This window comes from Pseudorca crassidens, chromosome 2 (genome assembly GCF_039906515.1).
Source record: "Pseudorca crassidens isolate mPseCra1 chromosome 2, mPseCra1.hap1, whole genome shotgun sequence".
Taxonomy (NCBI): domain Eukaryota; kingdom Metazoa; phylum Chordata; class Mammalia; order Artiodactyla; family Delphinidae; genus Pseudorca; species Pseudorca crassidens.
Window position 1 is genome coordinate 128,327,469 of NC_090297.1, and position 72,089 is coordinate 128,399,557.

The following is a 72,089-nucleotide window of genomic DNA, read 5'->3' on the forward strand; positions in this document are numbered from 1 at the left end:
GATTAATTTTTATTATCTTCTAGACTTTGTGTTTGACAAATTTCTTTTTTTTTTAATTGTTTTTTTTTTGTTTTGTTTTTGTTTGCGGTACGCGGGCCTCTCACTGTTGTGGCTTCTCCCATTGCGGAGCACAGGCTCCGGACGCGCAGGCTCAGCAGCCATGGCTCACGAGCCCAGCCACTCCGCGGCATGTGGGATCCTCCCGGATTGGGGCACGAACCCGTGTCCGCTGCATCGGCAGGCGGACTCTCAACCACTGCGCCACCAGGGAAGCCCTTGACAGATTTCTTGTCTGAGACCTAGGATAGTGTCATCGTTCTCCAGAGAGGTTTGCTTTTGTCAGGTTCCTGGGAAATTTGCAACCTGTCTTCACTGCAATCCAATATCAGGCGTTGATCTGATTTGAATCTGGCTGGATGCTCTATAAGGACAGTTCTACCCCTACTTTACCCTTACTCCTAGAGTACCCCTCCAAATCAGGGACTCTGTAGAAACTATACCCTTGGTGAGCCCTGTGCTCTTTCCAGAGAAAGAGCATTCCTCCACAACACCAACTTAAAAAAAAAGAAAAAGTAAACCGTAATCCCAAATATAAAATAGATAAAAGCAACAGTGCTCTAGTTGAAACTAGACAGTAGGACCTGAAACAGGGAATTAAATCTTCTTAGTCTCATTGTGGTTCCTAAGATGGTTCCTAAAATACCTCCGATGAATCCACCTCTTCTAGAATATCTTTTAAAAACCATGTAATTTTAGAAAAAAGCACTTTGATCTACTTTTATAAAACTAGATGGCTGGCTCAAGCAAAGGCCTAAGCCATGCACACAAGCCCCTTATATCTAATTAGTTTTACTTACATCTATAGTCACAGGCTGCATCCTTAAACTCAGGCTTTTATAACTAAAATTTAAGCCAAGGATAATAGAACCTGAAGATGTGGTTGGCTCAGCACAAATCAGCAGTAGTCAAATGACCCCAAGCCTCCTGTCCTTTGTAGATGGACAGAATGTTTCAATTTTTATTTATTCATTTATGAAATACTTTTAGAGTACCTACAATGTTCTAGACTTTGAAGATATCATAATTTTAGAAAGCAATCAATGTGTTTTTTATCTTCTAGTCTTCTGCTTAATTAGGTAGGAAGGCTATTTTTGTATTATGCTTTAGTGTTATGTGCAAGCACCAAGCTCTCAGTAAGTCTATATTTTTATCTCTTCAGTAAATTTCCCCTTTTTACCACTTTAAAAAAATCTGGATTCTTTATTCACCTCTTTTATCAGTGATACCACTTCCTTTGAAACCCCCTCAGGCAGAAGCACTGATTCTATCGTAGCCTCCTCTCTTGAGCCTGGGAGGCTGTGTCTGCTTTCTGTGCTAACCCACAAATTCCTCCTGACTACACCTTTAGTTCAAAAGCCTTTATTCCACTGAAAGCCATGCCGTCTAACTCTGCCACTCTTTTCCCATGGGATTCATGCAGCAGCAATTTCATACACCACATGATTTCAGTAATATATTGGGTTGGCCAAAAGGTTCATTCGGGTTTTTCCATAAGATGTTACAGAAAAACCCGAATGAACCTTTTGGCCAACCCAATATTATGACTTACAATTGAATTTTGCCCCTTTTCTCACCATTTGTTATTTGCCCAACTCAAGGTTACTCCTCCTAACTGTTACAGAATCTAATAAATGGTCCACAGTTGGTCCTCAACATCCCACTCTATTATTTATCCTGGTGGTAACATCTAATGTCTTCATGGTTACTTTTTCTTCTCCAATTATCCCTTCCTCTCTACTTCAACAACACACTTACTTATGTGGATATGCCTTGGACTTGATCAGTACCTGAGAGGAGGTGACCCTTGAAGTCTTGAACTCGGAAATTTCTCTTTTGACCACAACCCCTTATTCTTCTGTATTTCTCTCTCCCTCATGCCCACTAAACCTCATCACTGAAATAATTTTAACTTCTAGCTCCCTTGACCAGTTTTATGAGGCTTATTTTCCCAAGTCCCTTACTGCCTCCACTTTCCTTTACTTCCAATATACCATCCACACCTTGCAAGTTTTCTTATCCCCCCATTATTCTGCCAAATTAAAACATCCAGTTCAGGACTTAGTGTTCTAATTATTCTGTTTCTGATTTAGGTCTGATATAAGCTCCTGGAGAAAAAGTGCATGATGCTGTTGATTAGTTTCATTACAAGTGTAATACCTCTAATCTCAGTCAACATTGCAAAACAGTTCCTTTATTCTTTTCTTTCTTGAATTTATTTTTTTTGATTTTTATTTTGTATTGGAGTACAGTTGATTGACAATGTTATGTTAGTTTCAGGTGTACAGCAAAGTGATTCAGTTATACATACACATGTATGTACTCTTTTTCAAGTTCTTTTCCCATTTAAGTTATTACAGAGTATTGAGCAGAGTTCCCTGGGCTATACAGTAGGTCCTTGTTGGTTATCTATTTTATGTATACTAGTGTGTACATGTCAATCCCAAACTCCCAATCTGTTCCCTGCCCCGCCTTTCCCTGGTAACCATAAATTCATTCTCTGTGAGTCTGTTTGCTTTGTAAATAAGTTCATTTGTATCATTTTAGTTCCTTTATTCTTTCCCAGCAGCTTCTGTTCCTATTCCCCATAGAGAAATAGAGAATACCCAGAAGTTTTCACTCTACACAAAGCCTCAGCAGATGACCCAGGTTCCTATTTCACTGAGAAAAGAAACATTATCAAGTAAAAATGTTCTTAGTTCAAACCTATATCTTCAACCCACTTTTTTGTCTTATTGAAGTGGAATAAATATAACTTCTGAATTGCTAGGTTAATTCTGCTACATATATTTTTGGTCCCATTTCCTCTTGCATCCTTAGAGATTTTCTTCTGTCAGTAAGCTTCATTCTTTGCACCTCCGTTTCTTTCACTCTCTTTACGTAAGTTCCAAATACTCAACCCACAGCCATGTTTATTATTTCCCCTTTCTGAAAAACCCTGTACCACAGAACTTTCTCCTTCTCTTCACCACCATTTATTCTCTTTCCCACCCAATTTATTGAAATAAGCCTTACCTGCCACCTCTACTCCTTTACCTTTCTTTCACACATTATTAACCACTAAAATTTGACTTCTGCCCCTTCTGATCTGACCTTCTCAAAGGTCACCAGTGAAAAAATCCTATTTCCCAAATCCAGTGTTTTTTTTGCTTTCCTCATTCTTTGAATCTGGCTATGGTATTTAACAATATTGACCACTTCTTCTTTCTTGAAAGTCTGTTCTCCTTCAACTTTAAGATAGGTTCTGTTTCCTTTTATTCCCTTCCTATCTGCTTTATCCACTCTCTCAACCTCCTCTTCTTCTATCTGTCTCTTAATTGTTGTTTATCAGAATTCCAACTTCTGTTCTCTCCTTGCCCTCACTCTTTCTTGGAGTGTTTCCAAGCATTCTCTCTTCAGCTCTCCCCTATATGCCTTAAAGCATGTCTTTTACCCCTACCCTACACTTCTCTTGAGCTACAGCTCTATATTTCTAACTGCTTCCTAGAAATCTCTTTCCATTGTCTTACACCTGCAGATATACCTCAAGTCTAACTTAGAACTTCTCTTCTCCACTTCTCACCACTCCAACGAAACCTTAGAATTCCTGGTTCTCACCTTACACTCTTTCCCTATTACTAATCCCCTCATTTTCTCCATTATCTGAGTTGAAAACCCTGGAATCACCCTAATTCCTCCTCCTTCCTCACCCCATTAAATCAATAGGTCAGATCCTCTCAGTTTTGTCTTCAAAGCATCTTTTTATTTGGTGAGGCTCTCTGCTTCCCCTTCGGACCCTCCTCATCAAGGCATCCCTGGCTTTTTCACCTAACCTGTAGGTGGCCTTGATGAGTCCTGGCTCTCTTCACTCTAGAGCTCTCTTACTTCTACTCTCAAGTTATACTTTTATACAATCTGACCCAAATAACACTCAGTTACTGTGTGCTGGAAGGAATTTTTAACTGAACAAAAATTTATTCCCTTCCACTAATAAATGAGTTATTAATGTACAGACAGTTATTAGAATTATTACCTTTCAGAATGTTTTTTAGATGTCTGAAATTAGTGGAGGGTTCGTTAAGGATGCTTTAATTCTACAAGGTGTAAAATAAGGTTGCTTTAATATGAATAAATGAATCTGAAGTCATCTTTGCTTCTTATTGTGACTATTTATCAATTCTCTCTTACATTAGAATTTCCCCATTTAAAAAAGGGGGGGGGAAAAGCAAGAGAACCATGCCCACCACAAACTAGATGATCAAGAGCTAACTCTTTTGAACTGTTTCTCTTGGAAAGCCTTTAGAATATTTGCTCTTCTCTCCCTGGTTTGAAGACTTTTTAAAATTACGTCTGTGATCATGAAAACCTTAGAAAGTAAAGTATACAATGAATAGAAAAGATGGAACTTAGTCAATTTTTCTACTTGTTAGAAGTTCTGATGGAACACATTGTTGAGAGGAAGGTGTAATAAATAAACCAAAGGACTTGAGATTTTAAGTAGATGCTAATTACATATAGATTCATTCACTATTAGTGTCAGTGATTGACAGTTGACAGTTGTGATTCTAATTTTTTCGCTTTGGCATAGAGTTTGCACAGATAAAGCAAAGCACTGGAGATTTGGTGGTGCTGAATTTTTCTAAAACTTTATTTCTGATGTAAAAAAAAAACCCCTGAATGCTTAGCAATACATAACAATGCATGGATTAATTATGGAATCAGAATAAAATTCGGTGTTTTTTACTTTGAATTCTCTATTCTCATGTAACAGTCAGCATTCTACATTATTGCATTACCTTAGATCACAATAAAATTAGGGCAAAGAACGTAACGAAAGAGGGTTTTATTTTGAAAGAGATTTAATATCTAGACCTGAAATTGACTGTCAATTTAGTTGTATTCATTAAGTGTGTGTGTGTGTGTGTGTGTGTGTGTGTGTGTGTGTGTTATAAGGTATGTTTATCTCAAATTAGTGAATGTGGAAGTGATTTTAAATGATTTTTTAAATACAAATAAGTATTTTCACAATGTTTTGAAATTTTGAACTGGTCCTGTAGGGCTGTAAAGTAGAAAAATGATGTCTTCTCTAAAATATATGTTTGACATTCTTCAGCTGAGAAAAGAAGTAATTTCTGGACATTCCATACATGACTACCCATATGTTGAGCTCAAAATCAGGTCATTTAGTTTCTCTTCTATTAAAATTAAATGTCATGATGTAAACATGGTGCAGCATTGACCTTACAAAAGACTTGAAAATACTATTCCTGTGGTAAAATTAAATAAACCTCTCATTTCAAATGGGTTTCAGAATGTACATTAGCCAGTTTTAAGATCCAGTGACTAACACTGTTATTAATTTGTGTCTTCCAGTGACAATGTTAGTCATTGCATCTTTGGATGTGTCAAGATACATAAAGCAGCTATAGAATTTTTTTTAAAACCAAATGTGGCAATACCAGTATGTAAGACAAAGATTTTCATAATTTCATATTTTGTATGATTCATCTAATTATTCAGAAGGCTGAACCAGTGCAAATGCCAGGTCATTTTCTACTGTGTAATTTTTTTTTTAATTAGATAATGGAGAAGAACTGGTTGTTTTTTTTATGAATTATATTTAATTACAAATGAGATGGTAGCCACTTTAGAAAATGACTAGATTATAGAAGACAATTTCAATTTCATGTGATTCATTGAAGATAGAATGTCTAAAGATATTTCATACTCAAGCCTTCTGAGGGTCACATGACAATATTAAGTTTTGGAAGTTAACACAAAGTCAAAATGCTGGTAAGTGCTGTCATATTTGAAATGAAATTGAAAACTCTATACTTTTATAAATGTCATATGTTGTACAAATATATTTAACACATATGTTTGTAATATGTTCCCCCTTGGGGGGAGGGTGACTGTATTTTGACCCAACTGTGACATTATGCTAGCCCTAGTAAGTAGCTGGAGCCAGAGAATATATAATGAGATAATACTTTTATAGGCTGATAAAATTATTTTAATGAGTCCTTAAGACTTAATTAAGCTTCCGAAGATCCCTTCATATATTCCTAAGAGTGAGAGTTAAAGTTAGGTCAAAGTATATAACCCTTTAATCAAAAAGGAATGTATTCTCATGTGACCATTGTTAAATGAATATATTGTTTCCCTGCATGAAGTGCTTTAAGTTCACTTTTGTGGTTTTCATAAGAACCCTTGAGGGTCATTACTTTCCTTTCCCAATCCTTTAAGTTTGAATATTTTAATCTCCAGCTAGGGAAGATTTATTTATTAAAACTGAAATGGGGACTAAGAAATTTAGTCACAACAAATGAGTCTTTTGATGGAGAAAAGTCTGAAGGGAAATTCACCATTAATTTTTAGACTAGTCAAGTCATAACTCTTATACCCATGGGAATTCCATTATTGCCCTTTAGGAGTTTTTACCCAGTCCGATAACATGTCTTCATTCAGCATTGTTAGTCTTGGTTGCGTTCTTCTTAAATGCCACTCCAATTTTAGTCTTTCTAAATGAACTACTGGCTATATGTCCTTTGTGTTACCGTAAAGCACATTTATCCCTTTTCTTTCCGAAATGCTGAGCAGATGATGGGTGAGACAATGAAGTGTCATTCAGTCTTCATGAAGTGGAAACAGCCTTTTCTTTTTTCACATCCTCACTGTGCTCCGCACTAAAAGTGGTATTCTTCGAGGCCTTACGGTTTCAGAGCTGAAAGGCCAACCTTGGATTTCAGATCTTCCATGAGATACTTTTCTCAGGAAAGTGGAGTGAGGGGAGGTGAATATCTGCTCCCTTGAATGCAATCGTTAATCACAGTGTTTCTAACTAATGCAAAAATAGTTTGAGTTGAAATTAAATAATGTTTTCATGTTTATTTATCTAAATGGCTAAACTGCACAAACCTAATGTCTCAGTCACCCAAGATGAAAAGTGATTGTTTATTATTGTGTATTTTAGGGACTTTTGAAAATTTTATTATTTAACTTGAAGTATGGTGTACAATATTATATGTTACAGGTATACAATATAGTGATTCACAATTTTTAAAGGTTATACTTCATTTATAGTTATTATAAAATATTGGCTATATTCCTTTAGGGATGTTTTAAATCAAAGAATTTGGAATTCTTAAAGAACACCAAAATTTGGAGATTTTCCTGATGTTTGGTAAAAACTAGCTATCTCTCTTAAATTGGAGAATGTTTTTCTACTGCCTCGAGGGCTTTGCATATGCTAGTTCCTTGTCACAGAATGCTATCTTTCACCTCCATGCCCAATTAATTTTTTGACACTTAAGATTCAGCTTATATACTCCTACCTTGAGGGTGCCAACTCATGACCCCTCAGCCTGAGTCTTGATTCTTGTTATATGCTCTTGTAGATCTTTGAAAACATTATTTAAGGCACTTACCACAAGTAGTACTTACCCATTTTTTTTTGTACATGTGATTAGTTTTAATGTGTCTCCCCCGCTAAACTCTAAAGCTCTGTCTGATTTTCTAACTCCAAACAGTTCCAAGTGCCTAGCAGAGTACTTTGTGTATATTGTAGATATTCAATGTATATTTGTGACTAAAATATAAGAACAAGTGTAGGGATGGAATACTTCCCCCCCCAAAATTAATGTGTGCTTTCCTAATTGTAAACTATGCATTTCTAACGGACAGTTTTCTCTAGATCTCTCAGTACTCCAGTATGGGTTTGTTCTAATCCATGAAAACCACACTTCAAGTGTTTCTGGTGACCTGCTCACTGCCAAATTCAGTATAGCTTAAATATCATTTTAAGCTTTTAAACTTCAGTATAGCTTTACACACAGTGAACTGTCAGCAACATCCTTTCTTTTTTTAAATTTAGATGCCTTCTTTTAAAATTGAAGTATAGTTGATTTACAATACTGTGTTAGTTTCAGGTATACAGCAAAGTATCAACATCAATTTTAACACTGGCTTCTCTGGCATGACTGTCTGCACTTGACTTTTTTTCTAGTGACTCTTACATCTACTCATATTAGAAGCTATCTTAGGTCAGATTCTCAGATCTAAGTAAGGGATTGGGGAAAATAGGATAGAGAGAGGGAAAGGAGTCAAACAAAGGTATAATTTCAGGCAAAGTGCACTAGAGACCAGCTTAGTCTGATCCCAAAGGAAACTCTGGGGTACGAGTTATATAAGAGAGGTGGACTTTCATGCTCCTGCACTGGGCAGTCACTGGCTAACAATGGTGGGGGGAATAACTTTCCCAGTACTTTGGCTTTCTACCCTTGCAGGAAAAACAGCTCAAGTAGCTAGAGGACTGTCTGAGGGGAGTCTCATATGTGGGCACTAGAAGAAAAAGCACACAGAAGCTGCTGAGGCTGCATAGAAACACCAGAAAAGACAGGAAGGAAGCTGGGAAGAGTGCCAACACTGTTGCTCTAGAGGCTCAACCTGAAACATCATCCCTATCAAGGCAGATAACCATTTCTTTGCTCAACTGTGTATTCTATAATTTTGGATCCAACTACCGTCTGTTCACAAAAGACATGTAAATCTACTTCTCCTTCCCTGAACATTATTGCTTCCAGCACAGTTTTTTAATTATAAGCTGGAAGTGCCTAGCAGGTGATCACCAAAAGTGAGAAAAAAAAAGAAAAATTAGGAAAATCATCAAAAACAATGAACTAAATTAAATGGCCCAACTATGACTCTTGCCTCACCCTGCCCACCTTATTAGATACCCACAAGGCTATCAAGCAATTTGCCTGGCCTCTGAGGAAAAGCTGTTTGACTGGGTCTTGAGAAAGAGAGACTGAGAAATTCAGGAGTAATTAATGGGTATGTGCCTGATTAATTGAATCCCATTAGAGTCTTACAGTTGACAAGGAGAAAAGCACACAGACATAATTATGTCATTTGATCAGCAATACAAAACCGTCCTAAAGCCTAGGAAATGGAGACCTTACGAGGAATCTTGCAGGAAAATGTCAAGTGTCGAGATACAGGTAGTCTGTAAGTTTCTAAAAAGGTAGCTAATTAGAAAAGAGTGTTGGGAATGGGTGGGAGAGATACAAACAAAGGAATCTGAAACCTTGATATTTATCTTGCCTCAGAATATCTTAACTACCATCAAATAAAGTTATGCCAGGATTTTCCTATGGAGTTTAGGTTGTGCCTTTCATCTGGTGCGAATTGATTGCTACAGGATAGGGGCTTTTATCTCAAATCCAGATTATAAAATATATACAAAATAAGATTATGTTTTATAAATTTACATTGATTAAGGCATAAATTGGAAGTAAAGGAGATTCTAAAACTATTTAGAGAACTGTTTTAATGATATCTTTACAAGGGATCGTTTTTGACAAATGTCAAGACAGGTTGAGGCATTTAGATAGGTAGATAATGATGGAGGGAGGAAAATTCATCAGTGAATGGATCATCAGGGCATTCTGCGGGATGGCATCTCCTTTACATGAACTAGATACCACAGCAACAGAAAAATCACTTATACATATTTGCACACTCTTGGATCCTTAAGGCTCTGGGGAGCAAGCTAGTATCTCCCCATAGCCATGAGGCTCAAATGAGACACATGAACACTATACTCACTACATGTGCTGAGTTCCTTCTATCTTAAGTCCCTGCTGATCTTTTCAGAGTTCTACACCACCAGTGCCAACCCATGGGAAAAGAGCAAATATTGACTTTGTCTTCTGCCCGAGGATGACTTCATATCTGCTGGAGCCAAGGTTCATTTATTTGTTATCAGCATTCAGAAACTGTCATTTCCTTTTCTACCTGCAAGGCCTAATAATCACTTTTAAAACTCTTGCTTCTTTGTGTATTCATCACACATCCTGCTCTCAGATGTGGGCCTGAAACCTTGCTGAGAACCTGCTTCCCGTTTTGCTCCCTTGACTTTCACTGTGGAAAAACTTTGAAAGAAGTTGGCCATACCTTTTGATGGAAGGACAAGGAACTAGGTAAATTGCTTGACCTTAATAAGCTTTCAGATTTTTTTACTGTACTTTCATTCTTGAAGGATAAAAATGTTCTCATAGAATTTAACAAAGAATCTTATGTCATTGAGGTTTTTTATATTTGTTGTAATCACTTTAGATACTTAGAAAAATGTCTCTGTTGTGGCTGAGCGAGTCTCCAGGATTTTCCTATGGAGTTTCTGTTGTGGCTTTTGTCTAGTGGGAATTGATTGCTACAGGACTTGGGCTTTTATCTCAAATCCAGATTACAAAATATATGTCCAGCTTGGAAATGGTGGCACTGCCTGGACAGGGGTGAGGAGTATGAAGCATAGAAGAGGGGACTGCTACTCTAGGTTTATCACCTCAATTGGAATGTGAATTCAATAGGTTTTATTACCAGTGGTACCAAAAAAAAAAAGTTTTCACTGACAACAAAAGTCTTAAAACTGTAACTCATGGAGGATTAGCAAAACTATTAATTCAAGCCGAGGGGTACCTCATAAAAATGAATTTGTTCTGACTTGATCTAGTGGAGTTGGAAAGGCCAAGACTCAGGAGTCCAAACTTGATTCTTTTCATACAGAATAGGTCCAAATGCCATATATTCCAAGAAAAGTACAAATGTGAGATAAAAATGAGCATGTGCTCCTCTAGCCCATTGAAGTTAAAAAAATTACTAACCATGTCCACTGCCCCAGGAGCCTAGAGGGATGGTGAAACAAAACACCCACAATTGAGTGCATTTGCCAGAGCTACAAGGAAGTTTGCATGTTTTATGTCAAGATTTCGAAGGCAACATCTCCCATCCTGAACTTCCATGGAAACTCCCTCTCATCAATCTTGGTCCTTCTTTTACTCATACCCTTAAGTTGAAAGAAACTTTATTTTAGAGGGCAAAGGGCAGAACATTTTTCTCACTCTTTTCATATTTCCCTGGGTGACTAAGTTCTCATTCAACACGGGAGAGAATGTTTATTCCAGAACTGCCTGTGGTGTAGAATGGCTCCAGAATATTCCACCTACGTCTGTGTAAAGGGTTATGCAGTGACCAGCTGGCGAGGGTTGGAAAACAATGAGAGGCTTGCCACTCAGCCCACAGAGGGTTTGTGAGTAGCTAGGGCTGAGTCCTTCTGTTTCTGCTTCTCACCCGAGGTTATCAGTCTGGCCGCTATGCTTGGAGAAGCCTGCAGCCCCTGAGAAGGCTCACAAAGAACAATACCTATTTGCTGTTTTTATGACTTTGGTATGAAGTCTAACCAAATCATTTACCTAATGGAGGCCACCTGTTGGCAGCTGTACCTATTCAGCTGCATGGTACTTAACTTCATCCAAAGATGGGGTTTGCTGTGTTATGTTATGAAGGAGCAGTTACGGTTCTGAGCCTCTCAACCAAAACAAAAGTGAACTAACTGATGACTACTGCTTTCCACTTGTTTCCTGAGGCACACCATTTGTTTCTCCTCACTCTTGCCCTTATATCTCATAATCAGTTTATTCATTTTCTTGGCATTGTTTATGCTATTCTTCTTGCTTTCCTAACTGCCCCCCCTTAGTTTCTGTTATATATTAATCTAAATCCAACTTCTCTTCCAAGCTTATCATGCCTCTCTACTTAGTTCGTGGTGATTTGTTTGTGTGTTGGTTTAGTTTTGCTGAATGTTTTTAAATCTTAATTTTAATGTAAACTTTTTAGTCTTTTTCTTTTGGTTTCTGGATTGGATTTTGTTTAGAAAGGCCTGTCCTATAATGAAATTAACTTTTTATTTTCTTTTGCAAATGGAATGTATTTTGATATAAGGGATGAGGTAGTAATCTAGTTTTGTTTGAGTTTTTGCTTCTGTAAAAATGGCTGCCTGATTATCCCAGCATCATTTGTTGCACTTTTCTCTACTGACTCAAGTACCATCCTTATCTGGTGCTGATTTCCCATGTGGATTTGGGTATGTCTCTAGATTCTCTTTGCTAGTACATAGATCTTTCTATCTCTACCAGTGCCAATAGTTTTCATCATTCTGGCTTAATTTCATTCTTTTATGTCTTTATCCAACATATTTATTGAGCACCTACTGTGTAACAGGCATTCTTCTGTGTGTTGGGAATACACCAGTGACCATTTTCATCCCTAGCAGTACTTTTAATCTTTCATTACTTTTGTGGATCAGAATTCTTCTTGTGGATCACTTTCTTTGCTTGTTTATTGTCATACAAATTTTAGAATCAGTTTACCATGTTAAAGTCCTCCTGGGATGTTTATTGGGATTGCTTTGAATATCTACCCTAATTTAGGGAGAATTGGTATCATTTAAATATCACATATTCCTGTCCAGAAAATAATTATTTTTCTATTGATTCAATACTTCTATGTTCCTGCATAGAATTTAAAGCTTTGTTTAGATAGGTCCTGCATATTTTTTGTTAAGTTTTTTTCCAGGTATTTATCTCTTTTGTTTTTATCGTAGATGGTATCTTTACCCCATTATATTTTATCATATATTTTTGTACTGCAAAACTACTGATTGTTGTGAATTATTTAACCAATCACTATGCTGATTTCTCTTATTGTAAACGTTTTTAATCAATCCTAATATTTTCTAGGTTTACATATCTATCTCTTATTTGCAAAAAAATTATAATTTTACCTCTTCTGTTATGATTTTTATTTTCTTTCTCTTGCCTAATTACATGAGATTGTAATTCCAGTAGTGATGTTGATAATGGTTATCTTTATTCAGTTTTGGATAATAATGGGAACACTTTTAGTACCCCGTCATAACGGTGGGTCTTGATTTGAGCTGCAAAACTGTTTTTCACCCAAGAAACTAATCTATTAATTTTTATTTTAAATTTTATTACCACGAAGTTGATTTAATTATTTTCTTTGACTCTGAATACAGTGGATTATATTCATAGATTTTTAATTTTTTTTGAGTAAAACATTTTGTCCCCCTTCCATTGTATTTTATTTAGGTTGAATCATAAGGAAGTGAATTGTGTGGGTGATTGCCACTAATTCTATTTGGGGTTTTTAAAAAACTGAGTCTGGGATATTGGCCAAAGAGTCGAATATCTCTCCCTCTTCTTACTTCCTTTCTTTAAATAAGGAATATGTATGTCGTGTGTATAGATAGATATAATAGATATAGATATGTAGATATACATATAGGTATTTTCTTAAAGTAGCAATAAAATAAAAAATTAAAAGTCACAGTTAAAGATGTGCTATAAGCTTGCTAGTTTAAAATATCCTATTAGAAAGAATTCCACAGGACATCTGGCTCAGATTTGCCTCCTCTATAACTAAAACCCAACAGTTGGGCACAAGTGTTCCAAATGTTGTGTTTGCCCTCCTTGAGCTTACATCAAAAATAAACTTGGTTTGAATGATTATTCAATAAGTATTAAACAGATCAGCTGACTCTGGCCTTAAACCAAGTCACTACAGGTATCACTTACTAAGAATTATTATCTAGTTTCTAAAACCTTGAAAATCTTGTGGAGCTTTACTGAGGTCTAGAAGGCAGTAGCTGAAGGTGTATATATAGGACATCATACAGCAAACTCCCAACGATATTCTTTGGTCATGTCTTTCTGTCTCCCAAGTTTCACTCATGGTGGTTATTAAGAATCAGTCCTTCTCTCCAAATTCCCTTCTCTACAGTGTCTTCCGAGCAGTACTGTTTTCCACTCAGTTCCTCCTTGCTAGTCTGACCCAGCATTCCCTTCATTCTACCTTAAGAAAAGCCTGTTTCAGGAAAGGTGAAACTTCCCACCACCCTCAGAAAAGACTGAGCTTCTCAAGAGGGATAGTTCCTGCCATAATTCTAGCAAGTAAAGCCTTTCATCACTTTAAAATTATACCGCTGCTATCACAGCCATACTTCTACCTCTTAGGTGGGAGTTATCAAAGTGAAGGAAATACTGTGAACCATCAGAGGAAGGAGGAATTTCAGATAAGCAGCTACCCATGCTCCTTCCTTCCTGGGAGCACTAAAAAGTTTTCAGAGGTGACATTTTGAGGAATTATTTAGGATACGCACTGGGGCAAAGATATAGCTTTAAAATATAGCATTCTACTTTGATCTTTTTTTCTTTTTCTTTCTTTCCTGTTTTTTTTAAAAAATATTTATTTATTTATTTATTTTGGCTGTGTCAGGTCTTAGCTGCAGCATGCAGGATCTTCTAGTTGTGGCATGTGGGCTTCTTAGTTGTGGCATGCAGACTTCTTAGTTGCTGCATGGGAACTCTTAGTTGTGGCATGCATGTGGAATCTAGTTCCCCAGCCAGGGATCAAACCCGGACCCCCTGCATTGGAGCATGGAGCCTTACCCACTGGATCACCAGGGAAGTCCTCATCTTTTTTTTTTCAATTCATTGATGAATCTCTTGCAAATCAATGCCACTTTTATGCAAATTAGTATATAGTTGTCCTAACTTTGATGCAGAGCCTGTTTGGAAATCTCTAGTGGAGTTCTCTGAATTTTAAATAAAACATGTAGTTTTTGAGATCATTTGAGCCCTTGGGCACTTAATTAACTGACTGATTTTCCTATCAGGGATTCATAATTGAAGATAAAAGAAGTTACAGAGAAAGCCAGCTTGGGTTTTTTTGGATCCTGTCATATCCAAGCAAGACCAGAAAATAAAAAAGAGTATTTCTCTCCCAACTCTTCTTCAGATGAAATATTTTTCTACTGCAGAGCAGAAAGGATAACTAAGATGGAAAAAAATATGGCTTAATGAGGAGTTGGGCTGGAGGAGGTAAATTTAGTTGAATAGTGGAGCTTAGCTCTTCCTTGCCCACTTTAGAGAAGCAATTTCCTTTCTTACTAGAGTTTGGTTACTAAGGAACAAGGCTTCCTAAGGAAGTAGGTCACCCACCCCTTTCTTATGAGAGTGACTTCATTATAGGAAAGGCTATGTCATACTGGTGTCATTATGTCATACTGGTGTCATCAGTCAAAGGAATGACAAGAAGTGGTTTATTACTGCCAAACAAAAACTGAGGTATTAAGAAATGAAGCAGGGGACCTCTGAGTGCAAACTTGTCTGTTCTCCCAGACATTTTGTTTATTTCCCACATGGGGAGCATCTATTTCTGTAGCTCCATCAAGGATGTGAGAATCAGGTTTTATTCTAAATATTGCTGTTCTAACATTAGCCAGTTAAAAAACAGAATTATAGGAATTGAAAGGACATCCAGGGCTTTTTTTCCAGACATTCCCCTATTTCACAGTGGCCTTCCTAAACCCTTCCCCAAGTGTATCCTGTTTGCCCAGACCCTGAGGAAGAAACATCCCACGGTCTGTTTCAGAGTCCAACATGGTCAATGTTGGAAACTACTTCCCAGCCAATCCAAGTGTATTCAGTCCAAGTCTACATTTTTTCTACTTCAATGTGAGAGCTAATAAAAATAATCTTAAATCATAAAATCTTAGCAGAAAAAGAGGCCTTCAAATGTCATCTAGGTCAGTGATTCCCAACCAGAATTATACTCCAGGCTGTTAATAGACCAGTGGTTCACCTATGCCAGATTGAGTTCTGGTGCCTGGAGAGCTGCACATCAGATCATTTAGGCAGCTTGTGAAGAATCCAGATTTCTAGGCTCCCCTCTCCTACCCTAGATCCTAATTCAGTAGGTCTGTATTGCTAAAGTGCTCCTCTGATTTCAGAATCTGTACTAAACCAACACCCCCATCCTAGCCAATGTAGGAAGCCTGCCTGCATATCTAGCCCAGCTCTGCTTCAATGCGTCTAGTGATAGAGAGGCTGTGGGGAAGGGGGCGGGGAGGGGGCTGTCCATTACCTAATGAAGCATACAATCTCTTTTCCAAGCAATTTTAATTATTACAAAATTTTCCATGTACCCGGTTGAAATCGACCACTGCTTGACTCTTATTCATTGGTTTCAGTTCTACAATATAGAACACAACAAGAAAATGTAAGTCTCTAACAGATTAACTCTTCAAATGTTTGTTGATCAGATGTCATATTTCCCCTCTCTCTCTCTTTTTTTCTTTTAAACAAACAGAATAAAACAAATCATGATTCTCTGAAATCCAGGAAAAGGTCCTGGAGCACTCAACCAGGAACTTTCAGTCCCACGCCTTGATCCATACCCCAATTAATTAGCCAACTCATAGTTCATTTTGAATTAAAACTTCCTTGCTCAGAATGCCTTTGTAAAAGTCAGTCCTGTCCCACTCTTACTGTGTAATAAAGATCTTCTAGGAAGTCTCAGATTTATTTCAGGCTATCTTTGAAAACCTTTGCATCACCCCACCTTCCTCTAGATCTCTCACCTCACTGCTTTGGGTCTGAGTAGATATTAGAGCCTCAAGAGGTCCCTTGTTCCTGCAGAACCCAGGGGGACCTGAGCTGAGTTACAAGTCCAGCAGCTGTAGATTTTATCCAGGAATGAAGTGCACATTTCTGTTTTCTATCAATTTTCTTCCTTCTCCCATCTCCTTTGCCTATGTCTTACTTCTTTCACATCTCAGCATGGATATTACCTCCTTGAAGACACTGACTCCCCATACTGGGTGAGGTTGCCCACCCCATCATGTATTCCCATAGTATCTGTGTTAATCATAACAGCTACCATGTAGCATGGAAATTACCCGAGTAGTCATCTGGTGGCTCGTTATTATGTTATAAATTAGTTCCTTGAGGACATGAACTGTGCCTTATTTACTGTGAACCCTAGTTAGATACCTGGTAACTGCTCAGTCAATGATTGCTAAGTAAATAACTAAATGGATGGATAGATAGATGGATATATTGGGCTAAAGAGAAGCTTGAAGAATTCTGGATGAACAGAATTTGCCTTCCCCTTTCACTTTTTGGGTGGTTTCTTAGCTTTTTCTCAAAATGGTCACTTGAGAAGTCTCCAGTCTTGCCGTGAGGTGGTGTTAATTGCCTGTATGTATGTATGTATGTATTTCCTCCAGGCCTGGAGACTCCCAGGGAATTCTGCCAGTAAAGTTCCCAAGCTGATCTGGGAAAGAAGCATCAATGATGCATTTAGTTTCTCGCCCTTGAGACTGAAAGTTTTCCTATTTTCCAGTTGGTAGGTGGGTTGGGAAATTTTTTTTTTTTTTTTTGGGTTGGGAAATTTTTGAAGCTTATCCAAACCTCATCTTGGCATTCCTAACTTTAATGAAATGTTACAAAGGCTCCTGTCTCCTGGAAAAGCTATTTTGCTGGAAGTAGCATGACACTCCTGTGATGGAGATTGATATGCAACATTCCTTCCACTCCTGTGTTGCCTAAGACCTCCCAAACTGCATTAAAAAATCTGATATTTTCTCGCTGGCAAGTGTTCTCCCATCAGCCATGCTCTTCCCAGGGAATTGCATTCTTCTTTCATGAGTAAAACATTATTTTATTCTGCCAGTGAGTCATTGGGACCCAGTGCAATTCAGAGGAGAAATACAGAACTGAAGTTGAGCATGTGGTTCTAAATACTTGGATTTACATTTTATGTTGTGACTAAATGAGCTCAAGGCATCGTCCAGCAGAAAGCACTTCCACGTTCTATTATGCGCAGCTTTCCACCATCTCCACCCAGAAAAATGAAATAGATCTTGGGTCTTTCCTATTTATTCATACTTTTCATACTTGGTATCTCTCTTCCAAAGTAACTTCCATATAACATTTTCTCCTATTTAAATGACAGTGCATGGTAAGTTACAGTTTAAAGTTAATTCAAGAGAAGGACCACATACAAGCTAAGAAATGACATATAGAGAGAGATTATGATTGGGGATCAGTCCCATTACTTCACAGTCTCACTTCAATCAGTCTCTTCAGTTAATTTAGAAAATAATTAAACCTTAAAATACATCTCCAGTTTTACTTCCTAGTTATCCTTTCGGGGTGAGACAACATGGTAAACTCAAAAGAATATAGGAAAATCAAATGCTATAAAGTATTCTGTTATCTTGTTGCACTCTCTTCTTTGGCTTTACAGTCATTGGAACAAATAATTGGCTATTGTATTTTTTTGGTTTATTTACTTAATTTTTTAAATTAATTTTTATTGGAGTATATAGTTGATTTACAATATTGTGTTAGTTTCTGCTGTACAGCAAAGTGAATCAGTTATACATATACATATATCCACTCTTGTTTAGATTCTCTTCTCATATAGGTCATTAAGAGTATTGACTTCCCTATGCTCTACAGTAGGTTCTTATTAGTTGTCTACTTTATATATAGTAGTGTGTATATGTCAATCCCAACCTCTCAATTTATTCCTTCCCGCCATCTCCCTTGGTAACCGTAAGTTTGTTTTCTATGTCTGTGATTCTATTTCTGTTTTGTAAATAGGTTCATTTGTACCATTTTTGAAATTCCACATATAAGTGATATCATATGATATTTGTCTTTGTCTGACTTCACTCAGTATGACAATCTCTAGGTCCATCCATGTTGCTGCAGATGGGATTATTTCATTCTTTTGATGGCTGAGTAATATTCCATTGTGTATATGTACCACATCTTTTTTATCCATTCCTCCATTGATGGACGTTTAGGTTGCTTCCATGTCCTGGCTATTGTAAACAGTGCTGCAAAGAACATTGGGGTACATATATCTTTGTGAATTATGGTTTTCTTTGGATATATGCCCAGGAGTGGGATTGCTGGATCATATAGTAGCTCTATTTTTAGTTTTATAAGGAACCTCCATACCGTCTCCATAGTGGCTGTACCAATTTACATTCCCACCAACAGTGTAGGAGGGTTCCCTTTTCTCCACACCCTCTCCAGCATTTATTGTTTGTAGGTTTATTTACTTTAAATGCCTGTCTTCCACTAAACTGTAAAGTCCAGGAGAACAGAGGCGATGTCTGTTTACCCAGAATCTAGAACAGTGCTCCATACATTGTAGGCACCCATGAGTAATAGGTAAATGAATAGGACTAATTATTGGTTACCATTTACTTGATTGAAAGCAAGCCCAAAGGGTTCCTTTTAAGTGTCTACGGTTGTCCCATGGTAGGATTAAAGGGAAGCCCACAGAGCTCTGCACCCTTCTGTTGAGACCTCCACACCCACCCCCACCAACCGCCGAGTCTCCCAAGCTCTGTGCTCAATACTCCTCTTCACCTCACCACTACACATGGCCTGAGGACTAAATGCAGGAAAGCACTGTGTTCAGAACTGAGCGTCCGTCTTCACCAAAGAGTCTTCAGGGCTTGCCCGAGTGTTATCCCACCTCTCCTCTCCTCAGACTGCTCCACATTCCTTACTTGGACTCCATCTCCAGTCCTCTCAGTCAGATCCCCCAAATCCTTCTTCTGGTCTGTGTTCTTATAGTCATGCCTCAGCAAAGTCTCCTATATACACAACCTCTTTTTCCATTACTCTCTTCATTAGTTTTTCCTAACTGAAATCTAGGTCTCCTTTAAAGACACCACTTCTTCCACATCCCTTCAAAGTGAAGGCAATTATTTTTCTTACAATCCTTGTACCACAGTACTGGAGGTAAGTATTTGATTATTAGTTCTTCTTCCAAATATTGTTAACCATCCCCTTTAAACAATTCTCTGAAAACACCTACCATTAGATTCTATGCACATCACTCACCTATCTCCTAAGCTCTAGGTCTCCCACATTTTTCAGTAAAAATTTTACCCTCTGTTTTCCCCCACCTACTACATTTGTCAGAATTTTTGATGCCTCATTATCCACAGAGATAATCCATTCTCTACTTGGTCTGTCAGTGCCTTGATCTCATTTCTAGTGCTCTTACCCTCCACCTGACCTCACCTCAGTCATTTACTTCTATCAGAAATAAGACAACAGGCCCAAGTGGAGTCACTTATGATAAACCCCATGTCCCCAAACTGAGACTTAACATATTTGCAGTTTTGACTCTTCCAGAAATGGAATCTTAAACCAGTCAATCAGGAATCACCTGATCAGCACTAGTGAACACTAGTGCCTGACAGACCCCTGCCATCTCATTAAGGAAAGTGACCATCCCACAGCCAATCCACTTTTTGCTAGTATAACTTCCTTGTTCCTGCTCCCTTCTGACTACAAGAGTCTTTCATTTTATCCAGCTCCTTGGAGCTCCTTTCTGTTAGATTGGATGCTTCCTGACTCATGAATCATTGAACAAAGCCAATAAGATCTTTAAAATCTATCCCGTTGAATTTTGTTTTTTAACATTCCTACACTTATATACCCTAGACCATATAATTTGCAAGGACTGAACCTCACTCAAAACTCTCTGATCACCACTCTTAATGTCTCCAGTTCAGTTCCTATAGTAACCCTCCTCCACTCCCCAAGGATCCTTCTCCCATTCACCCTGTTCTCTTTTCACTGCCTATTATCTCCTCCACAGCCTGTCTTCCCTCCTTACCCAAATTAGTTCACTAGTTTATTCTCATTACTCCCTTAGATATACTTCCCTTGCCCTTTTAGTTGCTCATCATATTCACCTGGTTAGGTCCAATTCTTCACCCAATTTGTTTGCACCTGAGCAGCTGAATATGGCTGGAAAAAATATACAACTAGGCAGACTGATACATTTGAAATTCGTGGGTATTAACCTCAAATGACATCATCATACTGCACTTACCAGCAAGTCTTTCTCCTGCTTTCTAGGATGTTTAGTTTTCACCTTTTCCTCTCTCTCCAAATCTCCAACAACTCTACTCTTCCTCCCTCTCAGCTGATTACTCTGCTTGATATTGCACTGCAGAAATAAGAGCGATCAGAAAAGAAGCTCCTCATCTTTTCCTCACCAAATCTCTAACCTCCCTGCACCTTTTGTACCCATAGATTCTGCCTCCCTTCCTATTGAAATGAATGTATTTTCTGTCCCCCTATGTGAGGTTAACCCTTCCACCTGTGTCCTGGATCGTTTTTTTTCATTCACACTGTGTCAGACTGATTGACGCTTTGCTATCTTAAGAGGGAACAATCTTCATCATGAGACCAAGACATCAAAAACCTCAAGGTTTTAGCAAAGAAGAATTCTAGGAGGAAATCCTCAATGGAGGTGGGGGTAACAGTTTAAGCAGAGCTTACTCTGATAGCCCAAGTTTCATCTTCCCCTTGAGATTTTGTTGTTTATTTTTGCAGCCACTACCTTATCCTGTACTCAGAGGTAAACTGTTCCCCTAAGACTTTGATTCATGTACTGCCACAACCAAAATTAAATTTTGGTCTTTGGCATAACTGAGGCAGTCTGGATTTTCCCAAAGGCATTTTACTAGAAACTAAAGAAAAATACCTTAAGATGTTGTGGCCCAACTTAGGTATAGAAAAGATGCATTCGTTTATTTGTTTATTCATTACGTCTTAGCTATCTATTAAGCATCTCCTATTATACTTGGTATTGAGGATAAAGACAGAGGTTTTAGCACATGGTATGTGTTTGCAGATGGCTCAGAATCTAAGAGAGAAGACAATAAAAGAGAAACAAATAATTGCATAGAAAGTAACAGTATATAAATTAGGTACAGTGGTGGGACAGACATGGGGGTGATTTTCTTTACTTGAAGAAGGTGGAAGGTACATAGAGGGGAGGGTACTTGAGTTTAGAGAATGTGAACAGGTCAATGTAGATGGAGTATTGATGTGAGAGAGGAGAGAGGTCAGGAAGAAACTAGGAAGGCAGACAGGTGCCGAGTCTTGGAGGATGTTAAATATTATACTAAAGAGTTTAGACTGTATCGTGCATGTGCAGTAAGGAGATGTTGACTTTTTTAAGCATTAAAGTTTACATGTTAGACAATTTTCTTTGGCAGGGAGACTATTTAGGAAGTCCAAGAGAAAGAGAGAAGGTGAGGAGCTAAACTTAAAATGTTTAGGAGGATGAATCATTAGGTCTTAATGACCAATTGGAAGGAAGAAGGGAACGGAGTCAAGGATGACTTGCCTGTTTCTAATTTGGATGTCTAGATGGATGAGGGAAGAAAATTTGGATGTCTAGATGGATGAGGGAAGAAAACATCTAATTTGGATGTCTAGATGGAAGATGGATGAAAGGAATAAATAATTTCCAGTAGCAAGTGTTTTGACTGTATCCTTTTTGAGATTAACATTAGAAGTTAATTTTTGCCTGCAAAATCATCTTTTGTGACCTTTTCTCTAAACTGGATTAATGAATGATATCATCTAAAATCTGTTGTGTGTGTTATGTTATCATGATTTTTAAAAACGAAACAAAACTATTTGCAAGATGATAAATCCATCCCCATGACACCCCAGCATTTAGTGAAGATATCTGAAAACTCCTTCTAGAGCTCACATCCTGACAAATATGCTTTGGAAAATTCTATTCAAATTCTTTTCTATCAATGTTAGCTGAATATTGACTTTAACTCATTACTCCAGTAAAGACACCATAGCCAGGTTTATGCAAACATGGTAAAATAAAACATACCAAAAGGAGTCAGTCTTTCTGAATTATCAATTAGACAGTTCTGTGATCTCAGGGCGATTGTTTCCAATAGAGAAAATCAGACCATCCAAAAGATCTTAGCTGTGTCTACCATGATTGTATAGATTGCGCCATATAATTGGTCCTGTGACTACTGATCTTGAATCACATAACTTGAATCTGAGAGATAAGCATATGTTATCTTTCTATCCGTTTATGCCATTACCCTTTATTAAGGAGATAGGAGGTAATATATAAATGATAAACTCCCTAGGAATTGGTTAGAAGTATGAATAAAAATGAGAAAATGAAGCAGTTATGAAGTTCTTTGAGATTTAGAGATGGTGAAACTAGGATCATAATGTTAATAGTGCTTATTCTATTCCAGGCAATATTCAACACTATGCCTCTATGATCTTATTTAATCCTCACTATGATCCCATGGGTTAAGCATTGTAACATCAGCTTTACACACAAAGCTGCTGGCTTTAGAGAGGTTAAGTCACTCATTCAAAGAAGCAGAGTCAGTAAACAGCAGAACTGGGATTTAGCTAAAGGGCCAGTGGAAACCCCAAGAGTTTAAGAAGCATGAACTTGAACCTAGGTCTCTGTTCCACATTTTCAGTGATGAGTTGTATCTGAGGCTAATCTTAGGGCAATGAAGTTAGGCTCCAGTAAGCACAGCAGAGACAAAGAATGGAGAAGATGTTTGTTATTATCATCCTTTATGAGGTACACACACACAAATAACATGATGGAGTTTCTTCTAGGAAATCTGACAACCCTAAATTCTGGCCACCTGTCAGGCCTCAGCATGGCAGATGCCGGTCCTAATACACAGAAAGACAGGATGCTTAAGTGTGGTGGTCATCGAAGACTTTGTTTACATAATCTCTTAAAGACTTTTGTAAAATGATCTAAAGCTATGTAGTTACCGCTCATGTTAATTTACCGGATAAAATTTTTCATTTAAGTTTAAATAATTGCAAAATATGAAATTTCCATGTGTTTTAAATATTACTGCCAATTAAACTGTTAAATCATTCTTTTAAATATATCCAGCAGTATCTAAATATCATAATGGTTTGATACTGTCACCCACATTGGAATAGATGAACATGTTCTATAATATTTGAAAGTTTTGTCATTATCTTTGAATTAGTATTTCCATTCCCGTGGAGTTTTATCCTAATGTAATCTATTTTAGCCTTGAAAGTCTTGCATTGATTACCCTATCATTTTCTTTGTAGAAAATATATGAATATAAACTGAAATTTCCTGGGTTGCATTACCGTACAATTTATTAGTACAGAATGGTTGAAACATGAATACGTACCACGTGGAATGTAATGTAATTGGCTAAAATTTAGAACATTTTTACTTTAAAAAAATGTAAATAGGAGTTTTTTATTCCAATTGTTTCAGACATTCCATTCATGGATGAGTTTCTCATTACTAGAATGAGACAAAGTTCACCAATTTTACTCTTATTTTTCGTTTGTAAACGTATAAGCACTGAGAAATCTTGTTCACATGATTATGTAGAAATGTCACTCAATTAATAATCCTCCTTTTGTGTTAAATGCCAACACTTATATCAGGACATTGAATAATAAAAAATTTATTTAGTGGTCTATCAACTGACAGATCAATTAAGCCCACCTCCAGTTTTTTTAAAATCAAAGAGCTGAAAACCATCCAACTTGCAACAAATCTCCTGTAAGTAGAGTCATTTGCTTTCTCAACACCAACATCAATATTTTTAAATGTCCCCTTGTTTGTCACACAGTGATTTTTTACACACTGGATCAATGAACCAAAGCAACTTTAGGATAGATAAGAGATGGTTCTTTCTTTTGTAAAGTGGACAAAAAGTTATTGTGAAGAGCCAGATGGGAAAGAAAAACCTAGGCTTGATCATAGGCATTTTATGGACTCTGAGGATAACCTAGTGCCTTGAAACCATCTACATCTGCATATCCCTCAGAAAGTCTTCAGATACAATCAGGATATATACAACACTTTGAACACTACTTCTTTAGTGCCTGTGCTTGTGTACGTGGAAATCATAGTGTTTGGGGTCATCTGGGGTGTCTTTATTCCTAAGTGATAGCTAAGTGCCTAATTAATGTGGTTTGAAGGGCACCAGAATATTTTTCTGGATTCTAAATTTCTCTCAAAGCAGTGGTTACCATTACTCATCTGAGTAAAGACCCCTCAAGTGTGTAATTGGTACTGACTGGGAAGAGTAATATCTACTGTTTACTGAGTATGTATCATGTGCCAGATACTTGAAAATTTTTACATAAATTTAATACTACTAGCAACCCTATGAAGTAGATGCTATTAGTCCTACTTTACAGATGAGAAAAATTAAGGCACAGAAAGATTAAATAACTTGCCCCTGGTTTCACCAGTAGTTGGTAGAGCTGGTCTTCAAACACAGGCAGTTTACCTCTAAAAGCTACTAAGTTTAACCATTAGGCTAACAAGCTCTCAATATTATTCCTATCTTTACACACTAGATTTCTTGGATTAATTTTCCAGTCATATTTTGGGACCTTGAGAATAAGGGGCAGAGAACAGATATGGGTTTGGGGGTTTTGTTTGTTTGCTGTGGGGGAACTATAGGTAATGCTATAGAATGCAAGTAGGAGTGGGGTCTTATAGCAAGGGCCGTGGACAACTGAAAGCATGACTGAAGATGTTGAGTCTTGGAAGTGGAAGACAGGGGTTCAGAAACAAGGAAAGCGGACTTCAAAGAGAAAAAAGAGATAATGACTTTATCATAATGGTTCTCTGCCCAGACCCACCAGGAATTTGGTGGGCCAAGCAGAGAATAATTCCATTTGGTCAGTGATAGATGTTGAGTATCTTGTGCATCTAGGTGTATATGGAAAACCTATAGGAAGGCCTATAATGCCAGTTACTTCATTCACTGGACACATGCTTATTGATTGAAGTCTCTGTGCATGGATAGTAGCATACTAAAGATGTGCAAAAATGATCAGGATTATAGGGCTTCCCTGGTGGCGCAGTGGTTGAGAGTCCGCCTGCCGATGCAGGGGACACGGGTTTGTGCCCCGGTCCGGGAGGATCCCACATGCCACGGAGCGGCTGGGCCCGTGAGCCATGGCCGCTGAGCCTGCGCGTCCGGAGCCTGTTGCTCCACAACGGGAGAGGCCACAACAGTGAGAGGCCCGCGTACCACCAAAAAAAAAAAAAAAAAAAAAAAGATCAGGATTATAAATGCCTTAGATCATAAAGTGTGACTGTCACAGTAAGTTCCCAAGTCAGGAATGTTTCAGTCTTAGTTTCACACTATTTTCCATTCTACTTGCCAGTAGCAAGTTTAAAACAAGACAGGAAGAACCTAGGTAGATTAGATCAACTAGTACTTTGGGATGAATATTGAAAAACACAAACCTTAGTGTATGCCTTGGAGGTCAGAAAGTCAGTACTTATGAGAACCAGAAAGGAATTCCCAAGGTCTTGGCAGAAAGTACGTTTGGCCATCTGGAACCACAGTTGCGCTGTTTGCAGCATTGCATTAAACCCTGTATTTAAGTGTGGCTATTGTTTAGATGGAAAAGAAGATAAGCAGAAGAATTAGCACCCAAACCATGGAGACGTGTGAGTTGGCATTTGAGATTGTACCTAGAAAGAAACAAGAAGTTTGAGACACTGCTCTCAGGTTCCCTGCTCTTTGTTCCTGGAAACCTTCTGAGGGCCAGAATATTATAAGAAGTTTGCTGATAAATAGCCATCAAACAAAGTCAAAGAGCCAGAATTGAGGATTAAATGTTAAACCCACCTGGAAAGTGCATCAAGTAAGAAGGAATTCTTGCCTTTGTTGGTAACTATACTGAAATCATTAAAAGTCTAGAAAACCCTAAGTTAACCTAATTCTCCCCTTGCCATTGTATATACCCTTCTGTAAAATTTGACAGAGGATTTAGGACATCACTAAAGCGAGAGAATCTTAACCCACATGTTGTAAATATGAGTCAACTGTGACAAAGCTGTCAAAAGACTAATTTAGTGTGGGCACGGGACCAAAGTAAGGGGAATGTCAGCGTTGTATACCATGAAACAGTCAAGCCACTTGTTTACAGTTAGGTTTACCTCTGGAGTTTACATTTTAAGAGGGATATTGATCAATTGGAGCATGTACAAAGGAAAATAACCAGAGTGATCAGGGACTTGGAACCAATTCATAAAAGAAACAACTAAAGACAAATTAGAAAACTTGGCCTCAGAAGAGAACAAGGAAGAACTGATTGATTCCATGTTTGAAGGAGTGTCATGTAGGAAAGGGAACAGATTCATTTATGTTGGTCTAGAGGGCAGGTGGATAGGGAAGTTTTAGAGAGGCAGATTTAAGGACATGATTGGAAAGAATTATCTAATAATTCAAACTTTTCAATCATGGATCGGGTTGTCTTGTGAACTAATGGGCTGGAAATGATCAAGGAAAATCTGTCATGATATTACAGGGGGCGGGGCTTCTGCACTGGGTACAGGTTTGGGCTGGGTGACTTACATAGTGCTAGCTCTTGAATTCTGGAACGTCTTCCCTCAAACCACTTAACTCTTGACACAGAATTTTTAATGAAAATTGCACTTGGAAACTCACTTTGTCTCTTTTACTTTAAAGATAAGCCTACCACATGAGCAAAGTAAATCCACTTGCTTATCGGGTTACATTTACTTATTAGAGAATATGAATATGGTTTGGAAAATAACCTTCTGTGGGGGGTGGGGGAGGTGTGGTCTGAATTTGAATTGTCTCTCATACTGCATTCCAGGTCCCAAACACTTCACTGTGAGCAAAAGGAAGTAGTTGATATTTTTCCTCAGAAAGGAAAGACTTTTTCTGTTTGATGGTTAGAAAGCATTCCTGCCCTGGGAAAGGTTAATAAATTTTTATACCCCTTTGCACACCAATATTCTATACTGAAATATACTGAAATATATATATATGTTTAGACTTCCCCTAATTCAGACTTTATAACATGATACTAGCTAATGATTCAGGTTTACTTCACTAGAGTCTTATAAATGACTAGTTTTTTAAAAAAGAACTTTATATACTGTTATTCTTCAAAATATTCTGTATGACATATGCATTCATTCACTTATATATTCAGAAAATATTTATTATCCTATTACATCTGGGAATACAGGAATGAACAAGACAGAAAATTCCCCTGTTTTCAGGGAACCTAGATTCTAAGTGAGGGGAGACAGAAAAAACAAACTAAAAACAAAAGTCCTTAACAAACAACATGCAGAAGAGTGAATGGGTTGAGGATAGACTGATAAATGTGCTTAGCTAGTTTTAAGTGCTACATAAAAGAGTGTAATAGTGGCTGTGTAAAGATTGCTAACTGAGAGTATTTGCTCATGTTTCCTGGAAAAGCTAATGTTTGATTTGAGACCTAAATAAACAAAAGCCATGTGAAAATATGGAGAGGACCTTTCTAGGCAAGAGAACAGCAAGTGCAAAGGCCCTGTGGTGAGGAGACTGACTTGTTTAGGAGCAGAAAGACCATGGTGACCAGAGGATAGTGCCCGTGGAAGGGAAAATAGTGACGGAGGAATGAGGAAAGTACATGGGGGCCAGATTGTGAAGACTCTTGCAGGCTTTATAGAGAAATTTAGGTTTTATTTCAAGTGCGTTTAAAGTTATTAGAGAGTTTTAAGGAAGGAAGTAACACAATGGGATTTTCTTCTTGAAAGAATCTTTTGGCTTCTGTGTAGCAAGTGGATTGGAAGGAGGCAAGTAAGAACCAGGAGAAGGGGAACTATCATAATACAGTCCTCATAGAATAAATAAATATTTATTGATGAATTAAGTGTCTGGGGCTGAAGCCAAGTTCCTTGTTCTTTCCATGAACTGTGCTCTTTTTATTTGGCTCCCAGGTAATGAAATTACAAGCACTATGTACACTCATATTTTAGAAGACTTAAGGGAGAGAGTTGCTGCCTTGTGAGGGGACTAACGTTCAAAATAGGGACATGGTATCCCCAACAGGTAGCTGTTCAACTGAAGGAAAATCATGGACACAGAGGTGACAGAAGAGGTTGGTGGGAAACAAAGCAGAAGGAGACTCAAGGGTTATGGTCCCTTAAGCCCCTGTTCCTAATGCTGCCTATGTTGCTCTAGTTATTTAGCCTATTCTGTCATAACATCACTAACAGGTCCTCTGCACCTCGTCTAAAGGCTCTGTGCTGACTGGTTGGCTTTCAGTTTCACAGCAGAAGGAATAATCTACTGTCTCATGGATGCAAGAGCAGTGGTTCTCAAGCTTTAGCATGCGTCAGCATCACCCGCAGGCTTGTTAAAACACAGACTGCTGGACTCCATCCGCAGAGTATCTGGTTCAGCAGGTGGGGCCCAAGAACTGAAATTTCTGTATATTTCCAGGTGATACTGATGCCCCAGGTCTGGAAACCATGCTTTGAGAATCTCTGGCCTATAGACATAGAGTGATAGGTGAGAAATGAGAGAGAAGATGATAGTGATTAAAGCAAACCCCTGTTTATGGCACTTGTGCAATAGATACATATAAGATAAAACCAAGTTAACTTGAACTTCAAAGGTATCTTAAGTGGGGAAAATGTCAAAAGGAGGAATTACAGCTGCAAGAATGCAATACAGGGAAGAATGATTTTACCCTTTGCTTGAATATGGTGACATGGCTGGGAGCTTGGGGTTCCAGGATAATTGCATGGAATCAAATTGCATGTGACTTTGAGTTCCAGATGTTAGGAGCATCTTTCTCTTTCCTCTGGCCCAGTAGTTCTCAACCTTGGCTATTCATTGGAACAGTTTTTGAAAATACTAATGCTTGGGTTCCATGGCCAAAGATTCTGATTTAACGAGTTGAGGATGTAACCTGGGCATCAGAATGTTTAAGTGCTTTCCAGGTCGTTGTGCTGCCAGTGGTCTAGCTTCTGCCTCGTTCTGTTTGCAATCACTCTCTTTACCCTGAGGCCAATTCTTCATTTCCCAGTGTGGAGCATTGTAGGTTGAATGGAAGGGACAATGGTGGACTTCTTAGGGCTATCATTAACATTCATCACTGTCAGCCTAAGAACAGGAAAAAAGAGCCAGGAAGAGAAACTCAGGTGTAACTAGACAGCTGGATCAGAAGTGACTCTCAGTTAGTGGCTCTAGAAAGTAAGATAATTTTAGATATTGGAGGAAGGGGTCGCTTTTTAAAAAAAAAAAAAACTTTGCACAATTAGCTGTTTAAAGAAATCTTTTTTTATAAAAATGATAGCAGCTTAGAATTCTTTGAAAAGTAATTAATTATTTTCTGGTCTTGATATAGGTCGTTTTAAAAAAATTTCAGTTGCCTTCAGAGGCAATCCTGTTTTCAGATTAGTTCTTACCTTATTGGAATAGAGACAGCAGGCTTGGCTAAGCATTTGGTTCTTATTTTCTGTTACATCACTTTTTCCAGCAAACCACTTGAACATGTATATTTTGTTAGCCTGTCCCTGTCAGATCTCAGGCAACCTGAGAGATGAAGGGAAGGGGGTGAAGGGGAATCATAAAGACCTGGAAGCCCTCATGGGCTCAGGCTGTGGTTAGGGTGCTTGCTGGAAATACATCAGGGAATGGAGAGTAAGTTATAGCCATGCTAAAACACGTTAGCCAGGTAACCGTCGGAAGGATTTCCTGTTTGCCTCTGTGGGACACAAATGAGAATTCTTCTTCTCCTCTGAGTTTACCCATTTGTTTTGCAAATGACTCTGTAGATGGTGGGTCCTTTGACTCTCTATCAGAAGGCTCTTGCTCTGTTCATCCAAATACAGAAGGAAAGATGGGTGTCATGGTCCTTGAGTGAGTCTGTCTTAATGGCTGAGTTTGACATAAATTTTGCCATTAAGTGGAGAGAATCGCCAGGCCTCCTGAGTGGAGAACCTGGAATGGGGAAGACTGCTTTCTGTCTTTCCCCTGGGTACTGGAGTATCCAGATGGTTAGTAATGGGGGAGAGGAGAGCTCAGTTAGTTACAAAGGAGACAGAGTCAATGCCAAATTCAGAGGTCCAGGAATGGTTACTCTGGACGATCATCATCATCACTGAATGATCAAGGAAAGGATCCCCACCAAGGCGGCTCAGTCTCTAGAAGTGGAGTTTGCAAACGTGGGTGTGCCTGAGTCTTCTGGGATGCCTCTCACCAAGGCAGATTTCCTCTTTGGATGTACAGTTCTGAAATCTACATTTCTAAAAAGAAGCTCTCTCCACTAGTGATTCTAATACACTTGAAAAACATTGCCTTGGATAACATTCACTTCTGGGCTTAGTCATTGAATGTGCTGAAAATCATAGTGTCTAGAATATGGAAACATAGAGCTAAAATTTACGCTGGGAATGACTTGGCTATATGAGAGAGGACAAAGGTGTGGGTGGGAAAGAAAAAAGAAAACAGGAGCACGCCGAGATCAACAGAAGAATAATTTTAAGGTAGCTGGAGAATGTGAGGCTTCTGAGACCCAGAGTACCAGACTCAAATCACACATATGTCTCTGTCCAATGTGCCTCAACAATACATCAGATGTATTGCTCTATCATGGAAAAACTAGATGATTTAGACTGGTCTTGACTTTTCAAATACCATACAAATCAGTTTTAAAGTATACAACTAAATAGTGTCTAGTATATTCACAAAGTTTCGCAAGTATCAGCACTATAATTCCAAAATATTTTCATCACCCTCTAAATAAATTCCCATTCTCTTTCCTCTCCAATCCCAGGAAACCACTAATCTACTTTCTGTCTCTATGCATTTTCCTAGTGTGGAAATGCCATATAAATAGAATTGTACAATCTGTAGCCTTTTGTAACTGTCTTCTTTGGCTTAGCTTTATGTTTTCAAGGATCATCCATATTGTAGAATGTATCAGTACTTCATTCCTTTTCATGGCTAAGTAATAGTCCACTGAAGGATATACCACATCTTATTTATCTATTCCTCAGTTGATGTATATTTGGATCGTTTCCATTTTTGACTGTTATGTGTAAGGCTGCTATGAATATTTGTGCACACATTTTTTTGTGGATATATGTTTTCATTTCTCTTGGGCATAAAACAAGTGGAATTGCAAGGTCATATTGTTACTCTGAGTTTAAACTTTCGAGGAACTCAAAAGTTTTCCTAAGTGACTGCACCCTTTTACATTCCACCAGCAATTTGTGAGAGTTCCAATTTCTTCACATCCATGCCAAAACTTGTTGTTATATGTCTTTTTTTTTTTTTTTTTTTTTTGCGGTACGCAGGCCTCTCACTGCTGCGGCCTCTCCTGTCGCAGAGCACAGGCTCCGGACGCACAGGCCCAGCGGCCATGGCTCATGGGCCCAGCCGCTCCGCGGCATGTGGGATCCTCCCAGACCAGGAACAAACCCGTGTCCCCTGCATTGGCAGGCGGACTCTCAACCACTGTGCCACTAGGGAAGCCCCTATATGTCTTTTTGATTATAGCCATCGTAGTAGATGTGAGGTGGCAGCAAAGTGTGGCTTTGATTTATATTTCATTAACGACAGATAATGTTGAACTTGTTGGTCATTTGCATATCTTTAGAGAAACGTCTATTTAAATCCTTTGTTTGTTTTTTTTACATCTTTATTGGAGTATAATTGTTTCACAATGGTGTGTCAGTTTCTGCTGTATAACAAAGAGAATCAACTATACGTATACATATATCCCATATCCCCTCCTTCTTGCGTCTCCCTTCCACTCTCCTTATCCCATCCCTCTAGGTGGTCGCAAAACACTGAGCTGATCTCCCTGTGCTATGTAGCTGCTTCCCACTAGGAACCTATTTTACATTTAGTAGTGTATATATGTCAATGCTACTCTCTCCCTTCGTCCCAGCTTAACCTTCCCTCTCCCCATGTCCTCAAGTCCATTCTCTATGTCTGTCTCTTTCTTCTTGTCCTGCTTCTAGGTTACTCAGAACGTATATATTTTTTTTTAGATTCCATTTATATGTGTTAGCATACGGTACCTGTTTATCTCTTTCTGACTGACTTCACTCTGTATGACAATCTCTAGGTCCATCCACCTCACTACAAATAACTCAATTGCGTTTCTTTTTATGGCTGGGTAATATTCCATTGTAGATATGTGCCATATCTTCTTTATCCACTCATCTGTCAATGGACATTTAAGTTGTTTCCATGTCCTGACTATTGTAAATAGAGCTGCAATGAACATTGTGGTACATGACTCTTTTTGAATTATGGTTTTCTCGGGGTATATGCCCAGTAGTGGGATTGCTGGGTCGTATGGTAGTTTATTTTTAGTTTTTTAAGGAACCTCCATACTGTTCTCCATAGTGGCTGTATCAATTTACATTCCCACCAACAGTGCAAGAGGGTTCCCTTTTCTCCACACCCTCTTCAGCATTTATTGTTTGTAGATATTTTGATGATGGCCATTCTGACCTATGTGAGGTGATATACTTCATTGTAGTTTTGATTTGCATTTCTCTAATGATTAATGATGTTGAGCATTCTTTCATGTGTTTGTTGGCAATCTGTATATCTTCTTTGGAGAAATGTCTATTTAGGTCTTCTGCCCATTTTTGGATTGGGTTGTTTGTTTTTTGATATTGAGCTGCATGAGATGCTTGTAAATTTTAGAGATTAATCCTTTGTCAGTTGCTTCATTTGCAAATATTTTCTCCCATTCTGAAGGTTGTCTTTTCGTCTTGTTTATGGTTTCCTTTTCTGTGCAAAAGCTTTTAAGTTTCGTTAGGTCCCATTTGTTTGTTTTGGTTTTTATTTCCATTTTTCAAGGAGGTGAGTCAAAGGATCTTGCTGTGATTTATGTCATACAGTGTTCTGCCTATGTTTTCCTCTAAGAGTTTTATAGTGTCTGGACTTACATTTAGGTCTTTAAGTTTATTTTGAGTTTATTTTTGTGTATGGTGTTAGGGAGTGGTCTAATCTCATACTTTTACATGTACCTGTCCAGTTTTCCCAGCACCACTTATTGAAGAGGCTGTCCTTTCTCCACTGGATATTCCTGCCTCCTTTATCAAAGATAAGGTGACCATATGTGCATGGGTTTATCTCTGGGCTTTCTATCCTGTTCCATTGATCTATCTTTCTGTTTTTGTGCCAGTACCATACTGTCTTGATTACCGTAGCTTTGTAGTATAGTCTGAAGTCAGGGAGCCTGATTCCTCCAGCTCCGTTTTTCGTTCTCAAGATTACTTTGGCTATTTGGGGTCTTTTGTGTTTCCATACAAATTGTGACATTTTTTGTTCTAGTTCTGTGAAAAATGCAGTGGTAGTTTGATAGGGATTGCATTGAATCTGTAGATGGCTTTGGGTAGTAGAGTCATTTTCACAATGTTGATTCTTCCAACCCAAGAACATGTTATATCTCTCCATCTGTTGGTATCATCTTTAATTGCTTTCATCAGTGTCTTATAGTTTTCTGCATACAGGTCTTTTGTCTCCTTAGGTAGGTTTATTCCTAGGTATTTTATTCTTTTTGTTGCTGTGGTAAATGGGAGTGTTTCCTTAATTTCTCTTTCAGATTTTTCATCATTAGTGTATAGAAATGCAAGAGATTTCTGTGCATTAATTTTGTATCCAGCTACTTTACCAAATTCATTGATTAGCTCTACTTGTTTTCTAGTAGCATCTTTAGAATTCTCTATGTAAAGTATCATGTCATCTGCAAACAGTGACAGCTTTACTTTAAACACAGTAAGTTAAGCAAAATGAGAAGACAGAGAAACAGCAGATGAGGGAGCAAGGTAAAAACCCACCAGATTAAACAAATGAAGAGGAAATAGGCAGTCTACCTGAAAAAGAATTCAGAGTAACGATAGTAAAGATGATCCATAATCTTGGAAATAGAATGGAGAAAATACAAGAAACGTTTAACAAGGAACTAGAAGAACTAAAGAGCAAACAAACAATGATGAACAACACAATAAATGAAATTAAAAATTCTCTGCAAGGAATCAGTAGCAGAATAACTGAGGCAGAAGAACGGATAAGTGACCTTGAAGATAAAATAGTGGAAATAATTAATGTTTTTTTTTATATTGGAGTATAGCCGATTAACAATGTTGTAATAGTTTCAGGTGCACAGCAAAGAGACTCAGGCATACATATACATGTATCCATTCTCTAATGTTTTAATTGCTTGCCATGCTTGAAACACCACTTCAGCCATGGAGCTTAGTGTTCTTATGGAAGTTAGAGAGCACATCCTGAGTAAGAGGGACACTAGCATGATTTGTTTGTTTTATGCATACCCTTGGAGAAAGAAAAATGTGTGTAAATAATACAGTGAACCAAGAAAACTGAAGTTCTAACCTTCTTACAGAGTTGCTCATGACCTACAATGTCATTGAGATGAGACTATTTGCCCCTCCTAAATTCAGCTTTCCTATACATAAATCCTTGTGTTAACTTTTTTTGGTGACATAAGCTTTGTTTAGGGTCAATTTTTTTTTTAATAGATATCTAAAGAGAGGCATCTTTTATTTATTTATTTTTGGCTGTGTTGGGTCTTCATTTCTGTGTGAGGGCTTTCTCTAGTTGCGGCGAGCCAGGGCCACTCTTCATCGCGGTGCGTGGGCCTCTCACTGTCACGGCCTCTCGTTGTGGAGCACAAGCTCCAGACGCGCAGGCTCAGTAGTTGTGGCTCACAGGCCTAGTTGCTCTGCAGCATGTGGGATCTTCCCAGACCAGGGCTCAAACCCATGTCCCCTGCATTGGCAGGCCGACTCTGAACCACTGTGCCACCAGGGAAGCCCTAGGGTCAATTTGAATTAGAGACCAAGCAAAGTAAAACTTCATCTTTTAAAAAAAAAATGTTTACATAATTCATGTGCAAGCTAATGTGTATCTGAGACAACAGAATACAATTTGACATTAATATGAATATGATAATTATGTTGGTACTCCCCCAAAATAGTCAACTATGAAAGGGCATAACTTGTCATCGAGGCTTAATTTATGACTAAAGAAAATGCTGTTATGAAATGTAGCTACATATTAAGTAAGAAAAGTTTTCCTAGAATAAGAAGTGTTTAAGAATGACAGTCTTATAAAAGTGTGTCAGTTGTATGAGCAGAAATGATGTGTACTAATCAGGAATGACCATTTGAAAATGGAAATCTAAGCACACGTAATATTTCTTATCATTTTTAAGACATAACTGAGAGGCTATAGGACAAGTTTTGTGAAAAAGTAAAATCACTTGGTGTTTTAAAAAATTGCAGCTGATAGGAACACACATTTGAATACTACCGTCTTATTTTTGTGGTGTTGATGAATGCTTTTCCATTACTAAATAACTTTTGGAAGAGGCCCAGGAGAGACACTATCTCAGAAAATAACCTTTTTATGTGTTGAGAATAGTCTTCAAAGATTTAATGCAGACTACTGAAAAGTACTGTGTGACTTTAAGTTGTACTCTTATGAGTTTGGTTGGTATTTGGTGTCAATATTAGATTATATTGAAACAAATCCAGATGGCAAACAAATCCATTGTTTTACAAAGACCTGGAACTCAAATCTGCCTGCTACCTTGCTCACAGAAATCATTTTGTGCTAGGAAGTTGAAAATCTCACCCACTGTGGATGTGGTTATAGCTCCAGGAACTGGACATGCCCCTGTGCTGGAGCCACAGACAATGCAGTACTTTGCTTAGGCAACGCAATGACTGATACCAAATCAGCTGTAGAACAGACAAGTTAGATGGCTTGGTCATTCATTACAGGGTGCGAAAAACAAGTTTTAGCTTCTTGGGAAAAAAAAAACCTGACTTGTTCCTGTTTTTCAAAGGGAAATTCTAGAAAAAATTTATGGGAGAGGTTAGAGCTCCCTTTTAAGCCTATTTCTTACTCTGAGATATCGTAGGTGTGTACAAATTATTGACATACCATGACTACAAAAGGTTATTCCTTGTCCTCTCATATTCCTAGGCTCAAAAATAGAGATTTTCGAACACTCTTTCCCTAAAAAAAAGAAAAACAAAGAACAAACAAACAAGCGAAAAAAACTTGGCCATTTTCATTGTTATTACAATGTAAATATTAAAATATTTTCCTACAGGGGCATTTATTAATGGTACCCAAATCTATTATTTCATTTGCTCTTTCCTTAATAAAACTATGTCTTTAGGAAACTCATTTGTTAAGGAAGAGTATGACCCACTTTCACACATTGAAATTGTTCTCTGTTCCACCTAAATGAAAGTGATGGCCAAAACTGCCGTTCCAAACTTAGGGATTTGAACACTGAAACTCAAAAATCATTTTCTGAAATCAGATTTTTGAAAATGAACTAAAATTGTTCAAGTTGTTATTCACAATTAATATTATTGGTGTGAGCACAGAGCTCAGGAACAGTGCCCTAAATACAAAAACCAACGTGAAAAGTCTCTCTGTTTGGAAGAACGTATGTTTGTGACTGGCTATCATTAAAGTGAATAAAATAACACATTATTCCCGGTTTAAAAATAGGGGGCTGAATTTTCTATAATGCATATCACAAAGTGCAATAGAAGATCTGACATTGTCAGGTTTCTGATTCCTAATCAAGGAACTCAACTACAAAATTTAAAGTGCAATAATTTAAAATTTCACACATGCACCCCCCCATACACACACACATACAAAATCTTAAACAGGATGTGCACCATCATGGAACACACACCACAGGTCAATAAAAATAGACACAATTTAGGCAAAGGATTTAGCTTGCTCTGACATGCTTTATTTACTTGTGTTGGCTGCCTACTTCTTGGCTTCTGAGTTGTATCTAGTTCAACTCATGTATCTGTTACGGTAGCACCAAGATTCCTTGATTGGTTATAGATATTTATAAACTGCCTTAGGTTCTTTCTGGAAAAAGATGGATGGATAAATGGATGGATGGGTGGATGGATGGATGGATGGGCGGATGGATAGATGGATGGTTGGAGAGACAGGCAGATAAATAGTAAAAATGGATTTTGATCCACACTTAGATGTGCAGGATATACACATTGTTTATATTTTTATATCTTTACTTAATTACTACTTTGAGCTCACAATTACACCATAGAAAGGAAAACTTAAGCTAGTCAATTTAAGATTCCTTCCCCTTTTCTGCAGACCCATGGCTCAGTCCTGAAGAACTTACATAGAGCCAGACATTGGGTTGCAGGAAAACATCATTTGTCCCCACCGGTTTTTACTGAGACGCCATGGTTCAGTCTTGTCCTCCGTTATTAGTCCATTCAAGTCGCTGTTGAACTGTCCCTTCCTTTTGCGTTAAGCCTGGCAAATCTCCTTACAGATTCTGGGCCCCATGGTGAATCATGGGGACTATGTTTCTGCTGCCAGATCATCCTGGGACACAGTGATCTTACCAATTGTCTGTGGCATTCCCTTGCCATGATCCACCACATAGTAAGCCCTCCTCTCTGGCTCTGCTCCTTTTCCTGCAATGTGCAGATTCTCTCGACTCCCCTAAATCTCTCAGGGGTCTTGCCACCTCTCTGGGACTCTTCTCAGAAAACACGATGTCAGACCCCTGTCTCTGGAGCCCACTCATTTATCTGCTTTCATCATATCTGTTCTTCCTCTACCTCTCCCCAGCCTGGAGAAACTTTTTCTAGCAAAGAGGGAATGTTTTCCTCCAGTCTTGTTCCTCATACATTTTAGATGAACCCAGAACTCTCTTCTTCCGTCACAGAGCTGAGGATTTTAGAACCAAAGCAAAGAAATAGCTCTCAGAATATTTTTGGCTTTCTACCCTGTCACATTTCTCCTCCAAGGCAATAAAGGCAGAGACAATAATTGAGTAAAGGTGGTTTATTTTTTATTTTTTTAAATTTTATTTATTTATTTATTTTTGTATAGCAGGCTCTTATTATAAAGGGAGTTTAGACGTGAGGAGACAGGAATGCAGTGGGGGAGCAGGGAGGAGAGAAAGACAGAAAGAAGACTTGTAGAACATAAGAGAAAAGAAAGTTGAGAATCACTGTTCTAGAATACAATATTAAAAAGCACTCCAGGGCTTCCCTGGTGGCGCAGTGGTTGAGAGTCCGCCTGCCGATGCAGGGGACACGGGTTCGTGCCCCGGTCCGGGAAGATCCCACATGCTGCGGAGCGGCTGGGCCCGTGAGCCATGGCCACTGAGCCTGCGCGTCCGGAGCCTGTGCTCCACCACGGGAGAGGCCACAACAGTGAGAGGCCCGCGTACTGAAAAAAAAAAAAAAAGCACTCCAGATGGTTTGAATAGTTAACTACTCAAAGGGCAGATGGTGCAAATATCTGGGTGGTGATCCTAATGAGCCTTTTCTGCGTTATTGGCATCCCAGAGCTCAGCGCATTCTGCAGCATTGTTACAACTAAAAGCAAAAGGCTGTAAATACCCTCACGTGTGACTTGCCTTCCTTGAAAACAAATTTCTCTGAAAAGTAAGTGCTTTTTCAATAGATTACCCATTGATTGCCAACACACATTCCTTAGTCAGTTGTCCTGAGTTACCTCATGGAAATTAATCCTTTGCAGGGTTAATTTTCTCCCACTGCCAGGTTAATGTTAAACCTTCCACTGCCAGGTTTGAGTTGCTTAGGCATGGTGAGTGTGATGATTTGCCTCCATCCATCTACCCATTTTGCTCACTCACCCACTCAACATTTGGTGGACACATATGCAAGGAAGTGGGAAAAGTACGGATAAAATACAGTCACTGCCTCCAAGGATTCAGCCTATTGAGGATGGCAGACCTACACACAGACAGTTACAATACAATGTGGTAAGGGCTCTGATAGAAACTAGCCAAGGGTTTTAGGGGATCTTTGAGAAGCTGTGCCTAACTTTGCCTTCCCTACCTCAGAGGTATCAGAAGAGTCAAATAGCCAGTTATTCTGTCTCTAGCTACCACTAGGGCTCCTGTACTCCTTTTCCTAGGCAATAGCAGCCATCCTAAAGCTAGTATCTTTTATTTATTTATCTAGGTAGTTTTGAACTCCACATGCAGGGAACTGAGTTAATAATTCCCTTTAGTTCATGGACCATTAAGCCGTTCGTCAGTCAGCTACCAGGACACTTAGGAGGAGGCTAAGCCCAGCAAGCTAGCAGGAGGGCACAGACTTTGGAATAGCAGCTTTAAATGAGGTCGGTCTCCCCTACTGTACATTGCTTACTTGCTCAACTTGTTGATTTACCACATTATTCCACAAAGGATAGGAGACTGGTGAGAGTAAGTTAGATCCTGCACTCACCAAGGTCAACAGTAATCCTTCCTGGGTTGTCCACTTGCCTTGATTTGAAACATTTGAAAAGAACACATACCTCACAAACACCAGTGTTAACTGTTTTGACAAAAACTTTTATTTCTGAAAATCTGAAGTGTTTCTAATCAGAAAAGGATTATCAGCTTAATTCAGAACACTTTGGAGCTAAACAGTTCCACCTCTCGTTTCTTTGGACGTTTCTATCCCCTCCCTCCCTCCCTCCCTCCCTCCCTCCCTCTCTCTCTCTCTCTCTGTCTCTCTCTCTCTCTCTCTATTTTGTCATCACTCCACCCTCAGAAAGTTGCCAGCTTATGCTTTGGACCACATCATGTCACCATTATTCCTCTACTTGGAGGAATCTCCCTTCCAGATGAGTTAATGTGTTGACATCAATACAGGAAATAAATATTTCTCTAGAAAGCAATGCTGCTTCCTTTTTTTTTTTTTTTTTTTTCAGTACTCAGGCCTCTCACTGTCGTGGCCTCTCCCGTTGCAGAGCACAGGCTCTGGACGCGCAGGCTCAGCGGCCATGGCTCACGGGCCCAGCCGCTCCGCGGCATGTGGGATCTTCCCGGACCGGGGCACGAACCCGTGTCCCCTGCATCGGCAGGCGGACTCTCAACCACTGTGCCACCAGGGAAGCCCGCTGCTTCCTTTTTTGACATGTTGTGACAAGTATAACTAAATGAAAATAAAAAGTAATGAAACAGCTTTCAACTCACAAACACGTATCACAGTTAGTTGTTTACATGTCTGTCAGCCTTGTGAACCTGGAGTCTGGGGAAGGAATATGGGCTTTGGTATTAAGTAGCTTTACTTTAGTTCCTTATATAGTAATGCAGGAGCTGTGTGTGCTTAGTCAAGTTCCTTAGTCTATCTGAGCCTCAGTTTTTTCATCCGTTAAAGCCTTGTGTAATAGTGGTCTTGTGCTTTCTGCTTGCTTTGTACTTGGCATCTCCCTCTGCCCAGCAAGCCCCTCCTTTCTCTCTCCTTTCCACTTAATCTGAATCTCACCCATCCTTGAAGTTCAAGTTCTAGTCACTATTTCCCCGGTTGCTGCAGCCCACTGTGATCTCTGCTCCTTTGAACTCTTTTTAGTCAACAGATACTCTTCGTACTACTCAATTAGCACTTATCACACTACCTTTGTAAAACATTCTCAAGGAGAAAGAAAAGAGAGCCTAAGAAGTAGGTCTAGATCAAAGTGTTTTTCACCAATTTTCTGGTTCAAGTCTCCATGAAACATGTCTTGGTCTTTCAGTGGTAAAATAGATTGCCCTGGTACTACTCCTTAGGCATTCCATTGTAAATTCTCTGTCATCCATCTAGTTCTAGTTTGAAAGAAAAAAAAAAGAGATAAAAAATGCCATCGGACACTGTGGCTCCACCAGGGGTGTGAGCCCTCTGACTCTTCCTTGCCATTTCCCTTATCCCCCACTGGACCAGGAGAATTACGAGTTTTTCCCCTAACAGCTGAGATCGGCATTGCCACTGCTGTCAAATGACAAAACAGACAAATCTGGCTAACACAAGACCCAAGTTGAAACTTAAGTCTTTCTACCTCTGCTTGCCTTGAGTAAAAACCTTCTCCAAATCACTCCTGACACTGCAGCCAAAGCTGCTTTCTTGCTCTCAACACTTTGACCAGGCTCTGCAGTGATTTTAAATGGTTATCCAGAAGCTCTGCTCCATTTCAGAGTCCTTCACCAGACAACAAACAACTTGTTCACTCTGGCTCCACATTTGGTCCTACACCATTTCTATCTGGGACTGTGTTGCAGCATTAGCTTGGAATATTGAGTGTTCTCTTTGAATCAGCATCCCCCAGAGTGCCTAGTCCTTACTTATAATGTTCTACAATGTTTTTTGGATTGCACTGAAAAGGACGTCATCATTCCATTACCTCCAAATTCATAGTTATCTATTATTCTGCTTATCATCAATGAACGCATCACTTATTTCATTTTAATACTTAGCCAGCCTATGATGTCTCTAGGTCATTTATATTTTTTATCATGGGGTCTGTGCAGCCTGGGTCTAGTTTTTTTCTTCCCCAAGAATTTAGGGACCTGTTGAACATACAGCATCCTGCTGTGTACTGGGTTGGCCAAAAGGTCTGTTGGGTTTTTCTGTAAGATGGCTCTGGTAGCACTTAGTTGTCGTTTAACTTCATTCGAAACAGTTGTGTTAGATTGTATGTGACAGCTGTCATATCAGCGTGCATTTAAAAAAAGACATCAAAATTGGTGGATTTTTGTGTAGCCATTTTAATATTGAAGATGGAAGAAAAAAAGCAACATTTTGGCATATTATGCTTTATTATTTCAAGAAAGGTAAAAGGACAACTGAAACGCAAAAAAACAGACTTGTGCAGTGTATGGAGAAGGTACTATGACTTGATCGAATGTGTCAAAAGTGAGAGGCAAAGTTTCGCGCTGGAGATTTCTTGCTGGACGATGCTCCACGGTCTGCGTAGACCAGTTGAAGTTAATAGCAATCAAATTCAGGCATTAATTGAGAATAATCAATGCTATACCATGCAGGAGATAGCCGACATACTCAAAATATCCAAATCAAGCGTTAAATGATTTGCACCAGCCTGGTTATGTTAATCGCTTTGATGTTTGGGTCCCACATAAATGAAGTGAAAAAAACCTTCCTGACCATATTTCTGCATGCATTTCTCTACTGAAATGTAATGAAAACATTCCATTTTTAAAATAAATTGTGACAGGCGATTAAAAGTGGATACTGAACAATAATGTGGAACAGAAGAGATCATGGAGCAAGAGAAATGAACCATCACCAACCACACCAAAGGCCTGTCTTCATCCAAAGAAGATGATGTTGTGTCTATGGTAGGATTGGAAGGGAGTCTTCTGTTGTGAGCTCCTTCCGGAAAACCAAACGATTAATTCCAACAAGTACTGCTCCCAATTAGACCAACTGAAAGCGGCACTCGATGAAAAGCGTCCAAAATTAGTCAACAGAAAACTCATAATCTTGCATCAGGATAACACAAGACTGCATGTTTCTTTGGTGACCAGGCAAAAACTGTTAAGTTCTGATTGATCCTCTGTATTCACCAGACATTGCACCTTCAGGTTTCCATTTATTTAGATCTTTACAAAATTCTCTTAATGGAAAAAATTTTAATTCCCTGGAAGACTGTAAAAGGCACCTGGAACAGCTCTTTGCTCAAAAAGATATTAAAAGTCTTGGGAAGATGGAATTATGAAGTTGCCTCAAAAATGGCAGAATGGGGGCTTCCCTGGTGGCGCAGTGGTTGAGAGTCCGTCTGCCGATGCAGGGGACACGGGTTTGTGCCCCGGTCCGGGAAGATCCCACATGCCGCGGCTGGGCCCGTGAGCCATGGCCGCTGAGCCTGCGCGTCCGGAGCCTGTGCTCTGCAACAGGAGAGGCCACAACAGTGAGAGGCCCGCATACCGCAAAAAAAAAAAAAAAAAAAAAAAAAAAATGGCAGAAGGTAGTGGAACAAATCGGTGAATACATCATTGTTCAATAAAGTTCTTGGTGAAATGAAAAATGTGTCTTTTATTTTTACTTAAAAACCGAAGGCACTTTTTAGCCAACCCAGTATATTTACCAACTGCTACAATGCTGCATTTTCCAGGATAGTCTCTGATTCTAGTATGCTGCCTAATCTTTATGGGCCTATTTTTTGTAGGTCCTATTTTGAGGTTTGGAAACCTCAGGTTTGTATAATATGATCCCAGGTTTCAAGGAACCTTCCATTCTGTGGTTGTAGGGCAGAACCACAAAACAAAAACCAGAAGACTGTGAATAAAAAGGGTCAGTCTGATCAATACAGATAAGAGCATTATATCATTTCAGAGTAATTTAGGGTTGGGAAGGCAGGGAAATCTCACTTTGAAGTGATATCAAAGTCAAGGCCTTAGCATATATTCTACCCATTCAGATTTTTAAAGTAATAAACTTGTTAACATCTTAAGGGATATATTGTCTCGGAGCTGGGGAGACTTGATGGGTCTGGAGGAGGATGTTCTCAGCATGGTGAGTCTACTTTCTGCAGGCCTGTAGGCTGCTTGATGCTAGCTGGTGGAGCTCAGTGTGGCCCACATAATCCATAGGGAGTCATGTGCTTCCAGCTCACAATGAGCCTGGTGTGAAGCAGAAGTGATGACAGAGGTGGTAAAGCCACTAAGTTGGCTTACTCATTGCGAGGGTGAAATTCAAGGTCAGTCAGCTTCTGTTATTCCAGCAACCCGTCCCCACTTCCTCTTGGTGAATAAATCACACAACATGCAGCGCTTGAGTTGGGGAGGACTGAAAGAACACTAGAAAGGAGGTTAAAATGCCTACGTTCTGACTCTGCTTCCAGTGCACCAAGATTCCTGGGCAGTTTGTTTATTTTGTCAATTAATTAGGGTGCTGGATGGTAGGGAATTTTGTCAGTCAACTATGTGCACACAGTAAATACTGTTTCTGAGGCAAAGGTAACTTTTTGTAAAATGTAGTTGTAAAAGTTCCATTATATTCCATTGCCAAAGAAACATTAAGAACTTTGTATAGCTGTAGAAAAAGCAACTAATTTTTTAAAGAATAAACATTCCAAAGTCAGCAAAAACAAAACAAAACAACTTTTGCTTTGCTACATGCGAAAGAAGGTGACTAGAGCAGGTGGGTGGTTTTATGCTTTTAAAAAATAATGGTAGGGCTTCCCTGGTGGTGCAGTGGTTAAGAATCCACCTGCCAATGCAGGGGACATGGGTTCGAGCCCTGGTCCGGGAAGATCCCATATGCCACAGAGCAACTGAGCCTGTAAGCCACAACTACTGAGCCCTTATGCCTAGAGCCCATGCTCCACAACAAGAGAAGCCATTGCAATGAGAAGCCCGCGCACCACAACGAAGAGCGACCCCTGCTCGCCCCAACTAGAGAAAGCCCGTGTGCAGCAACAAAGACCCAACACAGCCAAAAATAAATTAAATAAATAAATTTATTTTTAAAAGTAATAATAATGGTAGCCTTTTATCAGTAAAATCTTACACAAAGCCATGGTGTATAAAACAGTCAAAGCAGAGCCACGCTGGTTGAAGTGGGCAGCAAATTCTATGTAGCTTCCTCTGCAGAGAGCCTGAGGGCACCGCATAACAGAATCCGAAACTGCTAACCTCCACACCTCCACAATGACTTCTGGCTCTGACATTCTATGAGGAAGAAATGTTCCCAATTTTCTTTTTTTTTTTTACAAGGAAATATTTTATTCTACTTTTCTGATATGAATAAAAGGAAAGGCAGTATATAATACAGCATGGTCATGTGTTTTTGTTTTTTAACACCTGTATTGGAGTATAATTGCTTTACAATGGTGTGTTAGTTTATGCTTTAAAACAAAATGAATCAGCTATACATATACATATATCCCCATATCTCCTTCCTCTTGCATCTCCCTCCCACCCTCCCTATCCCACCCCTCTAGGTGGACACAAAGCACCGAGCTCATCTCCCTGTGCTATGCAGCTGCTTCCCGCTAGCTATCTATTTACTATTTGGTAGTGTATATATGTCCATGCCACTCTCTCACTTCGGCCCAGCTTACACTTCCCCCTCCCTGTGTCCTCAAGTCCATTCTCTACGTCTGTGTCTTCATTCCTGTCCTGCCTCTAGGATCTTCAGAACCATTTTTTTGTTGTTGTTTTTGAGATTCCATATATATGTGTTAGCATACAGTATTTGTTTTTCTCTTTCTGACATACTTCACTCTGTATGACACTATCTAGGTCCATCCACCTCATGACAAATAATTCAATTTCGTTTCTTTTTATGGCTGAGTATATTCCATTGTATATATGTGCCACATCTTCTTTATCCATCCTTCTGTCAATGGCTATTGTAAATAGTGCTGCAATGAACATTGTGATGCATGACTCCTTTTGAATTATGGTTTGTTCAGGGTGTATGCCCAGTAGTGGGATTGCTGGGTCATATGGTAGTTCTAGTTTTTGATCTTTAAGGAACCTCCATACTGTGTTTCATAGTCACTGTATCAATTTACATTCCCACCAACAGTGCAAGAAGGTTCCCTTTTCTCTACACCCTCTCCAGCATTTATTGTTTGCAGATTTTTTGATGATGGCCATTCTGAATGGTGTGAGGTGATACCTCATTGTAGTTTTGATTTGCATTTCTCTAATGATTAGTGATGTTGAGCATCCTTTCATGTGTTTTTTGGCAATCTGTATATCTTCTTTGGAGAAATGTCTATTTACATCTTCTGCCCATTTCTGGATTAGGTTATTTGTTTTTTCGATATTGAGATGCTTGTAAATTTAGGAGATTAATCCTTTGTCAGTTGCTTCATTTGCAAATATTTTCTCCCATTCTGAGGGTTGTCTTTTCATCTTGTTTATGGTTTCCTTTGCTGTGCAGAAGCTTTTAAGTTTCATTAGGTCCCATTTGTTTATTTTTATTTCCATTTCTCTAGGAGGTGGGTCAAAAGGATCTTGCTGTGATGTATGTCATAGAGGGTTTTGCCTGTGTTTTCCTCTAAGAGTTTTGTAGTGTCTGGTCTTACAATTAGGTCTTTAATCCATTTTGAGTTTATTTTTGTGTATGGTGTTAGGGAGTGTTCTAATTTCATTCTTTAACATGTAGCTGTCCAGTTTTCCCAGCACCACTTATTGAAGAGGCTGTCTTTTCTCCACTGTATATGCTTGCCTCCTTTATCAATGACAAGGTGACCATATGTGTGTGGGTTTATGTCTGGGCTTTCTATCCTATTCCATTGATCTATATTTCTGTTTTTGTGCCAGTACCATACTGTCTTGATTACTGTAGATTTATAGTATAGTCTGAGGTCAGGGAGCCTGATTCCTCCAGCTCAGTTTTCTCAAGATTGCTTTGGCTATTCGGGGTCTTTTGTGTTTCCATACAAATAGTGACATTTTTTGTTCTACTTCTGTGAAAAATGCCATTGGTAGTTAGGGATTGCATTGAATCTGTAGATTGCTTTGGGTAGTATAGTCATTTTCACAATGTTGATTCTTCCAACCCCAGTACATTGTATATCTCTCCATCTGTTTGTATCATCTTTAATTTCTTTCATCAGTGTCTTATAGTTTTCTGTATACAGGCCTTTTGTCTCCTTAGGTAGGGTTATTCGTAGGTATTTAATTCTTTTTGTTGCAATGGTAAATGGGATTGTTTCCTTAATTTCTTTTTCAGATTTTTCATCATTAGTGTATAGGAATGCAAGAGATTTCTGTGCATTAATTTTGTATCCTGCTACTTTACCAAATTAATTGATTAGCTTTAGTAGTTTTCTGGTAGCATCTTTAGGATTCTCTATGTATAGTATCATGTCAACAGTGAAAGCTTTACTTCTTTTTTTCCAACTTGGATTCCTTTTATTTCTTTTTTTCTCTGATTGCTGTGCCTAAAACTTCCAAAACAGTGTTGAATAATAGTGATGAGAGTGGGCAACCTTGTCTTTTTCCTGATCTTAGAGGAAATGGTTTCAGTTTTTCACCATTGGGAATGATGTTGGCTGTGGGTTTGGCAATATGACCTTTATTATGCTGAGGTCAGTTCCCTCTATGCCTATTTTCCGGAGAGTTTTTATCATAAATGAGTGTTGAATTTTGTTGAAAGCTTTCTCTGCATCTATTGAGATGATCATATGGTTTTTCTCCTTCAATTTGTTAATATGGTGTATCACATTGATTTTCTGGCATATACTGGAGAATCCTTGCATCCCTGGAATAAACCCCACTTGATCATGGTATATGATCCTTTTAATGTGCTGTTGGATTCTGTTTGCTAGTATTTTGTTGAGGATTTTTGCATCTATGTTCATCAGTGATATTGGCCTGTATTTTTCTTTTTTTGTGACATCTTTGTCTGATTTTGGTATCAGGGTGATGGTGGCCTCGTAGAAGGAGTTTGGGTGTGTTCCTCCCTCTGCTATATTTTGGAAGATTTTGAGAAGGATAGGTGTTAGCTCTTCCCTAAATGTTTGCTAGAATTTGACTGTGAAGCCATCTGGTCCTGGGCTTTTGTTTGTTGGAAGATTTTTTTTTTTTTTTGCGGTACACGGGCCTCTCACTGATGTGGCCTCTCCTGTTGTGGAGCAAAGGCTCCAGATGCACAGGCTCAGCGGCCATGGTTCACGGGCCCAGCCACTCCGCGTCATGTGGGATCTTCCTGGACTGGGGCACGAACCCGTGTCCCCTGCATCCACAGGCGGACTCTCAACCACTGCGCCACCAGGGAAGCCCTGTTGGAAGATTTTAAATCACAGTTTGAATTTCAGTGCTTGTGATTGATCTGTTTATATTTTCTGTTTCTTTCTGGTTCAGTCTCAGGAGGTGGTGCTTTTCTAAGAATTTGTCCATTTCTTCCAGGTTGTCCATTTTATTAGCATATAGTTGATTGTAGTAATCTCTCTTGACTCTTTGTATTTCTGCAGTGTCAGTTGTTACTTCTCCTTTTTCATTTCTAATTCTGTTGATTTGAGTCTTCTCCCTTTTTTTCTTGAAGAGTCTGGCTACTGTTTTATCAATTTTGTTTATCTTCTCAAAGAACCAGCTTTTAGTTTTATTGATCTTAGCTATTATTTCCTTCATTTCTTTTTTATTTATTTCTGATCTGATCTTTATGATTTCTTTCCTTCTGCTAAATATGGGGTTTTTTTGTTCTTCTTTCTCTAATTGCTTTAGGTGTAAAGTTAGGTTGTTTATTTGAGGTATTTCACATTTCTTGAGGTAGGATTGTATTGCTATAAACTTCCCTCTTAGAACTGCTTTTGTTGCCTCCCATAGGTTTTGGGTCATCCTGTTTTCATTTTGTTTCTAGGTATTTTTTGATTTCCTCTTTGATTTCTTCAGTGATCTCTTGGTTATTTAGTAGTGTATTATTTAGCCTCCATTTGTTTGTATTTTTCACATGTATTTTACTGTAATTGATATCTAGAATCATAGCATTGTGGTCAGAAAAGATACTTGATACAATCTCAATTTTCTTAAATTTACCAAGGCTTGATGTGACCCAATATATGATATATCCTGGAGAATGTTCCATGAGCACTTGAGAAGAAAGTGTATTGTGTTGTTTGGATAGAATGTCCTATAAATATCAATTAAGTTCATCCTGTTTAAAGTATCATTTAAAGCTTGTGTTTCCTTATTTATTTTCATTTTGGATGATCTGTCCATTGATGAAAGTGGGGTGTTAAAGTCCCCTACTATGACTGTGTTACTGTCGATTTCCCCTTTTATGGCTATTAGCATTTGCCTATATATTGAGGTGCTCCTATGTTGGGTGCATAAATATTTACACTTTTTATATCTTCTTCTTGGATTGATCCCTTGATCATTATGTAGTGTCCTTCCTTGTCTCTTGTAATAGTCTTTATTTTGAAGTCTGTGTTTTTCTGATATGAGAATTGCTACTCCAGCTTTCTTTTGATTTCCATTTGCATGGAATATCTTTTTCCATCCCATCACTTTCAATCTGTATGTGTCCCTGTCTAAACTGGGTCTCTTATAGACAGCATATATATGGATCATGTTGTTGTATCCATTCAGCCAGTCTATGTCTTTTGGTTGCAGCATTTAATCCATTTACATTTAAGTTAGTTATTGATATGTGTGTTCCTATTACTATTTTCTTAATTGTTTTGGGTTTGTTATTGTAGATCTTTTCCTTCTCTTGTGTTTCCTGCCTAGAGAAGCTCGTTTAGGATTTGCTGTAAAGCTGGTTTGGTGGTGATGAATTCTCTTAGGTTTTGCTTGTCTGTAAAGGTTTTAATTTCTCCATCAAATCTGAATGAGATCCTTGCGGGGTAGAGTGATCTTGGTGTAGGTTTTTCTCTTTCATCACTTTAAATATGTCCTGACACTCCCTTCTAGCTTGCAGTGTTTCTGCTCAAAGACCCGCTGTTAACCTTATGTGGATTCCATTGCATGTTGTTTGTTGCTTTTCCCTTGCTGCTTTTAATATTTTTTCTTCGTATTTAATTTTTGGTAGTTTGATTAATATGTGTCTTGGCCTGTTTCTCCTTGCATTTTGTCCTATGGGACTCTCTGTGCTTCCTGGGCTTGATTGACTATTTCCTTTCCCATAGTAGGGAAGTTTTCAACTATAATCTCTTCCAATATTTTCTCAGTCCCTTTCTTTTTCTCTTCTTCTGGGACCCCTTTAATTCGAATGTTGGTGTATTTAATGTTGTCCCAGAAGTCTCTGAGACTGTCCTCAATTCTTTTCATTCTTTATTCTGCTCTGCAGTAGTTATTTCCACTATTTTATCTTCCAGGTCACTTATCCATTCTTCTGCCTCTCTTATTCTGCTATTGATTCCTTCTAGAGAGATTTTGTTATCATTTATTTTGTTGTTCATCATTGTTTGTTTGCTCTTTAGTTCTAGGTCCTTGTTTAGTGTTTCTTGTATTTTATTCATTCTATCTCCAAGATTTTGGATCATCTTTACTATCATTAGTCTGAATTCTTTTTCAGGTAGACTGCCTATTTCCTCTTCATTTGTTTATCTGGTGGGTTTTTTACCTTGCTCCTTCATCTGCTGTGTGTTTCTCTGTCTTCTCATTTTGCTTAACTTACTGTGTTTGGGGTCTCCTTTTCGCAGGCTGCAGTTTCGTAGTTTCCCTTGTTTTTGGTGTCTTCCCCCAGTGGGTAAGGTTGGTTCAGTGGATTGTGTAGGCTTCCTGGTGGAGGGGACTGGTACTTGTGTTGGTGGATGAGGCTGTATCATTCTGGTGGGCAGGACCACGTCCGGTGGTGTGTTTTGGGGTGTCTGTGAACTTATTATGATTTTTGGCAGCCTCCCTGCTAATGGGTGGGTCTGTGTACCTGTCTTGCTAGTTGTTTGGCATATGGTGTCCAGCACTGTAGCTTGCTGGTCGTTGAGTGGAGTTCGGTCCTATCGTTGAGATGGAGATGTCTGAGAGAGCTTTCACCATTTTATATTACATGAGATGGGGAGGTCTCTGCTGGACCAGTGTCCTGAACTTGGCTCTCCCACCTCAAAGGCTTGGGCCTGCCCCCCAGCTGCAGCACCATGACTCTCTTAGCCCCCTGGTTAAGAAGAAAAGGGAGGGAGAGAGAGAGAGAGAGAGCGAGAGAGAAAGAAAGAAAGGAGGGAGGGAGGGGGGGAGAGAGAGAGAGAAAGAAAGAAAGAAAAGAAAGAAAGAAAGAAAGAAGAGAAAGAAAGGAGGGAGGGAGAGAGAGAAAGAAAGGAGGGAGGGAGAAAGAGAGAAAGAAAGAAAGAAGGGAGGGAGGGAGAGAGAAAAAGACAGAAAGAGAAAGAAAGAAAGAAAGGAGAGAGAGAGAGAGAAAGAAAGAAAGAAAGAAAGGAGGGAGGGTGGGAGGGAGGGGGAGAGAGAAAGAGAGAAAGAAATAAAGGAGGAGGGAGGGAGGGAGAGAGAGAGAGAAAGAAAGAAAGAAGGGAGGAAGGAAGGAAGGAAGGAAGAAAGAAAGGAAGAAAGGAAAGTTATTAAAATAAAATGTAAAAAATATTATTTAAAGTAAAAAAATAATAAACAAAAGAAATAGAGAGCAACCAAAGCAAAAAACAAATCCACCAAGGATAACAAGTGCTAAAAACTATACTTAAAAAAAAAAAAGGACAGACAGAACCCTAGGACAAATGGTAAAAGCAAAGCTATGCAGACAGAATCACACAAAGAAGCATACATATACACACTCACAAAAAGAGGAAAAGGAAAAATATATATATTAAAAAAAAAAAGGAAGAGAGCAACCAAATCAATAAATAAATCTACCAATTATAATATGCTCTAAATACTAAACTAAGATAAACATAAAACCACAAACAAAATAGATGCAGAAAGCAAACCCCAAGTCTACAGTTGATCCCAAAGTCTACCGCCTCAATTTTGGGAAGATTCGTTGTCTATTCAGGTATTCCAGAGATGCAGGGTACACCATTTTGATTGTGGAGATTTAATCCACTGCTCCTGAGGCTGCATGGAGAGATTTCTGTTTCTCTTTGTTTGCAGAGCTCCTGGGGTTCAGCTTTGGATTTGGCCCTGACTCTGCATGTAGGTCGCCTGAGGGCATCTCTTCACTGCCCAGACAGGACAGGGTTAAAGTAATGGCTGATTAGGGGGCTCTGGCTCACTCAGGCCAGAGGGAGGCAGGGGTACGGAATGCAGGATGAGCCTGCGTTGGCAGAGGCTGGCGTGATTGTTGCAACAGCCTGAGGCATGCCATGTGTTCTCCTGGGGAAGTTGTCCCTGGATCACAGGACCCTGGCAGTGACAGGCTGCACAGGCTCCCGGGAGGGGAGATGTGGATAGTGACCTGTGCTTTCACATAGGATTCTTGGTGGCTGCAGCAGCAGCCTTAGCATCACATTCCCATCTCTGGAGCTCATTTAGGTGGTTCTCTGAATCCCCTCTCCTTGCACACCCCGAATCAATGGTCTCTCGCCTCTTAGGCAGGTCCAGACTTTTCCCGGACTCCCTCCCAGCTGGCTGTGGCACACTTGCCCCCTTCAGGCTGTGTTCACGCAGCCAATCCCAGTCCTCTCCCTGGGATCTGACCTCCGAAGCCGGAGCCTCAGCTCCAGCCCCCACCCACCCTGGTGGGTGAGCAGACAAGCCTCTCAGGCTGGTGAGTGCTGGTTGGCACCGATCCTCTGTGCAGGAATCTCTCTGCTTTGCCCTCTGCACCCCTATTGCTGTGTTCTCCTCCGTGGCTCCAAAGCTTCCCACCAATGCACCCGCTGTCTCCACCAGTGAAGGGGCTTCCTAGTGTGTGGAAGCTTTTCCTCCTTCACAGCTCCGTACCAGAGGTGCCAGTCCCGTCCCTCTTCTTTTGTCTCTGTTGTTTCTTTTTTCTTTTGCCCTACCCAGGTACGTGGGGAGTTTGTTGCCTTTTGGGAAGTCTGAGGTCTTCTTCCAGAGTTCAGTAGGTGTTCTGTAGGAGTTGTTCCACATGTAGATATATTTTTGATGTATTTGTGGAGAGGAAGGTGATCTTCACGACTTATTCCTCCGCCATCTCGAAGCTATCTCATTATGGTTTGAGTAGCTCGTCTTTGTCCTTCTGGTTTCATGAGGGTATGAGAGCAGAGGAGAGGTACAAGAGAGTTCTGTACCTCCAAGTGATCCTCTCTCTCCTCCTCTGTTAAGCAACAAAACAAAACAAATGAACATAACAAAAGAAGATACAGGGACTTCCCTGGGTGTCCAGTGGTTAAGACTTCATGCTTCTAATGCACGGGGCATGGGTTGGATCCCTGGTCAGGGAGCTAAGATCCCATATGCCCTGTGATATGGCAAAAAATAAATAAATAAAAATAAATAAAACCGATCTTTAAAAAAAAAAGAAACTATAATATGTTTCCTGACAAGACACCAATCCTGTCTCCCTCACCCCCAGCTCCATGAAAGAGTAGGGGGAGTCTCTGTGCTCCTCTTTAAACCCTATTCCTAAACCCTAGAAGGATTAAGGCAGGAGATTGAAGTGTGGTCTGGGGGAGAACAGGAAACATCAGTGTATGAGATTAGGAACTTCCAAGAGGGAAGAGCTGAGTGTTGACTTTGGAAGTTCAGCCTCTGCATCCTTGGACATCTTCCTCGGGGCCCCGGTGGTGGCTGGTCTGCATCATCCTCCCCACTCTAAGGGCATGATGTTAGAATTAATGAAATAATCCCTGGGTTTACTCAGAGACCAGGATGTATGCTGTCACAAAGTACAAGATATTGTGCAATTCACTAATTTTCACAGGCCCCAAAATGAGGATTCTACTATCTACTTTACAGGAATTTCACTTTTTAAAAAGTTTAAAGTGCTGTAAAAATGTAAATATGGTCTCTGGGATATTCTACCCCCTCTCTTCTTACCTTCTTTTATTTTCTTTTCCTCATTTTCTTATGTAGAAATGGGGGTAAAGGAAAGGGATTGTGTGAGTTTACTGGAAGTGGTAAGTAAAAGCAGAGAAGGAGAATAACCATTCTTCTCTTTTAAACATGCTAACCGCCCCTCCACTCAAGGCCTGTTTCTCTCTAGTTGAGGTGAATATATGTGTCTTCTCTATTTCCTAAAAACCTACTAAAAAAGAACTTTGGGGGTTTCTAAGCATTAGACAAAGTGTAAAGTATAAATGTTACTTAGTTCAGTGTGGACTCAACGTAGTTAATGAAAACATAAAGAAGCTGGGATGTATTGTGTTCATTCAGCTAAATTCCAAGGACACATGTAGTCCCATGCTGAATCCACCTTAAAAAGAAAGAAATGTCTTATTCGATGTTAAGTCACTTGTCTAATTTGGGAAGATCTACAGAAGGCTCTTACTATAATGAGGTAACTGTTGGAGAAATCAGGCATGATATATATACAACTAACAAGGATTGGCTCTCATCTTAAAACCAGGAAGTTAGCCATAAAATATGTATAGATTCATAGAAGAACTTTAGAGGAAAGGAAGCTTAGGTGTGTCAAACCCAGTGGCTTCAACCAACAATCAATTATGTAACTCATGAAACTGCAATTTGGACAGGCCAGGCCTTCGTGGGGAAGGCTTGTCTCTGCTCCATGTGGCATCAGCTGAGGCTTCCTGGGAGCTGGGGATCCACTTGTAAGGTGGCTCACACTCATGGCTGTCCAGTTAGTGATAGCTGTTGGCTGGGAGCTCAGCAGGGGCAGAAGGCAGGGGATCTCTGTTCCCTTCCCACTTGGGCTGCTCTATGGGTTGCATAGTGGCTGGGTTCAAAAACTCAGAAGCCTAAGAGACAAAAAATGGAAGCTGCCAGTTTCATAAGACCTGGAACTGGAAATAGCCACAGCAGCTTTTAAGTTTAATTAGGTCCCATTTGTTTATTTTTGCTTTTATTTCTATTACTCTAGGAGACAGATCCAAAAAAATATTGCTGCAATTTATGTCAAAGAGTGTTCTGCATATGTAAAACTCCACTAGGAGTTTTACAGTATCTCATCTTACATTTAGGTCTTTAATCCATTGTGAGTTCATTTTTGTGTATGATGTTAGAGAATGTTCTAATTTCATTCTTCTACATGTAGCTGTCTAGTTTTCCCAGCACCACTTATTGAAGAGACTGCCTTTTCTCCATTGTATATTCTTGCTTCCTTTGTCGTAGATTAATTGACCATAAGTGCATAGGTTTATTTCTGGGCTTTCTCTTCTGTTCCATTGATCTATGTGTTTGTTTTTGTGCCAGTACCATACTGTCTTGATTACTGTAGCTCTGTAGTATAGTCTGAAGCCAAGGAGCATGATCCCTCCAGCTCCATTCTTCTTTCTCAAGATTGTTCTGGCTATTTGGGGTCTTTTGTGTTTCCACACAAATTTTTATATATTTTACATTTAATACAATATTTTTTATAATAGGGAAAATTTATAAATCACCACAGGGCCAAGAATAGGAGAATAGATCAGTATAATGTGGAATAGCCATATATTCCACATGTAGTATTGTGTGGCAATTAAATGAATGAATAAGAGCTATGCATATTAACATGAATAAACATAAAAGGTATAATAGTTACAAAGGAAGTTATAAAGGATACATTCAACATACCGCTTATATAACATTAAAAACATTAAAAATATTACCATATATATATATTTCTTTTTTTTAGAGCTTCTGGCTCTTCTACTTATGTGACCTTGGGCAAATTACAGAAGTTTTCTGAGTTTCAGTTTCCTCATCAATAAAATGGAAATGACAGCGAAACTTAACTTCTTGGATGGAGAGATCATATGACTGAATACATAGAAAGTGCTTAGAATAGTGTTGGGCACATTGTAAGCAATGCTTGTGTTAGTTATTATTACTATTACTGTTATTGCTATTGCTGATATATAGAACAATTTCCACAGAAATGATAAATCTCATCAACCTATCTTCATTGGAGTGGGCTGCACAAAAAATTTCACCTCTATCGATAATATTTTTCTTCTCAAAAAAGTTTGAACCTACCATGGTGAATCTTAGCCGGGGCTACATGATGTTGTGGAAACGTATTCTCCTAGCAGTCTATGCTAACGATTGTGACACCCTCCAATATTGCAAAAGACAGAGGCCAACTCCCGGACTTGCCTGTTTTCTTAAGATATGCCTTGAGATGACTTCATGTCCCCCCTCTTACTTTCTAGGAATGGAAGCAGCAATTATTGATGTTTGACTTATCAGTGAATAAAGAACCAGGGACTATTTTGAGTGACAGATATCCAGTTTAGTGGAAATTATAAAATTGACTTATACCGAAAAAAACAAAAGTAAGATTCATGATGTAAATCATAGGGACTATAGGGACATAGATTATCCTATTATTTTTTTAATTAGTTATCTATTTTATACATATTAGTGTGTGTGTGTATATATATATATATATATATATATCTCAATATCAATTCCAATCTCCCAGTTCATCTCACCCTGCCCCCCACATTCCCCCTTGGTGTCCGTACGTTTGTTCTCTACATCTGTGTCTCTATTTCTGCCTTGCAAACCAGTTCATTTGTACCATTTTTCTAGGTTCCACATATATGCATTAATATATGATATTTGTTTTTCTGACTTACTTCACTCTGTATGACAGTTTCTAGGTCCATGCACGTCTCTACAAATGACCCAATTTCATTCCTTTTTATGGCTGAGTAATATTCCATTGTATATATGTACCACATCTTCTTATCCATTCGTCTGTCAGTGGGCATTTAGGTTGCTTCCATGACCTGACTATTGTAAATAGTGCTGCAGTGAACATTGGGCTACATGTATCTTTTTGAATTATGGTTTTCTCAGAGTATATGCCCAGTAGTAGGATTGCTGGGTCATATGGTAATTCTATTTTTAATTTTTTAAGGAACCTCCATACTGTTCTCCAGATTTGCTGTATCAATTTACATTCCCACCAAGAGTGCAAGAGGCTTCGCTTTTCTCCACACCCTCTCCAGCATTTATTATTATTATTTTTTATTATTATTATTTTGTGTGTGTGTGGTACGCGAGCCTCTCACTGTTGTGGCCTCTCCCATTGTGGAGCACAGGCTCCAGACGCGCAGGCTCAGCGGCCATGGCTCACGGGCCCAGCCGCTCTGCAGCATGTGGGATCTTCCCGGACCAGGGCACGAACCCACGTCCCCTGCATCAGCAGGCAGACTCTCAACCACTGCGCCACCAGGGAAGCCCTCCAGCATTTATTGTTTGTAGATTTTCTGATGATGGCCATTCTGACTGGTGTGAAGTGATAGCACATTGTAGTTTTGATTTGCATTTCTCTAATAATTAGCGATGTTGGGCATCTTTTCATGTGCCTCTTAGCCATCTGTATGTTTTCTTTGGAGAAATGTCTATTTAGGTCTTCTACCCATTTTTTGATTGGGTTGTTTGTTTTTTATATATTGAGCTGCATGAGCTGCTTCTATATTTTGGAAATTAATCCCTTGTCAGTTGCTTTGTTTGCAAATATTTTCTCCCATTCTGAGTGTTGCCTTTTCATCTCATTTATGGTTTTCTTTGCTGTGCAAAAGCTTTTAAGTTTAATTAGGTCCCATTTGTTTATTTTTGTTTTTTTTTTCTTTAATCTAGGAGGTGAGTCAAAAAAGATCTTGCTCTGATTTATGTCAAAGAGTATTTTTCCTATGTTTTCCTCTAAGAGTTTTATAGTGTCTAGTCTTACCTTTAGGTTTTTAATCCATTTTGAGTTTATTTTTGTGTATGGTGTTAGGGAGTGTTCTAATCTCATTCTTTTACATGTAGCTGTCCAGTTTTCCCAGCACCACTTATTGAAGATGCTGTCTTTTCTCCATTGTATATTCTTGCCTCCTTTATCATAGATTAGTTGTCCATAGGTGTGTGGGTTTATTTCTGGACTTTCTGTCCTTTTCCATTGATCTATATTTCTGTTTTCATGCCAGAAGCATACTGTTTTGATTACTGTAGATTTGTGTATAGTCTGAAGTCAGGGAGCCTGATTCCTCCAGCTCCATTTTCCTTTCTCAAGATTGCTTTGGCTATTCAGGGTCTTTTGTGTTTCCACACAAATTGTAAAATATTTTGTTCTAGTTCTGTGAAAAATGCCACTGGTGATTTGTTAGGGATTGTATTGAATCTGTAATATTGATTCTTCCAATCCAAGAATATGGTATATCTCTCCATCTGTTTGTGTCATCTTTAATTTCTTTCATCAGTATCTTATAGTTTTCTGCATACAGGTCTTTTGCCTCCTTAGGTAGGTTAATTCCTAGGTATTTTATTCTTTTTGGTGCAGTAGTAAATGGGGTTGTTTCATTAATTTCCCTTTCTGATCTTTCATTGTTAGTGCATAGGAATGCAAGATATTTCTATATATTAATTTTGTATCCTGTGACTTTACTAAATTCACTGATTAGCTCTAGTAGTTTTCTCATGGCATCTTTAGGATTCTCTATGTATAGTATCATGTCATCTGAAAACAGTGACAGTTTTGCTTCTTCTTTTCCAATTTGTATTCCTTTTATTTCTTTTTCTTCTCTGACTGCTGTGGTTAGGACTTCCAAAACTGTGTTGAATAATAGTGGCGAGAGTGGACATCTGTGTTTTGTTCCTGATCTTAGAGGAAATGCTTTCAGTTTTTCACCATTGAGAATGATGTTTGCTGTGGGTTTGTCATATGTGGCCTATATTATGTTGAGGTAGGTTCCCACTCTGTCCACTTTCTGGAGAGTTTTTATCATAAATGGGTGTTGAATTTTGTCAAAAGCTTTTTCTGCATCTATTGAGATGATCATATGGTTTTTATTCTCTAATTTGTTAATATGGTGTGTCACATTGATTTATTTGCATGTATTGAAGAATCCTTACATCCCTGGAATAAATCCCACTTGATCATAGTGTATGATCCTTTTAATGTGTTGTTGGATTCAGTTTGCTAGTATTTTTTTGAGGATTTTTGCATCTATGTTCATCAGTGATATTGGCCTGTAATTTTCTTTTTCTGTGATATCTTTGTCTGGTTTTGGTATCAGGGTGATGGTGGCCTCATGGATTGAGCTTGGGAGTATTCCTTCCTGTGCAGTTTTTGGAAGAGTTTGAGAAGGGTGGGTGTTAGCTCTTCTCTAAATGTTTGATATAATTCCCGTGTGAAGCCATCAGGTCCTGGACTTTTGTTTGTTGAAAGATTTTAATTACAGTTTCAATTTTATTACTTGTGATTTGTCTCTTTATATTTCTTCCTGGTTCAGTCTTGGAAGGTTGTACCTTTCTAAGAATTTTTCCATTTCTTCCAGGTTGTCCATTTTTTGGCATATTGCTGCTTGTAGTAGTCGCTTATGATCCTTTGTATTTCTAGGGTATCAGCTGTAATTTCTCCTTTTTCATTTCTAATTTTATTGATTTGAATCCTCTCCCTTTTTTCTTGATGAGTCTAGCCAAAGGTTATCAATTTTGTTTATCTTGTCAAAGAACCAGCGTTTAGTTTTGTTGTTCTTTGCTATCGTTTCTTTCATTTCTTTTTCATTTATTTCTGATCTTATCTTTATGATTTCTTTCCTTCTGCTAACTTTGGTGTTTTGTTGCTCTTCTTTCTCTAATTGCTTTAGGTGTAAGTTTAGGTTGTTTATTTGAGATGTTTCTTGTTTCTTAAGGTAGGCTTTTATAGCTATAAACTTCCCTCTTAGAACTTCTTTTGCTGCCTCCCATAGATTTTGGATCATCGAGTTTTCATTGTCATTTGTGTCTGTGAATTTTTTGATTTCCTCTTTGATTTCTTCAGTGATCTCTTGGTTATTTAGTATTATATCGTTTAGCCTCCATGTGTTTATATTTTTTACAGTTTTTTTCTGTAATTTATTTCTAATCTTATAGCATAGAGTCAGAAAAGATGCCTGATATGATTTCAATTTTCTTAAATTTACCAGTGCTTGATTTGTGACCCAAGATGTGATCTAACCTGGAGAATGTTCCATGTGCACTTGAGAAGAAAGTGTATTCTGCTGCTTTTGAGTGGAATGTCCTATAAATATCAATTATGTCTATTTGGTCGATAGTGTCATTTAAAGCTTGCATTTCCTTGTTTGTTTTATGTCTGGATGATCTATCCATTGGTGTAAGTGGGGTGTTAAAGTCTCCTACTATTATTGTGTTACTGTCGATTTCCCCTTTTATGGCTGTTAGCTTTTGCCTTATGTATTGAGATGCTCCTATATTGGATGCATAAATATTTACAATTGTTATATCTTCTTCTTGGATTGATCCCTTGATCATTATGTAGTGTCCTTCTTTGTCTCTTGTAACAGTCTTTATTTAAAGTCTGTTTTATCTGATATGAGTATTGCTACTCCAGCTTTCTTTAGATTTCCATTTGCATGGAATATCTTTTTCCATCCCCCCACTTTCAGTCTGTACATGTTCCTAGGTCTGAAGTGGGTCTCTTGTAGACAGCATATGTACAGGTCTTATTTTTGTATCCATTCAGCCAGTCTGTGTCTTTTGGTTGGAGCATTTATTCCATTTTCATTCAAGGTAATTATCGATATGTATGTTCCTATTACCATTTTCTTAATTATTTTGGGTTTGTTTTTGTGGTTTTTTTCTTCTCTTGTGTTTCCCACCTAGAGAAGTTCCTTAGCATTTGTTGTAAAGCTGGTTTGGAGGTGCTGAATTCTCTTAGTTTTTGCTTGTCTGTAAAGCTTTTGATTTCTCTGTCAAATCTGAATGAGATCCTTTCTGGGTATCGTAATCTTGGTTGTAGGTTTTTCCCTTTCATCACTTTAAATATATCTTGCTACTCCCACCTGGCCTGCAGAGGTTCTGCTGAGAAATCAGCTGACAACCTTAATGGCATTACCTTGTATGTTATTTGTTGCTTTCCCTTTGCTGTTTTTTTTGTTTGTTTGTTTTTTTGTTTTTTTGTTTTTTTTGCGGTACGCGGGCCTCTCACTGCTGTGGCTTCTCCCATTGCAGAGCACAGGCTCCAGACACGCAGGCTCAGCGGCCATGGCTCACGGGCCTAGCCGCTCCGTGGCATGTGGAATCTTCCCAGACTGGGGCACGAACCAGTGTCCCCTGCATTGGCAGGAGGACTCTCAACCACTGTGCCACCAGGGAAGCCCACTTTGCTGTTTTTAATAATTTTTCTTTGAATTTAATTTTTTGTTAGTTTGATTATTATGTTTTGGCATGTTTCTCCTTGGGTTTACCCTGTATGTGACTCTCTGCACTTCCTGGACTTGGGTGACTATTTCCTTTCCCATGTTAGGGAAGTTTTCATCTCTAATCTCTTCAAATATTTTCTCAAACCCTTTCTCTCTCTCTCTTCTTGTTCTGGGACCCCTATAATTCAAATGTCGGTACATTTAGCGTTGTCCCAGTGGTCTGTGAGACTGTCCTCATTTCTTTTCATTCCTTTTTTCTTTATTCTGCTCCTCGGCAGTGATTTTCACCATTCTATCTTCCAACTCACTTATTCGTTCTTCTGACTCAGTTATTCTACTATTGATTCCTTCTAGTGTATTTTTCATTTCACTTTTGTGTTTTTCATCACTGTTTGTTCTTTAATTTTTCTAGGTCCTTGTTAAACATTTCTTTTATATTCTCAATATATGCCTCCATTCTATTTCCAAGGTGTTGGATCATCTTTACTATCATTACTCTGAATTCTTTTTCAGGTAGATGGCCTATTTCCTCTTCATTTACTTGGTCTGCTCCTTCATCTGTAACATATTTTTTTTGATGGGTTGGGCTATGTTCCTCTCTTGCTGGTTGTTTGGCCTGAGGCATCCAGCACTGGAGTTTTCAGGCAGTTTGTTGGAGCCAGGTCTTTGTGCTGAGCTGAGGACCTCTGGGAGAGCTAACACCGATTAATATTCCCTGGGGCCTGAAGTTCTCTGTTAATCCAGTGGCTTGGACTTGGCACTCTCACCACAGGAACTCAGGCCCAATCCCTGCCCTGGGAACCAAGACCATGCAAGCCATGCAGCACAGCAAAAAAAAAAAAAAAGGGAACAAACAGAAAGGAGAACAATAACAAAGAATAAAAAATAAAGTAAAATTAGAAAAATAAAAAATATATTAGAAAAAATAAAAATGAAACAACAAAGCAAAAAAGAACTACACACACACACAAAAAGGCCAGAAGAGGCCTTAGTGGGGGAGGGGGGCTTAGGCCCAGGGCCCACGCAGCCAGAAAAGGTCTCGGGGGGGGGAGGGGTGGCGGAGGTTAGGCTCAGGACCTGGGCAGCTGGAGGTGGCCCCGGAGGGTGGAGGTTCAGGCCCAGGACCCCAGAAGGCTTGTCAGGGCCCTAGTGGGTGGGGGAGATGCTGGCTGCATTCCTCTCCGATTCCCCAATCTTCCTAAGATCTCTCCCCATCTCTGCTGATTCCCTCACCATGAGTGGGCCCCTCCAAGTGTGGGAACCCCTCCCCTCCCCCAGCCGCCATTCAAGATCCATTGTCAAGCTATTTCAGAGGCCAAATGTCATCATTTTATAGGTGTCCAATTTGAATAAAATGGATTATGATTAATTTAGTAAAAGGTAGTATATTGACTCAATCGTTACCTCCTTCTACAGAATTAAGAGCTTTTACAAACATTAGCATGAGTTTATCACATGGGAAAGAGAAAAGTTACACTTATTATTAAAAAAAAATCAAGCTTATTAGTAAAGAGGCTGATTTTTTTTAATGCCAGTGGATAAACCTCTATTCAGTTCTGAGAATAAGTTAGATAAAGAGAAGGAAGAAAAATGGAAACTAAAACATTATGGAAACTTCTCAAGTCATTTTCATGGAAATTGGAAGGGCAAAACTTATTCCTTAAACAATCAGCCAGTCAACAAACACTTTTTAATAGAATTCCTAGTCTGTGCTAAGTCTGAAGCAGAGGTCTTGCTACAAATTTACAAAACTAGAGTTTCATATTCATTTAAAGAGGAGTTGGCCTGTTAATGGAAGATTCCTTTGATTAATGTCAGGCTAATTAATTCCAACTCAAGATTAATCAACTTAAAACAATTAAAGCACTAGTCTGGTTTAAAAAAATCTTATAAATTAAAATGTCAGTTTCCATCCTTCTCACATGGCATTCAGAGATTCTGACCTGAATTTATATACGAGGAATCTTATTTAAAAACATTTTAGGCCATCAATAAGATTTTTTTGTCCATTTATTGTGTCATAGACCGTAAATACAAGGGTATCTATTTTCAAACATTTCCATATGAAAACAAAACAAAGCAGGGGAAAAAAAACATGAATGATGAAATTTGAAATACAAAGAGGAGGATCTGAGAGTCTGGATTTTAATTTGAAATCAGTTTATGCTTCCTGCTAAGTTTCATAAAGCTAATGTAAAACTATGGAATATTGTAGATATACGCTGCTCTTAATGTGTAGCTGCTTGTAGCCATAACTAGGTCAAAAAATCAACTGGTGAAAATGGGATTTTCCACCTCACGGAAGCAGTACTTGATTTTTGACCTTGTCCTCTAGGAGTATTAGAAGAGTTGTAAGGAGGATGATATCCTGAGCCCACCCTTCAAGGCTCAGAGGAAGGGAGGAAAGAATGTGAGGACAAGGCTCGGTGGCTTGTGATTTCAACCCCCAGGTGGGGTAGTTATAACCTTGGTGATCCGTTGGAGAGCAAGACCAGGAAGAAGCAGCAGCATGAGAGAAGTGCTGTCAGATGTACTTTGATAGTAAACAAAGTAGTTGGGGCAACAGTCCAACTGGCATCATTTTCTGTCCCCCATTTTAAACACATTTTCTGTCCCTCATTTTAAACACACGTTTGCCTAGATTGGGCTAGGTGTTAGTTTGTCTGGTAACAGGGCTGAACCAAGAAACAGATATCTTTCAAGGTCTTTTCCAGCTCTGAGATTCATTCCATCATTTTCTGCCAGGGGAAACACAGGCTGAGCCCACAGATCGTCTGAGCATTAGAATAAGCACACCAAGGGGCACAGTTTTGGATATGAACAATCAGCAGAATGGAATTTGAGGAATGTGGTAGAACTAAAATGTGAAGCTAGGAAAGTTGACTTACCTCCATCAGAGAGAAATTTTTTTTTAATTCTTTAAGGTTTTGAATACTTGAGGGTACATGCCTAGGTGGCAGGTTAAGAGAAATCTGTTTCAGTGGAATTCAAATTGAGTCAGGCTTTTCTGGTTGAAGTGGGGAATGCTAAAAGCCATAATGAGGCTAGGGAACTGGGTTTGGAGTTTTCCTGGGGTGAACCTGTCTCTGTGTTCCTCTCCTGGGATTTTGGAGAACACATGGGTATGAACCATCAGAGTACAGGGAACACATATAAATCTGCTCTAACCTCCCTGCCTTGACTATGACTTCCCTCAAAGCAGCAGGTTTTCCTCCCTCCACATCCTCCACTCCGCTCCATCTAAATTCATTTTCATAGCTTTGATTCTCTCTCTCTTCTCCACCTTTCCCTTTTACAGCCTACGTCCAAACCATTTCACTTGGGTCCACTTCCCTTGGGCTCTTTGGAGCATGACTTTGCCTAGGGGATACCCTAAATACAAATGCTTCTTTATAGGAAAACCTGTTAGGCTTTTTTAAATTAATTAAAATATGCATACTTGTAAACTCTATTTCAGTAAATCTGGTTCTTCTCAACCAAGATAAATCCCATGGAGTTTCTGTCTTTCTTCAGAGTTAGTGATTTACATCTTCTGACTCTCCTTTTATTGCAACAGTGGTGGCAAGTTTCCCTTGCCGAGTCGCCAAAGAGCTTGTGAGCATCAACACAGCCAACTGTGGGCTTTCAGTTTATATAATCCTCAGGGCAGACTGAAGAAATTGATATTGTTAAAAAGAGATTGAGGGCTTCCCTGGTGGCGCAGTGGTTGAGAGTCCGCCTGCCAATACAGGGGACACAGGTTCGTGCCCCGGTCCGGGAAGATCCCACATGCCGCGGAGCTGCTGGGCCCGTGAGCCATGGCCGCTGAGCCTGCGCATCCGGAGCCTGTGCTCCGCAACGGGAGAGGCCACAACAGTGAGAAGCCCGCGTACCACAGAAAAAAAAAACAAAAAAAGAAATTGAAGTGAATTACATAATTTCCTTTCAGATGTGTGTGAATCTAAGCATTCCCGAGATAAAGAGCAAGATCCTAAAATCATTCCCACTTGGATAAACAGGAGCCTTTTGAATTTGGGGCACATCATCCTTTAATTATTGGCTTTACTGACTCTCTAGAGACAATAAGAGCAGATATCCTCCCTTCAAAGGGAGTCCCTCTGAGAGTTGATTTCACCCTAAGTGTGTACCTCATATAAATGATTGTGAAGATACACAGATCAATGAAGACATAACCGATATAAATTAAATGCATGCGTCTCTGGAAAGTTACTGTGTTTTGCTCCCAGAAGGAAATCACTCTTCATTTCACCAGAATAAGTTCCAGTTTTGGCTTTCCTTTGTTCTCCAAAGGTTTTACTTCTCAAAATTTTGCTTTTTAAAACATTATATTGTTAGAGAAAATTAAAAAGCAAACACTTTTCTTAAGCAGGTCTTTCATTCACAGGATTGAAGGCCTCTGTGAGTATATGGCAGCAAAACCCAGTGAAATTTGGATTACTATTACTGATATTATTAGCGCTATTGACATGCAAAAATGTAGGTTGTATCAGTGCTCACAGTTCCTTGACTGGCACTTAGTAAAACTCCTCAAAAGCAGCAGTGAAATAAGGGTATGCACCTTTTTTGTGTGTTGTGATGACCTGTGGGACTCTAGAAGCTAGGAAACTACTGTTTTCCTCACTGCTCTGTTTGGCCTTCCTTCATTCCATCTTTAAAGTGGGCTTATTTGTAAGACTGTGTTCTAAGTTTGTTTGGATCTTAATGTATTGTTTATTGTTAAATTTTCTTTCTTTGTGGGAGAGATAGGGACTGAATGGAAAAGTAATATCAAGTATTGTATCATTTTCTAGAAAGGCATGATTTAAGATACTCTGAGTCAGGCATTTATAACCTTGCAAAAGGATCAAGTTGTAACTTGACTTGGCAGTGGCCAGATGTGCACACTGAAGTAACTCCTGGACATAGTGTGGACGCTCAAATCCTGGCTCTAAATATACTAGCACTATGACTGCAGACAAGTTATTTAACTTCTTGAAGCCTTAATTTCCTTATCTGTAAAACTGAATAAAACCAGTCCTTGCTTCTTAAGGCTGTTGTGAGTCTTCCTACATGTAAGCACTAAAAATGGTGTCTGAACAGAGTACATGCTCAAAAGCTGCTAGTTATATACACACTTTCCTCAATTTCCCAGGAAATTCAGAGAGTTCTCCTGAATCCTCTGGATAGTTGTGGCTATTCAGATATGAATACAGATGATAGGAAAGAGGAGAGTCATGCCAAGAAGTGAGAGATTGGAGAGAATGATCTTATTCTCAGGATTCCTTTGAAGATTCTTCATAGCAGGAGGTACAGAGAAAATTTAAAAGCAACCCTAGTCTGTTGGGTTGAGGTGAAGGGCATGGTTTGGACCAGCCATTGGTCTTTTTGATGAAAAGAACTTCCATGGCAAAAGAGCATTCTCTAGAGGCCTGGCAAGTTGAGAATAGCATTGACTGCAGAGTGGAGGAAGCAGCACTCTGCCAGCAAAGTTCAAGCCTCTGGGAATCCTTCTTACACTTAGAAGAAATGACAGTTTTGTGGTGAGGACTAAATTGAGCAAGTTCTACAGAGTTTCAAAGAGGTAAAACTATGAGGCCTGAATTACAAAGATACACACATCTCCAATTCTGACTTATGGGAAAGATAAATAGGTTTTGCAGGCTAAGGTTATGAAGGAACTCTCATGTGTACATGCAGTTTTACACAAACTGTATGTTGGATATATATGTTATATGCTATTTTCTATTAATAAGACTTTTTAATACAACTTTGTGAAAGAGTACTCATCCTAAAATTTAGAAATTCCTAGGAGTCCTAAAAAAATTAGGGAGGCAGGATAAGACAGTCAGTAATTTTCTTGAGAAAACTATGACCTTGAAAAAGTTAGAGAAATGTGTTTGAATGCTACTTACTCTGTGCTCCCAGAACCTAAGAAAACTTGTGTTTAATGGGAATTAAATGGTTGGCCCTAAAATTCCCTTTCTATATTCTTTCATTTGTTTCTTTTTTCCCTGGAGAGGGCTAATTGTGCATGCTGGCAGAGAGTGTGTACACTCACGATTCCTTATCTTGGGAATGAAGAATCATGAATGCGAACTCCCTGTTGAATGCTAGAAGGCATTCCACTCTGAAATGTTCCTCCCTCTGACCCTGGAACTGGCTTTATTAAAATGCCTCCTTCCCCACATGAAAGCATCAAGATTCACTGCTCACTGGACATTTCCTCCAGAACGGAGGCATTTTAGGCTCAGTCAATGTTCCATTAAGCCAGGGAAGATGTACTCCATTTGGAAAACAATGAGGGAAATTAGTACAGAGGATTTTCTCATGCTGAAAACACATGTGTCCCTTGTTACCATTCTATCTTGGGAAAGTGGGAGCTCAATATATCCCTTTGAAATTGGAATATTTGAGGAAAGTGATTAATGTCCACACAAACTAATCCAACCTAGGAAGTGAATTCCTTCCCATGCAAGCTAATCCTCCCTAATTTCAAATTTACCATCAAAGTCAAATATTTGGGGTTCTATGTATACTGAAAGTCAAATATATAAACTTCCAGTGCTCAGAGACTTTTGTCTCTTCTGGCCCTAATTTTTGTGACTAGTTGACAAGTACGGTTGCTGCACATTTCAAACAGCTCATTTATCTAGTCCCTAGAACAGGGAACAGACCCCATGGAGAGACCTTGTGTTTGGCAACCTTACGCCAGTTGTTGTGATGCTTATTAGCCTGGCCCGCCATCTGTCTCTGACAGCCAGCTCCCTGATTTGAGATTTAAGAGCTGGCCAGACTTTCAAGACATTCCCTGAGACCCAGGGCAGGGGAAACAAAATGTCTATTTTCCAAATAGCTTCATTTGATTACACAATGGCTGTGTAAGAACAGATGATCAGATCAGAATGGAAAAGGTGAATAATAACATTGAGGTCACTGAGGGTTTGTCCTTCAAAACAAAATGTCTTTTACTTCTGCCTCTTCCCCAAGCTGCTGCCAAATCCCAATTCACTATTCTTGAGCAGCCCAGAGTATTCATCTTTATTCGTTTTCATAGCTTCCTTTAATTTCTTTATTCTCCTTTCCTGCATCGCAGCGAATAGATTGCGTTTTCTGCTGCTATCTTAAATGTTGTATACTGTATTTTTTTCTTATAACATTCATACACATGTTCATATATCTTCATTGGTTGCTTCATGTTTCAATACTTTTATCTTGCATTAAAAAGTATTGATTTGTCTCCATGTTCATCTATCATGTTGTCTAAATTTTAGTTCTGGATTAGATACTTCCCTTTTTGCTTTTCTCCAGTTCTAGGTTTTCCAAAAGAGAACAGTAAAGTTTACCAAGATATTTGATCACCTTATTTTCTCCTCTCTTACAGCAGTTCCTGGTTTCTCTCATTTAGAATTTTCTCTTATTTAGAACTTCCTCCAAAAGCATATTCAAGGTAATATCTTTATGAGGTAAACCTGAGGCTGTGTATGCCTCTTTTTTATTAAGACAATTTTTTGAATGAAAATGTAACTTGATATAAAATTCTTAGTCCAATTTTCTTTTCCCTCAATGCTTTAAATATAGAATTTCATTCTCTTTTTGCATCCACTATTGCTATTGACTAGTCTGACCACTACCTCGTGGGGGAACTCCCTTTGTCCCCTCAACTGGATTGGACTGCCAGTACAATTGATGTCCTTATAGCTACATAGGTCAAAGCTTTGCTCTCACACAAATCTTTCTCCACACGTTAAATACCTATTTTGACTTAAGTAATGTTTTAGGCTCTTGGTATGTAAAAGTTTAAACTTGCCAAAACAAGTTCAGATAGGAGAAATTGATGGGCAGAGCTTGCTAATATGATGCCAGCAAGCAGTAAATGGGTCACATACAATTCACTGTGGCAAAACTAGTGCATACAGGCTGATAGAGACAGAGTCATAGCTAAGAAAAACACTTGGCTTCTAGTGCAGTTTTCTCCCTCAAGTCAATCTCAAGACCCAAACCTGTGGCGATACACAAAAGACACACTTTCAGAATGTCCTTCTTTCCCTTCCTATAAGATTGTATGGACCTCGAATAAGGGATGTGGGTGGTGTGATGCAAGTCAATGACCACTGTCAACAACTTAAACAGTAGGAAGTACTTTCAATATAGCCAAACTGCTATTCATTTATTCATTTATCTATCCATCCAGTCATCCACTCATTAAAAGTGTTCTTGTGCCCTTGCTATATGCCAAGCCCTGTGCCAGCTGTATGCCAGGGATATGAAAGAGAGCTTGCCCATGTGGAGTTGACCAAATGGTGGGGGAAATAGGAGTCAAGGAGTCTCACAGCTAAATGCAAGATCACACTTATGAGGAGTCCTCTGAAGGAGAGAGTATGTGCTGTTCAAACATATCAAAGAGGGAAGTGACCTGGTCAGCGGGGTTGGGGAAGGTTGCCTTGTAGAGGTGATGACTGAGATTTGAAGAATGAGCAGGAATTAAATAGACAAAGACAGGAGGAGAGAGTGCTCTCTGCACGGGATACATTATGTGAAAAGAATGTGGCCGGAGGGATGGTTGGGAGTCCATAGGACAGAAAGAAGGCCAATGTAGCCAAAACTCTGAACTCACAAAGGAACATCCTGTGACACAAGGATGGGGAAGTAGGTGGGGATCAGAATGTGTGGGACCTTCTAAGCCATGTTGGGAATCTTGGCGTCTGGGCAAGGGCAAGTCTTGAGGTTTTTAAGTCTGGAAATGGAGGTGGTATGATCAGTGTTTCAAGTGGAAAATATTCCTTTGGTTGTAACGTGGAGGGTGTATTACCGTGGGAAAGGATCTTCAGTAGCAGCAGCACTTCCAGGCATTGGAAACATGTAACCATGTGTTCCGTGGAAGCAAAGCTTTCTCACATGTGTCAGTTTAGCCTGCTTTGGAAGATCACTGCCTATGTATGTGCATCAGCACAAAGAAAATTTCCTTTCCCAACTTAATTTTTTGAATTTTGGAAATTTATATGTATGCTGACTCCTAGAATAGATCCATCTACTATCATGTAGAGCTCTGAACAGGCCTCTTTAAGTTAGGTTTCCTGTGGTTGATCACCTGAAACTGATGGCACTATTTCTGATGATTCCCTGAGGCAGTGTTCTCATACTTTAGGCTGTATCAAAATCACCTGGAGGACTTGTTAAACCATAAACTGCTGGGCCCAGCCACTCCCAGAGTTTCTGATTCAGTAAGCCTAGGGTGGGAACCAATAATTGCCTTTTTAACAAGTTCTCAGGGTATGTTGATGATGCTGGTCCAGGAACCACACTGTGAGAACCACTGCACCTAATGCGTTAGGTCCCAACTATGGCTGCACATTAAAATCACCTGGGGGCTTCCCTGGTGGCGCAGTGGTTGAGAGTCTGCCTGCTGATGCAGGGAACACGGGTTCATGCCCTGGTCCGGGAGGATCCCACATGCCGCGGAGCAGCTGGGCCCGTGAGCCATGGCTGCTGAGCCTGCGCATCCGGAGCCTGTGCTCTGCAACGGGAGAGGCCACAACAGTGAGAGGCCCACGTACTGCAAAAAAAAAAAAAAAGAAAATCACCTGGGAAGCTTTAACTATACCAGTTTAGATGGGGGGCCAGACCCAATAAATCAGAATATCCCTAGCAATTCTAATATCCATACATTAGATTGAGAAACACTTATCTGGTGCCTTGGACATTTAATAATAAGCCTTAAGATACGTTACTTTGTCTCTCTTTTCGCTTTATTTCTAGCTAACTCCTTAAGTCATACCCATAAAAAAATTTGGAGCTTATCAACAGAAATAATTTTGAGGTGCATACTATTTATAAAAAGTTTATCTGATTTTTTTCTATGTGTGTGCAACTGTTTACACATTTATTTACAAAATAAGGTCATACTATTCACACTGTATTCTAATGCTTTTACATATATTTTTTCCCGCTCATCAGTATACCTTGAACAAATTTCCACACTTCCATGTCAACAAATGTATTCTTTAAAACATTATTTTTAATGCTGATATATTATCTCATTGTGTGAAGAGCACAATCTCTGAAAACAGTACTAGTGATATCCTTAAAAATTCCTAAAATTACAATTACTGGTAAATGAAATTTATATTTTGAGACTTTTAGTACATATTGCCAAACTGATCTACAGAAAAATGTATACAAATTTACATTCTCTTGGGAATCTCCATTTCCCCACACTTTAACCAACCTTTGTTAATTATCATTAAATCTACTTTCTAATTTAGTAGTTGAAAAATTAAAATATATTATTTTAAAACTTTTTTAAAGTTTATCTGAGTTTAATTTTAAAAGGCCTACTAGCCAACATCTATTCATTTCTCAGTCATCACAGTTAATGAAAACTTACAGTGTATGCTGCGTGAGAGCATCATTTTGATCTCTAGATTACCATTTATGTGCATCTCTTGTGACACTGGTTGGTTCTGAAGGCTATTTAATCTTTTAATTATTTCTACTATCATCCCATCTTCTAATATCAGGAGGGCCTGAAATTCATGATCCCCAAAGGATATCATCATCTAGATAGGTGTGTGTGTGTCTGTGTGTGAAGTTATGACTCACGTCCTAGGAGGTGAACAACACTGGCTTCAGCAACCTAGGTGCTGATGAAATCTCAATTATGTAATTTCCTACAGCGCTGATTGCAGTCAGCAAGGCAGATTTCCCTGACTCTGCTCTCCACTCCCTGCTCCAACTTCTTCCCACAAAATGAACAGCTTTACCTCTGCCATGCTAACTGCTCCACAGCCAGTTTCCACCCTCTTAGAATTTGTACTTGCTGCAGGGAAGAGTAGATTTCCCTTACTACATGGTTTTGATGTGCCCAGGGGAGAAAGCAGAAGGAAGATTCCCTCTAGCCCAGCAAATTCCTTCTCCCAATTCATCAGTTCCTGTCACTACTGCTCTTGCCACATCGCACTGTTGAGGACCTCGCCAGGAAGACTCACGTGGCTCAGGGAGTGCTATTTGGCAAGGAAAGATGTAGCTCTGGAAGTCGGCTGGGCTTCAAGGGAGAGAGGGCTTGGTCTATGGTGTGTCATTAGCTATTTCCAAATCAGTACAAAGGGTAAAAGGCTCCTCACTAGAACAAGCTGAAATGCAGCCTCTGAACAAGTTGAGTGGTTCAGATAGGTGTATGACATTACTTTGACAATTCGTGTGTATGGTATCTTTCCAGCAGCTTACCTAAAAGCATTTAAACGATCCCATGGAAGCTCAAAAGATTTATGTGTGTTTTTCAAATGTGGAGAAACTC